The following is a 63620-nucleotide window of genomic DNA, read 5'->3' on the forward strand; positions in this document are numbered from 1 at the left end:
CTAAATGGCATTAATTATCTAGTGAGAAGAGGCTAATCTTCTTTGTCATTGTCCTGTTTCAACATAGACTGATCTGCGCAATACTAACAGTAGAAAATATATTCTTTTCAGTGTTGGAAAGCTTGAATCCTCCAGATCGTACCCTTGGATGATAATTCCTCTAAGTAATAATCATTATATAACAATAAATGTATGAGATGGCGACAGTGAAGGAAGCCTGGGACTGCAGAGACGATCGAGGAACAGACTTGTGATATTTCACACTCTGCCCAGTCAAGATCCACAGAAAGCAAGAATGGAAACTTTCCATGAGAGAGCGGACTCAAACTGTGGCATAAATGGGGGTTACGGTGTGAATGGATGTGTGTGTGCAGAGCCTTTTTTTTGTGCGATTGTCAGTATTTTGTATTGAAGTGCAACACACCTCCCATTTTTTTTTTTTAGGTCAAATAAATGCTGAACGAAACTGTTACGCTTCCAAAATATCGATTAGCCATTTCAGTTTTGTTTGCAGAATATTTTAAAATCATCACATAGATGCACCGGTCTTCTGAAGGTCCCATAACTCACACTTTTTTTTTATTAATTTAGATACAAATTCAGAATGTCAACACACAATATCATCTTCTATTTTCATATTTTCTGGGGAGAAAAATACATCTTTAGGAACTTAATGGTCCAACCTGATAAGAATCCGAAGAGAAAGAGGTTATCTATATGATAAAACGTACATTTCCCCAGCTATTCTGGTTCAGTTTGTATCAAAGTAAATATTAATATAAAGTGGATGATGGCAGATGGGTCTGAGCTGAAATTGTCCCTCGTCCGGATATTAATCGGCTGAACAATAACTGCTGTAATTTATTGGTTTTTGTGTGCATCTCTTTTCTGTCTGTCTATCCACAACGAAGAATGCTGATTTATTAAAAGTTTTTATCCAAATTGCTGTTCTTTTTCTTGGGTTTATTTTCATCCATTCAGGTTTAATCAATACAAGCAGCTGAACACAGTATCAAGGCTGCTAAATTGCAAAAGTTAATATATCTGACTAATGCTTGGCATGGTTAAATATCTCCAGCTTCCATTATCTTTGATGCGGTCCGTGAATCCATCGCACGTCCTTCATCGATTCACACTGAAGAAATGATTCATGCCTCAAAGTGAGTTGGTGTTGTTTTAGTTTTAAAGGACAGTTACCAGAAAGTGGGAGTGATGTGTAATGAGAAATTTGAAGCGAGGAGAGGATCGGGCTATAAAACCAAAATCCCCTGTGTGTGTTTATAATGGTTGTAAACTGCCTCAGAGGTAGAAGGGAGATGGTGACAGATGCTGCCAGCAGGTTTCTGGATATCAGTGATGTCAATGTTGTGATAACACATTAATATCTGTATGAATGGATGTGTTAGAGGGAGTAAGCAGAAGCCGAGAGTAACTGGGTTTAGCTAAACGGATGATGGTAAACAGAATTTGAGTTTTTAAAGACTGAAATAAATCTGACTGAAGCCTAAAATAAGTACAGAGAACAATAAACTCTTTCAAACTCATCAATTTCAGTCGCCTTTTCTGCATTGCACGGCATTAACTGCCAAGGCAATAAAAAGCCTGACTGCTTTTCCATCTCACCTGGATCAATATATTTCTACATTGCTTGCCTCTGGCCCAGGTCATTTTCTGAGCGCCACTAATTTTTACTTTGGCACATTGAAATTCAGATCAGCCATAAGGTGTTTGTGCCTGAAAGTAAAAAGAATCAGAATCGTAATTCTTTCGCAGGTCTGGAAAGTCTGGGAAAGTAGTGAAAATGAATTTGGCCATTTCCAGGTCTTAAGTAGTTTGGGAATTACACAAGTATGGAAAGTTGGAAGTATGGAAAGTATGGAAAATAGTCTGGTCTGTCATATGGATTTATGGATATGTTATGTTAAAGTATGGAACATTTTGCTGTTCAGGTCTGATACACACATAATCTCACATTTTATGTAGTTGTAGACCCACTTTCTATCCACATGCTTTGTTGATGTGAAGAATATTCTTCAAATCGAGTGGTATGGCCTTGTTAACAGTCATATTTACCCAGCCACTAATCAACATACAGTATATAATATTGAACACCGCCCAAAAGTCTTCAAATACAGTCAAGGAATTAAGATCTGGAAAAAGTCTGGAATTACAAAATGGAAACTGTGTAGGAACCCTGTGTTATAGGCTTTGGGTTATACACCTCATGATGAAGAAATACCCAACAATTGGATATGCATAAGCTACCTTGATGTACCAGGAGGTGGCAGTGTGCAATAAGACATACCAGTGAAGAGACAGCAGAGTTTGAGTTGTATGTCTTTTATACTGGTAAGTCCAGTTCCCAACCATTATCTGTAATGTGGGATTTGGTTTCCAGTGAACTTAACACAACAGTGGTTAGGTTGTTGGAGCCAAGTCAGGTTCAAGGCAACATGTCTGAACCAGATTTACTCCACTTGAATTTGTCTCCATCAAGAAGCTGTGGTGCATCCTGGTGGCTCAGTTGACGAAGGTGTGTACCATGTTACTGTGACATCCTGGGCTCAAATCTGGCCTGGGACCTTTGACAAATGTCGTTTCTCTCTCCCAATCTTTTCTGTCTCTCTCCACTCCACTCCAATCAGATAAAGGCAAAAATGACAACAATATCATCTAAGACTAATAAAATGATGATATTTTGTAGTGTGTGTCATTTCTGCTGAGGTGGATTCCTAGTAAGAGTTGGAGTATCATATTAAATCTTGAATTACAGTTTGCTTATGCCAAAACCCCAAAAACACTTGGCATAGGTCTATACAGTGGAACCTGTCTGTCATCTCAGTCCAAAAAACCCAAGCTGAACCTCTTCAACACCTCCACTCCATTACATACTAAGAAGAAGACATGAGGGGCTTTGTAAATCTGTGTTATTGTGTTCTCCACGATGCGTTTGGTGTAATATCTAACAGCCGAAGAACAATTCCAAAACAAAGGAACCTCGAGGACGGATAAAGATCCTGGAAAGTTTACTTGCCAACGGAGGACGCATCAGATGGAGACTTGGCCGACGAGAACGAATGGAAAGCTCCAAGATTCACTGTGTGGATGACGCATCACGTCTCAGCAGTGCTACAGTCTATAGTTTTAGAGTCTTAATTGATCATGCAACATCAAGCACATCTCAAACTGTGACGATGTTCTTTGTTCTTCACTGAAACCTGCCGGCAGCATCTGTCACCATCTCCCTGGACGACTGAAATGAATCCACACAGACATGTTGTCCCTGTTTCACCCCCTGCTTTGGTTCTTGCAGGCTCCTCCAGAAACATTTCTCTGTCAACAGGTGACACCAGTGTATTTGCCAGAAACAGGTAGGACCTGGACGCCTCACCCTGACCACGCAGGACCACGCAGCGCCCGGCTAGAACATTACACTTGGCGGGGAACCACACAGTGGAGGTGTCAGCGCTGGAGCATAACAGCCCCAAACCATTACTTCATTACACCAGATACTGAGCCATTAGGAACTGTACTGACTACTCCCTGCATGAAGAAACACCAGATCCCTACAGTCCTCACGTTGCAGATGGAGCGTTCATGCTCCGTGACCTGCAAGGCATCAAAAAAAAATCAGTCCCTGTTAAAGCTGCATAAGGCCTACAGACTCCACACAAGGCACGCATAACACATCTGCTGGTTTCACAGCCTCACAGTAAAAGACAAACAGTCTGAACAGCATTGTTAAAATCTGTTCTAAGATCATCGTGAGTGAAACAAAGAGACCTGAATTCTTTCTGCAACCAACAAATCCTCCGGTAAGTTGCAAGTATTTTGGCTTCTTCTGGACATGTTCTTGCAAGTGAATTTTCTCTGTTGCCATCGTTATGTTTTACCTGATTGTAAATTCAAAATCGTTTACCCCCTCTGCAATCCGACTTTTAAATGCTCCGTAGGTTGTTTTTTTTAATCTGATCTTTTATTGTGTTTACCAAGTTTATTTATCAACATTATTTATAGATTTTATTCCACATTTTAGCTCCTTGCTGTATTTTTTGTTTGTATGTTGTCGGATGTTACCGTGTTTTTCTGTGTACAACAAGCTGCTCGTAACTAATTGCCTCTAGTGGGATTAATAAAGTTGTTTTGAATTTTAACACAAGTCCTTGACCTATGCAAGCAGTCTGCACTCCTCTGCACTAGTACGCACTCGTCCAGCAGCCTCCTGGAGCCCTGTCTGAGGTAATGCTGCATTTATCCACAAGGCGGAGTAAAGCCACTAGTCTGAAGCATAGAAGTATTATCTGGAACATAGGAGCAGAGTGTTTAAAACGACTCCTGTAGAGGAATGTGTACTTGAAGTTGAAAAGTAGACGATGCTGCCAGATCAGCCAGTGTCTCTTCTAACTGAGCCACCGCCATTTCTATGTGTTTACACAGAAGCAAAAAAAAAAAAAGAAGGGAAATCTGCACTCTCAAAAAGATATCTTGATTAATTTATTTTATATGAGTCAAATAAAAAATATGCATCTTGGCAAATTAACAAGAAAATTTTCGCCTGTAGGCTTCATCAGGTCATTGGTCAGTGACTTCCTTTGTTTCAGTTGTTTACACAGAAAATTACTTCTTCATTGGTAGTTGTTCATAGTATTTTTCATTTAATGTCCCTGCCTGAAACATGTGACAGACGTTAGCGTTGCATTGCAAATTTTTCGACTACACATTTTGCTCCACAAGAACACGAGAAACGGCCCTTGCGTTTCTCTTTGCGTTGTTGCATGAGTTGCTTATGTAGAGTATGACGAGCCTTAGGCAACGCCGCATGTTGGCGGCACCAAGCGGCAGCAAGAGGCAACTTTTTACTGAGGCTTCAGTACCCAGAAGTCACATAACGTCAGTAAACTGCACACTCCTCAGACATAAATGTGAATATCAAATCCAAGAAGTTGATACTTATGTCCATGTGGAGAACGTTCTTCCCAAGTTATGTTGGGGAGAATTAACTTCTCAAGAACGCGAGAACAGAGAACATCTTCACAGTTTGAGATGGAGGGAAGAACAGAGAACATCTTCACAGTTTGAGATGGACTGGAGAACAGAGAACATCTTCACAGTTTGAGATGGAGTGAAGAACAGAGAACATCTTCACAGTTTGAGATGGACTGTGTGCTTGATGGTGCATGATCAAATTAAGACCCAAAACACAGATGAGCAGGCACAAGCTTTTCCAGTTCTTGGGCTTTTTCAAATATTACCTGATGAATTTCAGGTAGCAACGTTTTCCCAAAATGGATTTATAAAATTTTGGAATCGAACCCTTCATTTGAGTATTTTTGGCTGAAGTGGCCTTCTGAGACACTGGATCTGTTACTGCTGCGTGTTTCACGTTACACCTGTGGCCCTACAGTAGTTATGCAAATTTGAATTCCTATATGTCTGTCTACTTAAATAATTTAAATACTCTAAGGCATTTTCAAGTTAATATTTTACCACCGACCTTGGAATATTGCAATATCAATGCAGAAAACCATTATTCATACTCTATGTGGTGAGTAAATGATGAGTTCAATGCGGTGTTCACATTTAGCTCTGCAGGTTTTCATGTCTTTTATATGTATGGTTCAGCACTGAGCGGTCCAGTCTCTGTTTATAGGAGGGATGTTACATTATTGATTGTTTACCATGTGCTGTATTGATTAGTTAACTTCCTGCCTCAGAAGGGGATGCTGACCTTAAAGGCCTGCGTGCTGATGGACCATGTTGACTTATACAGTGAATACTGTCCTGTGCTGCACCTGGAATATAATTGATTAATGTAATATGTTCCAGGTATACAGCCTTACAGCGATGTTTCACTGTGGCAGAAATCTTTCACTCTGAATAGCCTGATATGTGTTGAATTACAGTCAACCTCCAACATCAGCGGCCCTGAAAACCTATAGGAGGTTTCTGACTTTTGACACTTTTTTCAAAATTGCTATTTTTTAATCCTTATTATTTCAGATACAACCAATTTACACTGTGTTTGTCTTCAAAAATTGCCAGATTTTATGCTTGATATTCTGTACATTATACTTGAAACTATTGACTTATTCTGGTTATGAATAGTTATGACTTTCATTGAGCCTGTGCTAGTGGGTTACCTCAGTCTACTCAAGGAAAACAGATCAGATGGCAAAACATTTATAGTGGTCCATTTATATTGACAGTTCAGAATACAGTAGTCTGAAGCCCACAGATATAAATGAGCACTATCACAATATAAGCTATCTGAATACACCAAAGTTATGGTAATGGATAAATTCCACTACAAAAAGCAAAAAAGGTGGATGCCATTTGCCATTTTAGAAAACTAATTACAAAGTCTTTGCAAATGCACAGTTCTGTGAAAAGATTACTTTTGTCACCATTATCTGTATACACAGCTGTTGCCTCTGTCTATAAATGTATTCAGATGGCAGAGTCATTCACACTTGGTCAGGTAAGATGGTGTTGGTGGAGCTCTGTTTCTAACCCTCAGGGGGGAGCAGTACGCCATGAGCAACATCCACAGTGTGTGAGCGCCTGGAACAGATCAAAAACTCAGCGTTGTACTGTATTGCATTCCAAATTTATTGTTGCATTGTACATAAAACACCTCATAGAAATGTAAGAACAACACCCCTGGAAAGCACAAGATCAGTGTAAACAGCAATTGGAACAATATTGTATAGAAAGCCACATTCGTACATTCAGTCGTGCATAAAGGATGAACAATAATACCGTGAACAGAAGAAATTTAACGTGGACCGTACCTGAATGATTTATTATGTCTTGCTTAAAGAATACCCTTGTACACTTTCAATTAGAAAACAGGCAGGGGGAGTAAGGGGACCGTATACCAATATAAAGAAGTATATCAACATATTGCATCATGCAACAACAAGGAAGAACCACTTGTATTGTTATATCATCATCAGTCGATGGCAACGAATAGCAAACAGTTGATCAGGTGAAACAGTTGATTTTTTTTTTTTATACTCTTGTCGAGGAGTGCAATAGAAATGATATCCATGTGTTATGGAGCATGGCAATAAACATGTGGATTATCAAAGTGGAAGAGAAATGATATCAAAAGAACCTCGGGATATAACAGGGTTCGACCGATACGGGTTTCTGAAAGGCGATGCCGATGTTTTTGCATTGAAGCTGCCGATAGCTGATGCTTTGTGCTGATATTTGGTATCTTTAAATTTGACCATTTTCATGCCCCAAAAAAATTGCAAGGATTCAATGTTTCACCCGCAGTTTTATTCTCATCAGGGTGGAAAAGCCTCTAAACCATCACTTAGACCATCATGGGACACTAAAACTCTCCACTGAAACCAAGGAAATCATCTTACAGTTCGCAGCTCTTTAAGGCCGGGTGAGGCACCGTACCTGTTCACATGTAGGTGAAACCCTGGGATATATTACTGCTTTAAATGAACAATTATTTTACAAAAAAACCATTATTGAACAATTGTAGGAATAAATCAAATGTGTAAAGAAAATCTAATTTAATTGCAGGTTTTGCAGACTGTTATGTGTATGTACCTGTGGTCAGGAGGTGGACGACACTGACTGGCCCATATCCGATATTTAAAGGATAAGTTTGTCGATTTTGGACCTATATATAATTTGTCTCTTCCATACCTGTAGTTCTTGGACCCACAGACAATATTGACTCCAGCTGTCAGTTGAAACAGCGAGCTCTGCTGCCTCTTGCTGCTAACAATGAGTCCAAACTGTTTGTCAAAATATCTCCAAAAAGCCGTTTGTGGCTCCACAGAGGAGTTGAGAGGAAACATGGCTCAGTTCCTCCATTACGCACACTTTGACTCATCAGAAAATCACAGAACTGTTTTCTCTGCCGCAGCACAGACTGCTGTGGGGTGAAAGGCGGTTCCTGGTGGAGTGATCTAGTTCTGGGCGGTCAGGTCAGATTGTAAACAGTAGAGTTTGGTAGAAGACGATCCACTGAGTGGAAACGGTGCGATGCTGCTGCTTCCCGGGCCGAGGAGAGAAATACATCAATCAATTTCACAGAATTTTCTTGGAGATATTTTGACAAACAGTTTGGACTCACTGTTAGCAGCAAGAGGTGAAGGAGCTCGCTGTTTCAACTGACAGCTGACTCTGGAGCCAATATTGTCTGTGGGTCCAAGAACTGATAAACAAATTCTATATAGATCCAAAATCCCCTTTATCCTTTCGCAAAAGGCCAATATCAGCCTGATGTATCGGCAAACCAACACATCGGTCTAACCCTAGAATGTGACCTGGTACTGACCTGGAGGTATGATGTTGAACTGTAAATGCTGACACTGGTGATGGGGCCAACGAGCATCTCCATCTGGACTACTGATGAATCATGAAGGCACACCAGCATGCACTGGCCATTTTTTACGTCATTCTGTTCTCTAGCCTCCTCAGTGGGACTTATCCTACGCTTTTCCTCTCAGTTACTACTCATTGATTCCTGTGGTGAAGTTGCATGAGTCCACCCCACATACTGTATATTAACCAGCGGCTCTCTCCGTTAACCCTGTCGATCACCATCATCCGCTCCACTGTAGAGCCAACGGAGGCGTGGCGTCGGTCCTAGTCGTGGCTCAGGGTCCGGGGCAGCTCGTTGGTCAGGACGTGCCACCGCTCCACCCGCTGGCCCTTGTTCTTGAGGCAGTCCGTCCAGTGGCGGAGAGCGTCGCCCTGGGAGTGACAGCTCAGACAGACGCCGCCTGACACAAACCACACACAAGGGGAGTATAAGGCCGATTAATATAATTCACCACCGAAAGATAAGGACACACAGTGTTGGTGTTTTTGCTCATTTTTAACGTTCCTTTACTGCTTTACATTCCTGTAGATCGTTTTCCAGTGCTTTTATCACAATATGATATAAGTGCATATTTTTCCTTTATTTATTTATTTTTTTTCAGTGTAAATATTTTGAAACAAACACTGTGTCTTACTCCCAGTAAAGAAGGAAGGAAGGAAGGCAGCAAAATCAAGCTTTAATTTCTGTTTCATTTTACAAACTAGTAAGCGTCTTGTTTTGGTTTGTACATTAGCTTTGCTCTGTAGTTAGTTACTAGGAATGCTTACATCCTGCAATCAATCATAATGCAACTGATATAAAATATTGCGTGAATTTTCCAAGAAGGCCACATGTGTTAGGACAGTGTTTCTGGACTGGTGGGTCGGGACCAAAAAGTGTGTTTAGGAGGCGCAGACGGAAAACAATGGAGATGGATTGATAGACACTGGGTCACAACATTTTGTCCAAGGTAAAACTCGTGTCACACAGTTAGCATCACATGGCAGAATGACTCACCTATGAAGTCGTTGGAGCGCCCCAGGTCGTAGTCCCACACCGTTATCTCCAGCGTCTTGTTGGCCAGCTCCGACAGGGAAATCTCATAGAAAAACTCCTGCAGAGACAGAGTGGACACTACTGGATGCTCCTGGCTCCTTCCACACACACAGTGATGCAGAGATGAGCTTTTTAAGATCTGATTTATCATGAACTGGAGGTCTGTTAGGTCCAGTGTTAAAAACTTTTGCACTGCTGTTTCATTTTTTTCGGGATATTGGAAGAAAAAGTTATTGACTTTTTTGCGGCTACAAACACATTTCTGAACAAGTAAACATGTCTTCCCCCCTGAATGATGCAGACACTCCCTGGACCAATCAGAAACAACACGCATCATCCCTCCAAGTTCAAAATCAGACCGGTGCTGCAGCAGTTAAAGCCTTTAAAAGTTTTACATTTTGTTCTTTGATTATAGCGCCCTCATCAGGCCAGTGTGCTTTTGCAGGTTTTAGCCCATTTACTACAAGTCACATATACTCTACATTTCTACCGACCATTTTCCAAAACACTCCAAGTCATGAAAATAAGATTCATTAACTACACATAATAGCAGTCACACTTCAACAAGATCTAATGAGAGCTTTAATGTACAGTATAATCCTAACTACCTAAACTTTTCTCCCTGGATACTGGCCAGGCGGGATATATTCTGTACTTTGAGTGCTTTAGATGTATACAAATATACTACGCAAGCCATATTTTACACTAGATTATATGTACTATCTTCTATATCACATACTATGCAATTTTCCCTTAGGATACTGCAGTAGTCCACATGGTAATTGCTGCAAAAATCCGGTTCACAGCAACACAAATAAGCTCCTAACCTCATTATGAAAAACACAAATAAGATTCCTGGGTATTAGTGATACCGAGACAAGAACACCTTATCCTGTTTACTGTTGTTTCTGTAGTCTGCCCCAACTCGGTTTCCATGGCATCCAACCGCTTATTGAAAATACTCTGTTTAATCATTTACACTGGAAACACTAGGGACCGGACCCAGAGTGAGAGCGGTTGGGTTGTGTGATTTCCCGGGAAGACGGCTGGAGAGGGAGAGGGAGAGGGAAGCTCGTCCGATGTGAATAATGCAGCAAGGGGGAAGAGAGAGAAGAAACGCCCCGAAGAAGAAGAAGAGGCTCCGCTGACGGTAATGGGAGTTGTGGAGAACGGCGAGGAAAAAAGGAGTGTGAGATATTAAAGATATTTCCCGTGGGCTTTGGTGAACAGCAGGAGTGAGAGGTGGGAATACTGTGTGCAGATGGAGATGGAGAAAGAGAGGTTTAAATAAAACAATGGCTGCACTGGGGAAGAGAGAGAGAGAGAGAGAGAGAGAGAGTGGAGATATTGAAGCGTACGTCTCATTAACATCAACATCTGTGAGGAAGAAAAAGATGGATGGGGAACGCAGCGTTGCCGTTAGACATGCTGTGACAGCCTGCGGGTGGGTGGGGGGGTCGTACCTCATTGAATTCGGGGTTGAGGGTCTTTTTGATCACTGACGTTTTGTGCTTTGATTTCTTCTGTATGTCGGGCTTCAGGTATCTGATGGTGGAAGAAGAAAAGGGGGGAAAGGGGGAAAGGGGGACGGGAAGGAGAAGATGTCTTTGATTTGACGTTTTCACTTTTCAGCACGTACACTGGTATAAATATCATATCATCAACAGTCAAACAGTCACCAATATAAACTAAAATCTGTTCTATTTTCAGAAAGAGAAAAAAAGATTTTATTCTGTTTTTGTTTTTACACTAGAAAGGCCAGTGGATTTTGGGGGTCTAACAGAAAGCGAACAGGCCATCAATTAGGAAATATAGTTATAAGTACAATTTCTTTGCATTATTTATCTAACAAATCTCACAAAACAGGTTTGTATAGAGAGCAGGTCTAGGAAAAGTCATGGAGGGACATTTTGGAAGCTGAGATATTTAAATTCTACAATTCAAAACAGCCGTCAGGTGACTGCAGTTTGGTTTTTCTAGTGTTAAAAGCCCCTATCTTTGTATAACTTAAATCACTTTGATACTACTTGCTATGATGCACACTGTGGCTTTACATCAGCCTAAAGAGAAGGGAGGTAAACCGAGTGTGGGTGGGTTTTTCCTCCACTACACCTCGATACAGGATCAGAAGCAGTCAGCATCAAACATGAGCTGCTGTCTCTTTTTCCCCAGATACACAAATCAATGTTTGCTAGAAGGCAAAATGATTTATTGAAGAGTATGATCCAGGAAACACATAAAATAATATTTCCTGGATCCACTTTTAACTAGGATTAGACTGATATGGGCTTTTGAAGGCCGATATGATATTTTATGTATTGAAGCTGCCGATAACTGATATTTTGTGCCAATATTCAGTATCTTTACATTTTTCCATTTTAATCCAAAGAAATTACAAGTATTCAGTATTTCCCCCCAAAATATCTTTTCATCAGGGTGGAAAAGCCTCTGAAACAGCATTTAGAGCATCATGGGACACTAAAACTCTCCACTGAAACCAGACTAATGAAATCCTTTTAGTGTCAGCAGCTCTTTACGGCAGGGTGAGGCACCACATCAATTCAATGGTAGAGAAACTCTGGGAAAAATTACTGCCTTTAAATGAAGAATTCATTTACAAAAAAAATGTAACTGAACACGTAAATGAATAAATGAAATGTGCAAAGAAAATCAGATTTCATTTTATTTTTGCAGACTGTTTCTCTGTAGCTGCAGTCAGACTAGCTGATTTTTTAATAAAAGGCCAATATCAGCAAAGCAATATATCGGTCTAACACTATAGTTTTAACCTTATTTGCAGAAATACAATTTTAAGGCTCGGTTTTCAAAATGAAAGTCAGAAACTGCTGCTGAGTACGAGTCCCCAGAGCAATTTTGGTGGTTGATCATCCATGAATCTCTACAGTGGTGTGTGTGTGTGTGTGTGTGTGTGTGTGTGCGCCCTCCACAATGAAAATGCTCCACTAAGGTGAAATATATATCAGCTAAAGCAGTAATTAGTCTCCCTGATCCCAGCGCTCTCATAACCCTCACAGGACCGCACACTGCTGTGGATACTGCAGCCTGGCTGTATAATATAACAGTTTCTATAGAGTGAGCTCGTCCCACACTACAATTAAATTTAGTTTCACCCTCCCAAAGTGTGCGGACTGAGCGAGAAGACGAGGCGAGAGGCCACCGCAAAGCACAGGAGCTGGAGCGGCCATTCTTTCCCCCCCGGAGGAATCTAATTAGTCTCGGCTTCAGTGGAGAGTTTTAGTGTCGCGCGGTTTAAAATCTGCCTCAGAGCCTTTCCACCCCGACCAGGACGACACTGAGAGACCCTGATGCACACAGACAGGAACAGACTCACAAATACTGCAAGGAAACAGTATGAACACATATGTATATTTCCATTTTTTATTTGAAGTAGGATTTGACTGATATGGGTTTTTGAAGGCCGATACCTATATAAAATATTAAGATTGAAGCTGCCGATAGCTGTTTGTGCCAATATTCAATATCTTTAAATTTGACCATTTTTATACCCAAAAATTCAAGTATACACTGTTTCCCAAGAACTCTCTTCTTATCAGGGTGTAAAAGCCTCTGAAACAGCATTTAGACCATCATGGGACACTAAAACTCTCCACTGAAACCCAGAATAATGAAACTTTTAGGGTTATCAGCTCTTTAAGGCAGAGTGACCCACCTCACCTATTCAGTGGTAGAGAAACTCTGGGAAACATGACTGACTTTAAATGGAAAATTGATCTACAAAACAACACTATTGAACAACTAAATGAAAGAATAAAACGTGCAAAGGAAATAAAATGTCATGTCAGGTTTTTGCGACTGGACAACACTGACTGGACGATATCTGATATTTAATAAAAGCACAATATATACAATATATTGGTGTAGCCCTAATTTGAAAGCCATAAATGAAATATATTAACTTTCAACATCAACATAATGCCAAGTTATATTGCTGAGAATTAGAAACGGTTCTTGAAGGAGCGCTTGAAAGTCTGAAAGGCTTCTAATTTCGCTTTTGTTCACTGTGATTATTATTTTACCGCTGTTAGGGATATAATTTTCATGTGTTACTACAGTCAAATGAAAAACTGTATAGCTTAAATAATAAACAGTAATTAGTAATAAATCATACTGAATCATTATTACAGTGTGGCCCCAGCTTTCTGGCAGTCTCTAAGACACACACACACACACACACACACACACACACACGCACACACACCCTTCACAGCTCAGAGGAGAAAAGGGAATGCCTGTGCACGTCCATACATCAGCGGCATTGGGGGGGGGGCGGCTGCTGTCTCCGAGCCACTTTGCCAGCAGAGAAGTAATTGGTTTTGACCGGTTATTCTAACAGATGACATGAGGAAATAATAAAGGCGAGGTGGAGCCGGGACGGAAACGCTCGGTTGCTCTCTCTCTTTATCACAATCACTCCGCTGCAAACCGCTGTCTTGCTAATGGGAAGAGAAAAGATGTCTGGGGCCCCGTTCCATTTTACAACACCCCCCCACCACCACCACCACCCCCCCACCTTCTTATCGAGCGGCAGTGAGCCGGTTTCACACCGGTTGTTGACATATTTGTACGTTCTGTGGGACTGGCAGGAAATGAGTTGCGCCCAGGGGCTGCCGGCTGGAATATTAAACCTGTTAATTCTCCCATTTTCCCCGAATTGACTCGCTCAGCTTGAATCCCAGCATTGACTCTGACACAAATTATGAGCTGCTGCCTCATAATTGCACCAGGCAGCTGATACTGCTATGACTGGGGTTCGACCGATAACCTGGTTTTCGGTTTTTGCAATTGAAGCCGAGTCCGCACGGCCAAGAGTCGATATCGCTAAACGTGACCATTTCCATGCCATGAAACAGAAAACATTTACAAGGAGAGTCAGTGTTTCTCCCAGAACTGTGTTCTTGTCCGGGTGGAAAAGCCCCTAAAACAGCATTTAGGCCATTTTGGGAAACTAAAGCTCTTCAATGAAAGCCATAAAAATGAATTTCTGGTGGTGTGTCAGCAGCTGCTCCAGGCAGAGCGAGGCAGGTTTTAAAATCCTCCCACACCACACTGGAATGATTTCTCTGGTCGGACATCTGATATAAAAATAATAACATAACATGTTGACTAGCTGCGGTCCGAGAAAAACCTCCATCGTATCAGAGGTGAACCGCACCGACTGGATATCTGATTTATTTTCTTGAGATGTTTATTAATTTTCTTTCATTAAAATGCACAACATCAGATTACAAAGAACAACCAATTCCATTGAAAAAAATAAAAATAGAACCTTTCAGCTCTAAAACAAACATATAAGCAAGAGGCTACGACGTTACATAATAATAAGAGTGACTCAGGAAGAATAGACACAAAGATGACACTCCAGGCAAAGTAAACCCCGCTGTCAGAGCAGAAGAGACATCTGGACCGATGTTTGCAGGGTTCCCAGATTTTAAAGAACACATTATCTTTTGAGCGCAATACACGTGAAATAATCTAGGGACACGTAGTCAAGTATAACTCTGTGCCAGCGATACCTGATTTTTAACAACAGGGTTCCTACACATTTTCAATTGAAAAATTCCATACTTTTTCCAGACCTTGATTTGTTTTGAAGATTTTGTCTGGTGTTCAATATGATTTGCGCAGATAGACATCTTGCCCCTGCTAACTGTACCACTGTATAGATGAAGATTGTTCTTCACAGCAACAAATATCAGAATATGTGAGATGATTGGCAGGGTTCCTACACAGTTTCCATTTTAAAATTCCATATTTTTCCCAGACTCTATGTTCTTGACTGGATTTGATTTTGGTGGGTATTTGATATAATGCATGCTGACAGCGGCTGGGTAATAAGAGCGTCCCTCTATCTGAACATTATTCTTCACATCAACAAAAACTGTGGACTCAAAGTGGCTCTACAACAACATAAAAGCTAGAATTATGTGTGTATCGGACCTGAACCGCAACATTTTCCATACTCATTTTTTCACTATTCAAGACCTGGAAATGATCAAATTCATTTTTAATACTTTTTCAGACTTTCCAAACCTGCGTAGGAACACTGTAACAAAGGGCCGCTATGAAAGGGGCCTGAAATATCTGCGAGCCGACGTATCGGTGTGACCTCGGTCACGGCACAGCGAGCTGACACGAGCGCTGCTGCGACGCTAACTTCCAAAATTGACAAATCTGTGAGTCGGCTCGACCCCTCGGCTGTCAGCTGCCCTCGTGTCGCCGCTCTGTATTCTGACGGCACGCAAAGGAAACTCGCCTTGCTCTCCAAAGCTTCCCCCCTGTGAGCCGGAGGAAACAAAAAGCGTGAAGAAGAAGAGCCTCAAATCCCAGGCTTTCACCCCCCCCGCCCCCACAGAGTTTTCCTTCCCTGACACCGAGAGGAGACGCTGCTTAAACCGACTGCTTTTCCTCCGTTACTGTCCGTCTGGCTGGGAGAGAGAGACTGTGTGTGTGCATCCTCAACAACTCAATCACAGTTTGACAAATTTAATATGAAGTATTTGGTTAACCTCTACAGTGAGTTTCGTGAGTATTTGGACAGAAATACACTGGGATTTTTCATAAATTTAGTATTTGGTTAACCTCTACAGTGAGTTTCATGAGTATTTGGACAGGAATACACTGGGATTTTGGCTCCATCCTCCTTTTTTGGTAACACTTTACAATAAGGGTCACTAAGTTAATTAAGAGTTAACTAATGTGTCTGGTAATCATTTACTAATGGTGTTCATGTTAACTAAGGTATGAATTTATACATTATTTAATAGTCATGTTTATAAACTACTAAATAATGTATAAATTAATACCTTCGTTAACATGAACACCATTAGTAAATTACACATTAATTAAGGGTTAATTAATGCTTATTAAGCATTAACTAACCCTTAACTTAGTGACCCTTACTGTGAAGTGTTACCTTTTTTTTAACCCACTGACCATCAGATTCTGACATCTGTAATCACCAGCTCCGATTATAAAGTTTGTAACATATTCGTACGGTTGAAGATTATACTTGATGAAGTTATTATTTTTCATATGTAGTCAAAATGCTAGCAGGGGAATGAGAAACCCCTAAAAAGCCCTCACACTGCATATCGTATTATCAGGAGCTTATTACAGGATCAATGTTTCTGCATTTCAGTCGCTGCCTGGGAATTCAGCGGCAGCTAATCTCTGATCTAAATTACTCTGTTCAGATTGTAGCTTGGAGTCGGCTAAATGAAATGCAGGTAAACACAGGTTTTAACTGTAAGACCGGCTCTTAAAAACATCATGATTCTGCTCCAGAGCGCCAGCAACAATGACTTCAGCAGTTTTAATAATTTAGTTCGAGTTCAACAGGGAAACTGACAGCTGGGGTGTTTTGAGGCTGGTTGGATAACATTTATTTATTTATGATCATTTAGCGGACCATTTATTCTACACTAGGGTTTGACTGATGGATGGATTTCTGAAGGCTGATACTGATACTTTTGGACTGAAGCTGCCGATGGCTGATATTTTGTGCCAATATTCAATATCTTTAAATCGGACCATTTTAATGCCATAAATTCCCTTGGTCACTTGCTGGGATGACAGGTGTTTTGAATTGGCTTTGCAGTGACTTGTTCTGCAAACCTCATTTTGCTCTGTTCACTTGTTGCCTGTTTATGCCTTGAAGCAAACCTCCTGACTGAAAGCTCGCAATAAATAATTTTTGCATAGATTTCTAGTGTGCGGATGCCTTTTTCACATCTATCATTCTCCAGCTCCGGCATCTCAACCAAGCCTTATACCGAGTGAGCGGTGTGTTTTCTTCAGTTTGACAATGCCATAAATTGACAAAAAAAAAAATGGTATTCTTGTTAGTGGAAAAGCCTCTGAAACAGCATTTTGACCATCATGAGATACTAAAACTCTCCACTGAAACCCAAGATGATGACTTTCTGATTTCCAATTTTTACCCTCATCCATACTGCTTCAGAGTATGCTGGAACTGAAGTGTCCTAAAATAAGATTTCAAGACTGTGTTGATCTTTATCCCAAAACCACGACAGGAACTGAGTGACGGTGCGGGACATCCCGTGTGAGCTGGCGGCCAGACGGACTTTGGGACTCACATTTTGACGTAGGGGTCGGAGAAGCCGTTGACGTCCATGGCTGCCAGGTGGGCGCAGCGCTTCACCCCGACGCACAGCCCCCCGCTGCGCCGGCCTTCCCCTCCTCCTCCTCCTCCTCCTCCTCCTCCTCCCTCTCCTTCTCCATCCCTCATGCTGACCGGAGGCAAGAACTGCAGGGAGAGAAGAAGGCGGCCTCTCTCCTCCAGGCTGTGCAGCTGCTCGTTCTCCCACTGTGGAGCAACGCAACGTAGTTTAGCTCACAGGAATAAAAGACAGCAAATGTCGAAAAACCCAAATCATCAGTATATACATTTGAAATTCTGTCATAGAGCATATCTAACGCCGAGAATTAGACATCGGATGGGATTGGTACCTGACCCATATTGCTTGTTTTGCTCCCAGGGAACCGTTGGCTCTTTTATACATGTTGTGTGGGAGTGTCCAGGGGTTTTTGATTTTTGGGGGAAGGTTATTAGTACCCTTGCAGAACTAACGGGGGTACAATTGCCAATGGACCCTGCTGTACATCTTCTAAATGATGATTCCCACCTTTCCCTTACAGAAAAAACACGCAAAGTCTGGCTGACATTTCTCACCTGGAACTATCATCAGCGAGAGTAAATGATGCACGACCAAACACAATTTTAATGTGGACAAATTTGATATCTAACTTAAAAGATCTTCTGGCTAAATAAGAATGCTATGTCTGTGTGGGCATTATTATTATTATTATCCTGTTGGTTGGTGGAGGGGAGGGGAGGGGGGTGGTGAGAGGGGTGGGGGGGATAGGGATGGGGGTAGAGGGATAGTTGGGTTAAACAATCAAAATGTATTCGGAAACCTGTTGTATTGTCTGTAACTTGACGGTGTTGCAATAAAAAAATAAATGATAAAAAAAAGACAGCAAATGTCAGTCTTTGGGCCAACGTTAACTTCCTTTTTTTTTTTAATGTATTTTATGTATGTTTGTATGGGGAATCATCTGAAGCCAGCATGGGGGAGGGGAAGGAAGGACAAGGGAGAAGGTTAGGTTGGGGAGGGTGGAATAAAAGGTTAGTTTGGGGTACAGTTGGAATCGGGGTGAGTGGATAAAGATGGGGAATGTGGGTGGCAAGGGGTAAAATAATTTCTCTCTTCTCTTTTTTTTTTTCTCTTGAACCACACTGTCCGCAACAAAGCATTACGGATATGTAATCTACAGATATATATGTATGTGACACATGGTGGTATGTGTATAGGAAGACTTATTACCCCAACACCCAGTAAAGAAATTAAATAAAATTTTGATTGAACCTTCCATTTTGTACAGAGCCGTTTTCATTGTCTGGAAGTCTTCTCTTTTTGGAATCTGCAGCACCTCATACTGTTTTAATGTTCAAATGATGCAGTCACCACTTGGTCCAATCAGTTAAAAAATAAAAAAGCCTTGGGGCGCCCCGGTGAATCACCGAGTAGAGCGTGTACCATATATGGCTCAGTCCTTCCCACAGTGACCCGGGTTCGAATCCAGCCCACGGTCATTTGCTGCATGTCCTCCCCTCTCCCATACCTTCCTGTCTCTCTCTCTCACACTGTCTCTATCAATAAAGCATAAAAAATAAATCTTTAAAAATGAAAAAGCCTTAGCAGGGGAAACAATTTTTAAAGAAACTCAAAATGGTTGAAAATCAAATATGGCGAATATTAATGGTCCTGAAGTCCTCTGGTCAAATCCGCCTTGATTTGAAGGATAGCTAGCAGGCTACTTCGATTTCACCAAATCTAACAGCAAAATGGCTGAGTGACCGCGTATGCAACATAAAAAAACAAAAAACAAAACTTACAAGTGAATTGGCGGTAGGCAAAACGGGAATTGATTAATCAGTAAAACTTTATTTGTAGGGGGGTAAATAAGGCTGACATAACAGTGTCATAACAATGTCATGACAACTGACATGAACATGAATTAAACTTGAATGTTTGTATGAATGTTTACAACTGTGTCATTCGGTTGATAATACTTTCAATGCAAAGTTGACACTGTTCTATATGTCTCTGTCATGACAACTTGACATTAATCAAAGGGACATAACCTGTGTCATAAACACATGTCATGACAGACTTCATTATCAAACACAAATAAACCCTTTGGTTGTATGTGTTAAAGACCCTATAGACAATTTTTTTTTGCTTTAACTTATCATTATGAAGTAAATGTTGATTGCACAGTGTAATGGCTATAGAATAATGACACCATTGGCGTTTAGATTGGTTCCCTATAAGCCTCACTTTCACTATGCAATTCTGTCTGCCACCGGGTACGATCTCCTGGGAGAAGGAAGGCTCGACTTACGGCACAAAGGAAGTGCATCATCCATCGTGCAACCAAAAGAGGTCCGGTAGCTATCCCCAGAAAAAAAAAAAAAGAAAAAAAAAAAGGTATCTATCCCCAGTAGCGGAGATGGCGCTGCTGGGGAAACTCTACCCTCCATCATAGCACTGAGATCGGGGTTTCTAGTTGGGATTGTTTCTTGCTTTGGACAGTAGTAGTTTGGACAGTAGCCAGGCTGCTAGTGGTAGCGTTAGCCATGTTGCTAACGTTACCGCTAGCAGCCAGAAAACGAACCAGGAACAAGAAAGGAAGCCAGGACCAGCCAGAAACAAACATCTAACTATGTTTGTTTCTGGCTGTTAGCGTTAGCTATCATAGCTAGCGTTAGCAATGTTAGCCATGTTGCTAACGCTAGCTAACGCTAACGCTAGCAGCCAGAAACAAACAAATGATCCATCGTCCGTTTGATAATCTAAACAAAGAACACGTTGTCTTGCAGTGGCCTTTCTAAAAATGAGCAGTGGTGAAAGTTACGATATTGTGTTATGATCAAGGAGTTGATAAGCAGACAGATGGTTTGTTCTATACGGAGCTAGGCTCTAATGGAAAGTGATCCGGTTGTCTTTGTGACAACGGTGCAAACAACAATACCACTTGGAAACGCTGGGGGGGACAACAGGTAACACATTAAACTGTCGTATTTGACTGGCTGTCACGAGACCGTCATAACTGTTTTCCCTGAACTCAAGTACAGTGGTAGAATTTGGACATTTCATAAAAATATCAGTAAGTGTTGTTACACTGTCAAACGCTGTCATGAGTATTTTCCCCATGTCGGCAGCTGGGTGGCTGGGCAGAGACGTGAAGAGGGGGAGGGGCAGACTGCGATGTTTCAACTGTCACTTAGGCTGACCCAGCCACTAAACCAGCAGCTGGTTTACACAAAAACTAACTGAAATAACCCAGCATGTCAAACAAAACTTTATATTTTTATGAAACATCCAAATTCTACCACTGTACTTGAGTTCAGGGAAAGCATGACACAGTTATGATGGTCTCGTGAAAGCCATTGTCAAATACGACAGTTTAATGTAATGTTAACACATACAACCAAAGGGTTTATTTGTGTTTGATAATCTGTCTGTCATGTCATGACGTGTTTATGTCCTTTTGATTATTGTCAAGTTGTCATGACAGACATCTAGAACAGTGTCAACTTCACATTGAAAATGTCATTATCAACCAAATGACAACAGTCGTAAAAAATCATAAAGTTTAATTCATGTTCATGTCAGTTGTCACGACATAGTTATGACTGTTTTGTCAGTCTTATTCACCCCCCTTCAAATGAAGTGGTACCGATTAATCTTTTTAAAACTAGAAGTTCTCAGTTGGAAGTTCAACACTGGAGGAGGGAAAGTCGTGCACACGGTTTTCTATCCTTTGACGCGGAAACACATAGGGATGGAGAATTCATCTCACACACTTGTACAACTGTCTAACCTTACAATATTAATGAATAATAATGATTATATTTATACTCTAATATTTATAATAATTATTATATAATAATGAATGAAGAAACCATCATATTTCACCATACTACGCATGCACAAAACGGGAGCTCCTAAATTAAGTGTTTTTTTGTTTTTTTTTACTAAGTCTAACAATAGCTAGTAATTAAAGTTTGCCTGTGTCCTGTCCTGTGTTTTAACTAGCTAGCATCACGCATTTGCTTGATCCATTAAATCTAAATTTGCATTAACAACGTTATTAGTTATTTGTCCACTGAGATGAAATGTAGAATAAAAAAGCACTCTAATGTAATACTGTTTTTTTTTTTGCAGAGGCAGCAGGGTAACAGTTCATGGGGCTTCACCACAAAGTTCAGTGCTTTGACATGTTATTATTAAACTGCATTTAACTTTATATCAGAGTAATGAATAAAATAGGCTTACCAGAGGATTTCAGCTATGGGTCAAACTTTATCTAAATCAGATAGAAATCTAATTGAAACTTGTCATGTACCAAATGTAGGAGGACCTTTCAATGCAAGAGTGCCAATTATGACAACAATCGTTTACAGCATTTCATTCTCTCTCTCTCTCTCTCTCTGTACCCAAATGTTTCCTGACTCTCTCCTGTGATCTGTCCAGTGGAGGCGAAGCTGCCAAAAAATGGTCTTTAAAAAAAAAAAAAAACATCAAATTATTTTTGTGTTTTTGCCTTTGAATTTCAGTTTGTTTTTTTGTTTGTTTGTTTTGTTTTAGGATAGAGAGCATTGTGATATATTTTATATATATTTTTTTTTTAGGTTTTTGTACAAGTCTTTACTGAGGGAGCCACCAGTACAGTTAGATTGCGCTGCCGTCTTTCAGATGCATTGCCTTGTTTTTTTCCCCTCACTTCATCCCCATGAAATTGTCTTTGTGGAAGGTGAAAGGTCAACTGTCCTTTGTGTGAGCAGGAGGGAGCAGCATGGTGACTCATCTGCAGAGCCATCAGCGCAGCATCGTTAAACATGGAGGTTGTTATGGCCACTTTATTCGACCCGTGCTTTGAGCTTCATCCTGGCAGGGAGAGGTTAACCTTTGTTTTTGTAATGAAGTGTTTTCTAATGATACAACAATGTGGAATTAGGACTAATCTGCTTTGTTTGACATTTATAAACGCCATAAATGTCTGCCAGACAAGAGGATAACCTGGCATTAACAGGTCTGAAATGCCCACTACTGTATGTGGTCTGAATGGTTTGTTTATTGATTGATGGGTTGATTGACCAAGTCAGCAGACTGTGATCCAGAATGTGGGAGGCAGAGACAGCAGGGAGCTGGACAGTAAGACATTCAACCGTAAAGCCCTCAAAGTCTGTTTTGTGTATTTATCAGGGCCTGCTGCGTTCCAATTTGTCCATCATGCATAATGTTTCCCTTCAATCTTTCATTCTCCACAGATCGGTCTGAGACTTTCTTTGATTTGTGCTTAGGATCAATAGTAAATCAATGCTATTTGTAAGACACGCAGGTTTCTAATGTGTAAAAATGGTCAAACCCACATACAGAAGAGCCAACTTGATCTCACACAAATCGTGAAATGAACACAATCTCTAAAATGGGCGATTTACGTGCTGTGGACACGTATTATGGGAAAATAACGTTTCTCCACCACAAAGTCAATTACGTTCCCCTGCAACGAATTGAAATACGTTCTTCCACCACGAATTTAAAAACGTTTCTCCCCCACAAATTCAATTACATCCCAAAGGTTGGTTAACGGTTAAATATAAGCAACTAAAATAACTTGGTTGAGATTAGAGAAATGGTTTGGTCATGCTTAAATAAGAAAAATGTTCATTAAAAATTAGAATGCGTGTGGTCGCCGACATCGAAGGCAAACGTATACGCCCATCCACCATGCTACTTCAATGTTACACTATGTCCTGTTTTTAGTCGTGTCTCCTTCACATACCGTTTCATGCTGGGAAAACGTAAATGTAACATGTTCCACCAACACGTAATTTGCTGTTAACATATCGTGTTCATTTCACGTTTTTCTGTCAGATCAGTCTGAGAAGAACCCCATTATAAAATTCTTCTGCTCACCGCTGATCTGAGAACTTTTGTTACATGAGAAATATGCTCTCATTATGTCCCGGGATTTGAATTTATTGCACCACCAATGCATTCTGGATTCTGTTGTCTCTCTTTTTGCACCATAGTCTGGCATGTAGATGGGTTGGGACTTATTAAAGGTGCTGCATGTGGCACTTTTCAACATCAATATATCATTATAGAATTAATTGTGATACCTTACTGTAAAGAAATGACACCATGGTCAAGATGATCGGTAGCCTCGATCACACACCAGTGGTACTGGTAGAGTTGGTGTTTCTCAACATAGACGGCTCTATTTTCAGGAATCAATGGCACACGGTGCAAAGCGCAGGCAAAGGCTTAAGCACACAGGGCATGGCGACTGATTTATGGTAATTTTGTGGCCAGGGGCGTGCAGCACACCCAAAACTCAAACTGCAAGTCACAGAGATCTTAGTTGAAGAAAAGATCACCCACATGGTTCTCAGAGCGCCTGAAACGAACTTCTGAAAGCCCTGAACCTTCATGGTTTATCAGAACATTATGATACATGGGAGGTGAGAGAAGAGAAGGCTTGTTTTTAACAGCATTTAAATAGTAAAACCACACAAACAATTGATAGTCTAGTTACACAGACACTACTGACTGTTGTAGAACTTACAAATCTTTACAGAAATGAAACTATACAGGCTGCACATTATTTTAGATATCATTGTTGATATCTTTTATTGGGGAAAAATACAAGGCAAAGGGTTTGGGGGAATTTGGGGGATATAAGGGGGTGGTTGGAAATGGATGTAGGAGGGTTGGGTATTTGTGTGTGTGTGTGTGTGTGTGTGTGTGTGTGTGTGTGTGAACACAGGTGTCAATGTGCTCAGGTTGTTTGCATGAAGAATTGAAGGAATTTGTTGGAGTCTTAGTTGGAAGTCGACTCCATTTTCTCCTCCTTGTTCTACTTCTTCTCCTTGCGGGTTGGAGTTAGGGCATCGATGAGCCTTCGAAGCCAGCTACGCTTCTTCTTCTTCTTCTTAATCTCACCGATGTCCTGCTCCAGATGGGCAATCTTGTCCATCATGAAGCTTTCCTCCTTGATCCACTCTCGCTCCTTCTCCAGGGCCTGCTGGGTGTCATTTTTGGCCCTGTGGAGCCTAGTCTTTTCCTCCTGCCACTGGAGGAGGCAGCTCTCCAGCTGCTGCTCCGTCTGCTTCAGGCACTTCTCCAGGGCCTTCTGGGCCTCCTCTTTCTCTTTTTGGAGAGTTTCCTGGAGCTTCTCTGCTTTGAAGAGAGCATCTTTCTGCGCGATGTCCTGCTCCATAATTTGAAGCTCCAGGTTGAGGATGGCTGCCTGGCTTTTGTTAGCAGCCAGAGTGTTGAGGCTCTTCTCTCGGCGGAGCTCCTCTCTCAGCTCCTCTATTTTAGAGTGAAAAGCTTCCTTCTCCTTCTCAAAGGCCTGGACCTTAACGGCCCGCTGCTGGTATATTTTTCCCTGAAGCCCTCTGGCAGAAGACTTCTTTCTCCACTTCAATGGCCTGGATCTTGAGGGTCAGCTGCTTGGCATCATTTTGCGCCTTCTGCAGCTGGAGCTGAATCTCAGGAAAATTTTCCTGAGCAGTCTGGGCATACCAGGTTCTCCTCTCAGCTGCAGGGGCATTGTCCTGGATGACTTGCTGCAGAACCGTCATCTGGACCTTCTGCAGGCGGCCATTGAGTTGAATGATTTCCTCTGCAGCCCGGGCAGACTGGGTCTGCTGGCAGAGGGCATTCTTCTGCATCTTAGCAGCATTACGCTTGATGGCCTTCTGCAGAAGACTCATCTGCTTCTCCTGCACCTCCAGACTGAGCTTTAGAATATTTGCCTCCAAAGCTTTGGTCTCCTGGCCTGGACTGACCGTACGGGCATTGAGCTGGAGGGTCTGTTGGTCTACAACATGCTGCAGTTTCTGCAGCTGTAGCAGGATCTCTGGCAGAGAATTCTCTGCAGCCTGGGTCTGCTGACCAACAGGCTTCTTCTCCAGCTCAGAGGCATCTGCATTGATGGCCTGCTGGTTCTTCTGGGCTTGGGCCTGTTCCTGGTTCCGGCCCTGGCCAAAAGAGTCCAGGTCCAGAGGCAGCCTGATATTGTCTTCTGCCTCCAATATCTTCGGACAATCTTGGCTGTTCCATTTCTTCTGGGCCTGGGCCTGTTCCTGGACCTGGTTCCGGCCCTGGCCAAAAGAGTCCAGGTCCAGAGGCAGCCTGATATTGTCTTCTGACTCCAAAATCTTCTGACACTCCTGGCTGTTCCATTTCCTCTGGGCCTTGGTGTGTTTCTGGTTCTGGACAGAAAAGTCCAGTTCCAGCCTTCTCCATTTCTTCCCCTGTCTCCCCTGTTTCTTCTTCTGCCCTTGGAGCTGGGCCGGGACTGGCTCAGTCTGCCTCTCAGCAGGGGGCTCCAGGCAGGCTGCCTGCTCTGCAGTGCCTACCTGGGCCTCCCCCGGCTCCGTGTTCCGCGGGAGCAACATGTACTTGTTCCCCTTGTCTCTCTTTCTCTCTCTGGGTGTCGCCTCCATCGTGCCAAAGTACGAAAGGCCTCTGTGGGCCACTGCACACTCTTGCACTCTAACACTCCTCCAAGTTCCCATTGGCTGATAGGCCCACAGAGATTCCGCCTGTTTACATTTGATTTTTGAATAAGGCTAGCTGCAGTTGAGTGAAAAAAAGTATATTTTCTGGGTTTAATTAATCTGTACAAGAAGTGTAATGTGATTCTAGTTTGTAGTGAGTGTTTGGAAAGATTTTGGTTCTTCTGAATTTGTTGGAGACTGAAGTTGGTACGGCTCAGGAAGAGTTTAGCTGCATGTTCATTTGGTTAGTGATTATTTTGATGCACTTAACATCACACCAGTGTAATAGCGCTCAACAATTAATAAGAAAAATGGATTTAAGGTGTATTTTGGAGAGTACATTTTTGGCAGGTCAGGATAAAATGAATTGTTTATGTTTTAAGGCCAATTTGAATGTTAATGTTGAGAATGTATTATGTGATCTGTTTAGGTAATTGTGTGTGTGTGTGATTGTAATAAATGATACTGATAGTTGAATATATGAGTGAATGTCTAAGTAGGCTATTAAGTGTAGTGTAAAGGTTTAAAGGGAAATGTATGTCTATATGTTTTTGATGCTGAAATATATTTTTGTGTCAGAATAAACATTGTGTTTGAGCTGTTCACACTCATCACTTCAGTGTGTGTTTCTGTTCCAGACTGTGAAGCATCTTGCTGTTGAAGCAACTCACATTATCATCAGCACATCCAGAGAAAATGTAGTTCCAGTGTCTAATTACATGTCAAATTCATGCCATCTACGTGTATATAAATATCTGCCAAATTTCAGTATATTTTCAAGCATTTCTCTAAATATATTCTGAAATATACAGTATGTGAAATGTATTTTTTGCAGGCTGGGATAGCTCTGATGTCACTGAACTGCATCTGATCCCAGCAAACATGAGCAAACCTGAGAACTGCATCTTGACTTGGTTCTCAACCTGGGCAGTGGGAATCTGAGTCGGGTCACAAAATTAAAAAAAAAAAAAAAAATCGAAGTATTTCAAATATACAGTACAAAGCCATTATGTTTATGGTCTTTGCAATAAACGCCCTTTGAATATTTGAATATTTGCTGTAGCTTCACTCCAATAGTTGGCTAATTAAAATAGCTTGACTGAGGAAAATACTGTTTGGTGTCCAGGCCTCTGTGATGCTGTGTGGGATGTAACATGTTGAACTGGTGACCTTTATTTTTGTGAGCCAAAGATTAAGAATCACTGATGTAGACACAAAAATAATAAAATAATCACCACACTAAGTGTTGCATATGAATTGAAAGCATCCTTAAAGGCATTAGGCAGTGGGAATGTGAGGAGGGTCACAAAATCATTCAAGTTTTCTAATCTATTCTAATTTTATTCTACTGCTGCACTAATTGCAGTGGTGGAAAAAATACTCAAATCTTTTACTTAAGTAAAAGTAGCAATACCATAAAAAATAAAATAAATAAAAAGAAAAATACTCCAGTAAAAGTTCTGCATTCAAAAGTTTACTTAAGTAAAAGTATAGAAGCATTAGCAGTAAAATATCCTGAATTATCAAAAGTAAAAGTCATCATTCTGAAGAACAGTCCCTTTCAGAGTGTTAATGAAGCAATAACCTGTAAGAAGTATCTTAATGTTGTCGGTCTAACTGCTCCAGATACTGTTGGAGAGTTTAAACTCTAAAAATGCAACATATTTTATGAGCTTATCGTATGTTTTGCATGTAAAATTCTGCAGAGTAACTAGTAACTACAGCCTTCAGATAAATGTAGTGGAGTAAAAAGTACAATATTTCTCTCTGAAATGTAGTAAAAGTATAAAGTGTCACAAAATGGAAATACTCAAGTAAAGTGCCAGTACCTCAAAATTGTACTTCAGTACAGTGCTTGAGTAAATGTACTTAGTTACTTTCCACCTCTGTCAATAGGTATGATGGGCCTGGCTTTAATCATGACCAATCAAATCATCTCTTTTCCTTCCCTTTAAAAGCAGAGCGCTCTTCGCCACAGTGCCCCGACAATTTGCCGATGGAGAGAACAGTCTGGAGCGGATCCACCGCAAAGGTTTCTCCCAAGAGGAAACTGAAGTCCTTGTGCAGGAGGCGCAGAATCTCCACGAGCGAACATACAGCACCTTACATGAGCCAGAAACGGCAGATGATGTTCAATTAGCTTGGGAGGAGATAATGTTAACGTTTGGTTAACGTGTTGCTCTGCAGCTACAGAGGTTTTCTTGCCATAGTGGCTTATTTGTGCAGGTGGTCATTTACACCCAGCTACATGTGTATATAGTTAAAATGAAAAATGTATGTTATGTTTTCCCGCTTGACGGATTTATATTAAAGTCAAATCCCCACAAAGTGTTTGGGAAGGTTCTGAATAGGATCTGCTCATGTGCACGTCAGTAAAATGGCACAGAACGTGGCTGTGCTTTGTGCTTTGTGCTTTTGACCCGTCTGAGCAGGCGGGCGATGTAAGTGCAAATCCCTGACACCAAAACCGCACTGCGCTGCTTGATCGCTGCTTGATCGCTACTGACACGCGCTGCTGCTGCTGCGGCTCTCATCCCACTTAGCCACAGTCAAGTTCACAGCGAGTCACCAAAATACCAAACAGGCACAGGCGAGAGAGAAAGCCCTCCATCTGCCACGCGCCGCCACGGAAACAGAGCCCTAAGACTACATTTTCCATAAACCCCGTGAAGCAAAAATCCAACCAGGTGGCTCACAATGTAAAATGCAGTGTAGAGGCCGGTAGAGGCTGACAGTCTTCTCAGTGATGGTCTCATTTGTTTATGGTAATTATACTAATGTCTCAAAATGAATGTGGTAATGATTTAAAATGCGTCATGTAGCCCCTTTAAAAGGAGAGGGTCACTTTCTCACAAGTAGCATTTAACCGCTAGTTTTGCTGAACCTTGAATTGACAAACGACAGGGACAGCAATTACTTTTGAAAACTGACTGATTAAAAATTATAATGTACTTCAGTATTTCATATCTAGGGCCCAAGCACCGGCGTCTTTTCTCAACAGGTTTCAACAGTGGGTCCTGATGCGGCGACACGACACCCGCCTCTAGCTCATCGCCTCCGCTGGCTTCAGAGCGCCCAGCTGCTTTTGTGCTTTTGCTTCAGGGACTTCAAGCTGAAAATATTCCAACATTTCATGAAAAGCGCTGCGCTCCTCAGTCACTCTAATAGGTGAGGATGCTCATGGGCAATAAAGCCACGTTCAGCACTTTCTCCACAGAGAAAGCACCTTGCCAGCACTTTTCTTGCTGAAAAAGAAGCTTTATGGACACGCTGCCTTCCTGGTTATTTTGGTGTTTTTTTGTCGGATTCGTTATACCCTCCATCCCTGGAATTGAACTTGGACTTGCAACCACTTTTCCTCAAAAAGTAGGTTGTTGGAGTCGGTTACCAAAAAACTTCTCTTGCATAACATCCTTGAAGCTGTAAAGAAGTGAAAGAAGAGACAGACGGGAAAGTGATACTGCTGTCAGGAGGAACAGATCCATACCTTGCAAATCTCCTCCTGTATGATGGACTAGATTAAAATGACACAATATTACTTTGTGATCCTTTGAATTTCAGTCAGATTTTCAGAAATTCCTTGCATTTGCAGAAAGCAGATATTTCATAGTGTGTGCTGCTTTAAAGGTCAAGGAGAAGGCTGACTAATTACTTCAGGAACTACAGAATTCCTGTTTAATTAACAGGAAATATCTTGTTTGTTGTATCTGTGTCACTCTAAATTTGTGGTTTGATTTTCGGGCCAATTATGTTTTGTATCTCGTTCTAAATTAAAATAATACTTTAAAAAAAACTGTGATTTATTTGATAAAAGACTTTGTGTAGTGTATTCCATCTCTGCATGCTTAGGCTGTAAATTTACTTTTATTTCCCGAACTATTGAACCCCAGTGTGTTTGGTTAATTGATTAAAGCAAGAATGCAAATTAAGCTTAGAAGGCTTTTTTCCTACGTTCATGGCTGAGAATCTCCGACTGTGTGAGATGAGAGACTTTTATTTTGAAGGCAACGGGGAGGCAAAGCAGAAGTAAAGAGTGTTATTGATGGGGAAAATGGAAGATTTTGTAGTCCAGTGTCCAAAGGCTAATGTGTGGTTGGACCAATCATGGGCTTGCAGCAGCAGAGAGTTACATAAACCAATCATGTATGGTGGGAGGAGTTTCAGATCAAGGTTATTATAGTTTTGCATTTTTCATTAGTTTTTATTTTTATTTCATTTTGACTTTTTGTTTTCAATTTCAGTTTAGATTTAATTAGTTTTTAAAGCAGGTTTGGTAGTTTAGTTTCTATTTTTTGAAAATGTAGTTTTGTTTCAGATGGGCGGAGTTGAAGGTGGGTGTGGGTGAGTTGAAATTGTCCTCAGACTCTTTTGTGGGAACGCAGTGGCGAGATGCATCTTTCACACAAGTTTTGTTTCAGTCCCAAATCCCGTCAGTGGCATCTTGAGATATCGGAGGTGAAACCGGGAACAAACAAACAAAAGAACGGACGAGGTAGCGCCTCCCCATGGGCCAGGCAGTGTCAGTCATTTTGAAAATACTGGAACATATGGGTAGGATGTATCATTCCCCCAAGTTTTATCAGCATCCGATCTGTGGTGTCTGAGATGCTGCATGTGACAGAGGAACCAACGAACAGATGGACCGAGACCGATCCACAGTCCCCCAGCCCCGATTTCTTCATGGGGGACAAACCCCCCCCCCCCACCCCAGATCAGAACGGAGCACGACAAAAGACATGTGAGGCATACAAACCAGAAACCAGCTTTAAACCCTGACTGTTAATGAAGCACAACAGAACGATTCAGCATTGGTAATGGAAACCAGGAATAAGGGGATCAAAGCAGAGGTCGGAGGGAGAGAGCTGGTGATCCATCATCCACTTTCTGCTTTAGTTAGGGGGAAAGGAGGGGGCATGAGTGCAAGGCAAGACTGGATAACGTTAATGTCAGTATAATACTGCCTCAACTGAAAATAGACCTGCACTAGGGGGAGAGAACAGCGCCTTTTTAATACAGATATAATGTGGTGATTTCATATGACAGGCAATGAGACAGTATTGAGACAATTATGACAGTATTTTTATGAGAATTAGGATCCAATCACCAGCATCCCATAGTTCACACTGAGCTCAACAGCAACAGATGGGGGAGAGAAAGGCATCATTTGACCAAAAGGACAGACTCACTAACAGTGGTGTTCATTAAATAGTGAAGGCGGCAAAACAAATTAGCGTTTCATCTCATCACAGGCCTTTGATTTGATCACTGTCATCCATCCATCAATTGCTCTCACTCCCTCCGCTGTGCCCTGTGCCGCACACACACACACACACACACAGAGCGGAGGATGAGAAGCTCGATAGCATAATCCTCCCGTCTCGATCTTTGTCCGCTGAGCGCAGGCTCGCCCACTCTCTCCCTCCTACTGTTCGGCTTCCACTGTGTCTTCCTATCTCCATTAGGCTCGCTCCTCCACAAACTCACACTATCACGCTGCGCACACACGTGCACACACACACACACACACACACACACACACACACACCAATCCTCATTACAGCCAATACTACGCCGACAGTCTGAGCACAGAGTTTACCACTCGGCCTTTACTCTCTTCTCACTTTGAATTTTTTTTTTTTCCTATCAGCTCTTCCTCTTTCAAACTGAGACCCTTGATTCTTCCTCAAAAATAGATGTGGTGTCTGTGAGTGAAAAGGGTTAGTTTTAAGCTTTGGATATGTGTAAAAGAAAAATTAAGGTATGGAAAAGGATGAGGACATGCCCTGCATTTCATTATGGTAGCTGGTAATCAGTGCTCACCGCTGACACTGACACCCTGTAATGGCCCAAAGAGCCCACATCCCAGCATGCATCCCTCATAACAAAACTGCAGCTGAGAAACGATGCTCAAAAAATAAAGCGAATCGATGGACTTTAGCACGAGTCAGAAGAGCTTGGCAGGATTTCTATTCCACCCACCATCAATTGGTGAAAACAGGCACTTTGTGGATGAACCCTTCCACTGAGTAAGATTTCAGATCGGCTGTGGCAGCGGCTTTTTACAAAGTCCGCCTCTCTGACTCAAATTAAATAAATCCATCAGCCCAGCCATAGATATATATATATCTGGTTCTAGCCCACACTTCTCAAACATGTTAGCGGAGCTCGCACCTGGCAGGGGAAATGTCAGCAGGCCGGCGGTTCATCTATTCCAGGAGAGCGTCCGGCAGACAGACAGACAGCGCAGAGCTTCTACATCACAGTGGGAAATCTCTCCCGTCTTTGGCATCAGAAGTGAGTTTGCGAAGGCCTGAGCTCCGAGGGACAGAGGTTTTCTGCTGCCTACATCCAGATCATTGGTTTCACTGACAGCTGGCCTCGCCTGGGTTTGAAGTCTGCTTACCGCTGGATGAAGCCAAGCGGCACGGATCAACTTGAAGAACACGGCACACTTTATATAGAACGTGGCATGAAAGGAATACAGAGAGGCTTTGGGGAGAGATTGTCCCGTTGGTCAGCTTACTTGTTAAGTGATGAGAATATAGATGTCAAAATCATCCATGTGTCCCCGGTAGATCATTGGCTCCGGTGATAGTAGGCTCCATGCTAATGCTTCCCACTTAAATAAACATGTGCAAAATCTAACTTAAATCACATGTTAGGAGAATTAGGGTTTGATTGATGTGACCAATACCAATATTTTATGCTGATAGATGATATTTTGTGCTGATATTTAGCTAAAAACATTTATGTTTCCCCCAGATTTAAATTCTTGTCAGGGTGGAAAAGCCTCTGAAACAGCATTTATATCATGGGACACCACCACTACTACTGCTACCATTAATACTAATCAACATTCTGCATACATACTTGCGTGGAATCTGATCAAAGTGTCTCATTAGAATCAATTCAGTTTAAGGGCTTACCATAGACAACCAGTGTATTATTGAACAATTCTACAGTAAATATATAATCAAACAAACTGCATCTGTCATATCATAGATGGATGACACTGACTGGATGAATTTTGACATTAAATAAAAAGCCGATATCTGCAGACTGATAGTAGCAGCACTAAAATATTCAAATAACTCATTTTTGACCAAAAATGGATCAAAGATGGAAGCATATTATAATTCCACAGTCACAAATGGTAGAAACATGGACACCGTTCTGCCTCACTGGTGAGTTGATTGACAAGCTGAACTGTGTTTGTTTTCAGGTTTGTATTTTACAGCCCACTGTGGCTCAGCGGCTCTTTTCAGCCCGAGCTGCGGACGTAAACAAACATGTGAAACTAAGTCGTTAAATAAAGCTCCTGTTTGTCACACCAAGACCAATTGTCTGCAAACACAAGGGAGGGATTTCACCCACCTCTCTCCCTCTGTGTCTCCAGTTCAGTTTCTATTGGAATTTCATGAGCAGTCATTTATTGGCATGAACGTCAAAAAACAATATTGCCAAAGCAATGCAGTTGAAACAATGTGTAAATCAAAGAAGTTAATCAACATTTAAACAGATCCTTGATTAAATCCTAAGTGGCTTTGAGCGATTTGTTTCTCACAAATTATTAAATGCCTTCTCGCCTGCCTCAACAAAAATAATAATAATAATAATAACAGTAATAATCATTATTTCTATAGTGCTTTTCAAAATTGAGTTCACAAAGCTGCTTTACAGATTAAAAAAACAAAGGAAAAGGAATTAAATAACAAAGCAATCGAGGAATAAGAGAAAGGAGAATAAAAACAAGGACATAAAACAATTCAGAGCATCAATAAATTAATAAATAAAATTTGGATATATAAATAAAACATCACAAAAGAGTCATTTAGTCTCATATTCAGCCTCAAATCTTATTTTTCTTAAACCGAGAAAAACATTCTGCAGTGAGGAGAGATAACTCCACTTGTTTCCACGGCAGCTTCACTTCTTTAATGAATTTTCTAGAAATGAGCGTCAGTCTGTTGAAACCAGTCAGATCACTGCACTGCTGTCAAGAAAATTACACCACAAAATTCTTTAAACAAGTTGATTTGCGTTGGAAACAAGTGAAATTATCGAACCCCACCAGCAGATTTTTTCACTTATTTTAAGAAAATTCAGATTTTAGGACACAATAGTAGACTAAATGACCTGTTAAGATGGAGAGTTTTTGCAGTGCAGTGGGGGCCAGACCCATACGTGCCTTAGAAATAAACTGCAAAATATGAAAATCAATCCAAAATCTCACAGGCAGCCAATGCAGAGAGTATAATATTGGAGTGATGTGTTCTCTTTTATTGGTTCTAGTAAGAATGCGAGCTGCAGCATTTTGAATAAGTTGTTTTCGGTCGATTGATTTCTTTGGGAGGCCGGAGAAAAGAGAGAAAACAGCATTGCAACAATCTAAGTGGCGAGAAATAACAATGTATTTTAGAGGGAAAACTGAGGAAAAATGACAGTGTACCTGCCCACCGTCCCAAGCGATATATTTATACAAATGACCCAGTGGCCAGGAATGCACACACACACACACACACACACAAGCAGAGCCATTAGCTAGTCTAGCTTGTAGAGAGTTTCCCTGTGGAGACGGGTGAGGTGTAGTTTAGTGAGTGGAAGTGACAGGCTAATAACAGAATATCCAATCCTGTCCTGAGGTGTGGAGAGATAACTTCACTGCATGCAACAGCCTGTTATGGTGCGTGCCACTCTGATTCTCTACAGCAACATGGACGCCCCTCGAAGGGGCTCCAGGGGTCCCCCAGCAAAATGAGGAATAGTTTAATTTAACGACGGTTTAATTGACTGGAAATTATCCCAATTAGAGAATGCGTAATAATGACTGTTCAGATAATAGGTTTCACTCGCAACAATATTATCTCCCCATATGAAGTATACACAGTTCTACAATGCAATACTGTATCAACTACAACTAATCCCTGGTGCTAAATCTGATTAAATGGGAGTCAGCGGCCTATATTGTATATTTGGGGGTCAATGGCATAAAACCGTTTGAGAACCCCCAGTGTATAGAAGTAAACTTACACATCTGGCTGTGATTTAACTGGACAGAGACACAGACACCATCTGTATGTCACCTAGCCTGTTTGTTCCAGTTCAACAAAGGGAATGATGGGTGGCTCACATTTCACACCCAAACAAGGTAAACGGCCCTTTAAAGCAGTGGTTCTCAACATGGGGTCCGGGGACCACCAGGGGTCCTTGAGGGGGTTCCAGGGGGTCCCCAGCAAATTGATGAAGTGTTAAACTTCACCATTACTTACATTTACAAGACGTTAACACATTTAGAGAATGTAGACTGTTTTGATCATAGTTTCACTGTTATCTCTCTACCTACAATACAGATAGTCATGGAATTCTGGACAAAATCAAATCTGACAATAAAAATATTCTCAGATTTGGGTCTGTGAGACAAAATCTCATCAAATGGGGGTCCGTGGCCCTAAAGTGTACTAAATTAGGGGTCCTTGATATGAAAAAGGTTGAGAATCACTGACTACACCGGCTTTTGGGGAGTTTGGCCCATTTATCACTTTGCCCAGAAGCCTATGTGACAAGAGAATTGGCACCAAAATCATCTCTGTGTCTCCGGTAGATAGCGCTGTCCGTGGGTGCATGCTAACACTTTGGCATACAGTACGTTAAGTAATCGTAGTCGACTAGCATTAATCCTGAAGCTGGATAGTTAGTCTGTTTTAATGACTGTCGTCTAAACCAGCAACGCTTGTTTAGGACAGAAAGTGTCTCTCTCCGCGTGACTTCAAGCCTAACATTTTGTTACGTTTTGTTGACACGGGAAGTGAATGAATTTACCCACACAGGGAAAGTTTTTTCTCTGTTGATTTGTAATGGACTTCACTAATGATGAAGACTGAAGTTATGAATCTACTGCTGCTTTTCCACTGCATAGTACCGGCTCAACTCGCCTCGACTCGCTTTTGGTAGTACCACTTTGGTTTTCCACTGCAAATAGTACCCCCTCAATGTGCCCCACCCCCCAGACTGGTCGTCATAGCGACGCTGCGACGCTGCATGAAACGCGACACACAGCTACTATGGAGGATATCGAAGCGATGGTGTTCTTGATTCTCGGTATGTGGCTGTTAAGTCACAGCAAGGAGACAGATTTTTATTTCAGAAGAGGCTGGAGGCAGCGAGACAGCAGACTGCTCTCTGGCTGCTCAAGGCCACGCAAGAGGGTAAGCTAGCCTGGTAGCTAACGTTAGCATATACGTCCCGTGTCGCGATGACGATTCTCTGACCAATCAGTGGTCTGCAGTGTTTTTACGTCACCTTTTGGTATCGCCTCAGCTCGCCTCAGCTCGCCTGGAACCTCGACGGAGGTGCTACGAAAAAAAGTACCAGGTACTACGTAATATGGTACCTGGTACCTGGTACTTGGCCAGTGGAAAACCAAAAAAGGCGAGTAGAGTCGAGTCGAGCTGGTACCATGCAGTGGAAAAGCGCCATACAAGCCACAGAATAAAAGCCAATACCAATTTTGGATTACCAAAAGGTTTACCTTTATACTTGGGATTTTGCTATAGTCACCTCCGATACTGTGACTGTATGCTAAAGCATTAGCATGCGCACAGAGACACAGAGATGATTCTCTCATCACATAATGGGTAAAGTGACCAAAGGGACAAACTCCCAAAAGGTCGGTGTAGTCTTTTAAATCACTCCCTGCCAATCTGAGACAAAGTGGAAGCCTAAATAACACCACTGGTCTGAAAGCATGAAAAAACATTTGGGATCATTCTTAATGGAGCCCATTGTTGCTAAAGGCTACTGGATTGATAATAAGCAGGTAAACACACTCACCGGGCTCAGGTAGACCAGCCAGAAATGCAAATCAAGACCTCGAGCACCCGGGGCTTTCATATCCAGATTTAATGTGATTAAACCCCAGATGGCCATTTATCACTAGCCACACACTCACACACATACAGATGCACACACACAATAGCCTCTAGCTATTCATCACAGCAAGTAGCTTAACATCAGGAACGTGTACAGAGATGGTCCCACCAGTCCTCAAGCGCCCACCTGATCCCCCTCCGACAGAGAATGTACCCTTTTGGTGCTAATTAATTTTTTAAACTCAATTTACCTGTGACTTTTTGGCCTTTTGAACGTTCAATATTCATGCGTTTGGTTTCAGATTTGTCACATTAAAGTTTATTGATGGGCTGTTAAATCACGTGTCCAGACTTTTAACTCGACTATTTTTTAATATTTTTTTAAATTTTTCAAAATACATAGGTGGCATTTTGTGTCAGCGGAAGAACACACATCAAGTTGTGCAGCCTCACCTCTCTGTTATTTGAACCCGGAGGTCAGCGGGGTGACTCAGTTGCAGTATTTCACCAGTTTATACTTAATCCCACCTAAACCATAAATCATTTCAGGCTTACTGTGACCTCTAGGAATGTTGTAGAAAGAAATACCAACTGCAGGACACTTCCAACACCTTAATGCCTCAAGGCAGGTTTACAAGCCGTGGACTTGTATGTAATGTGTTTCGGCACCTTAAAGTCGACCAAGGCAATTTCACCTGCTTTCATGTTCACAGTTTTTGTTGCGAATCACTTGTATGTGTGCTCAAAAATGATTTGTTGGGCAGGATTCAAGTAAAAAAAAAAAAAAAGGTTATGGGGCGTTCTGGTGGCTCAGTGGTCCAAGGCACGTGTCGTGGGTTTGAATCTGGTCCGGGACGTTTGTCTCATGTCGTTTCCCGATCTTTCCTGTCTCTCTCTACTGTGTACTGTTCAATAATGGCAAAAATGCAAAAAATAACCATAAAAAAAAAAACAGTTAAAGTGTCACGTTTGATTAAAATATGAATTGGACCATTTTTATAAATTTTCACCCACCTAGAAATGCAGAAATCATTGTGCAATTGCATTGCTTCACTCAGTCCAAAATGTAGTGCGGTTACTGCCAACACATAGTGGTACACTAGACTCAATATTTATTACAATAAATATCCTTCTACTTCATCTAAATAGCATTTCTTATAACTTGCTCATGCATTTATGAAATGAACTTTGCATGTTCATCAGTCTTACACACTTGCTTACAAACCTTGATTGGGACACGAGTGAACAAGGACAACAATTCAGATACAAACGCACTGATTAGCACCACTGCCATTTGAATCAACCCTACTTGAGAAGAAGTGTTGACTCAGCAATCATGACTGGGGAAAATAAACACACTTTAATCGTCATATTGGTTCACTGCTCTCATGCCCAAATAAACAAAAAGCAGCGGCACTAGGAAATGCTCCTTCGTCAAGTGTCGTCCTGGCACCTTTCCCCATCATAATCACATTCTATATTAACAAATTTTTGACATGAAGTCTTGAGTTTAGGTTATTGGTTTATGGTAAAACCGTATGCCTATCTCAAAACGATCGAGGATAGCAAAGAGTCGTCCCACTTCCCTTTCCATAGTCTCTTCCCTCTCTCCATTTCCATCCCTATCATTTCTATTCCCTCCAGACCAACCCATGTCATTTTGACTCCTTTGTGGCGTAAAAAACCTCTGGGTGGGTTGTCTTGTTACCATCTGCTATTCAATCTCCATTCAGAGAGCCCCACACACACACACACACACACACACCACCAGCCGTCACTCATTGCTCTCTTTTGATAAGTTATCTCTCTTTATCAGAATGTACTTTCTCTCTTGTCCAAATAAATGCCCTCCAACCCTGCTGTCACTTTTGATACAATCAATCTCCTTTCTTGCCTATCTATCCAAAAAGCTCTTACAGCGGGCGGAGATCTTGTCACAAGGCTCTCCTCTAGTGTTGTGCACTCAGGGACAGAGAGGAAAAGGAAGGTACAAGTATGACTTGGAGAAGTTTAAAGAAGCCAAACCAGAGCACAAAAGAGCAAAAAAATCAGTTACGACAAAAGGGCCGTGCCCATAATCTCTCATTACATCTATGACTTCAGGTTCAAGATTCAATCAACATTGTTTTGGGTTTTTTTTTTGCAAAAGTGTATTTGCAGATACTCTACCAGTCAAAAGTCTGGACACACCTGACTGAATGTTCTATGTTTTTCATTATCTTAAAGCCATTTTGAAATAAAGGCTTCTGCTTAAACGCTTGGAATTTGTTTCTTAGACAAATATAAATAGTGAAGTTGATGCCTATGTGTGAATTTCTTTGCCTTTCCATCAAGGCAAAGGGCGGCTACTTTAAAGAATCTAAAATATAAGATAGTTTTCTTTGTTGAACTTTTTTTTTTTCGGCACTGCATAATTCCATTTGTGTTATTTCATAGTTTTGATGTCTTTACTATTATTCTAAAATTAAGAAAATTGTGGTGTGTCCAAACTTTTGACTGGTAGTGTAGGTCCACATTTAAAAACAAGAAAGGCACCGCAAACAGCAAAAATTAGAGTGGAGAACAAACAGCTTGTTAAAGGTTCACTGTCTTCCTGCTCTCATCCCCCGGGACAGGATGCCAGTCGATTGCAGAAACTAATAAATCTATTTTAATGCTGAGTACCAAGCAGAGAGGCATCAGGATCGGTCCTCAAACCACAAGGACCCTGATCTGTTCTTCTGATATGATACGCTTTGTGGCTACTTGGCAGTGGTGGAAAGAGTGCTAGAATGTCCTACTCAGGTACAAGTATTGTTACTTTGCTTATACTTGACTATACTTGATGTAGAAGTAAATGTAGCTCATAGATGTAGAGTTATGTTTTAGAAAAGAGAACGTTGTTAGCTGTGATCTTTTCCATGTGATTCTAACAGGAGAGGGGACAGAGTTCAAATTAGATTCTTTCAATTGGAAAATTTGGAAATTACAAAATAAAGTGCAGAAACAAAGTAAAGCCAGATTTCTCTTTTCACTGTGAATGGATCCCCAATTCACGATTGTCCAATTTCTGTAGCTGATGGAGAGACACAAAATTTGTACTCTGTAACAGATGTGATTTAAAAAGTAGTGAAGTACAAGTCTTCAGCAAAACCCAATTTAAGCACAAGTACTTACTTCAAAAAATACTCCAAACAGTACAAGTACACAAAAAAATCTACTCAATCACAGTAACTTGAGTAAATGTAATTAGTTACGTCCACCCTTGCTACTCGGTGTAGCTCTGAGACAAACAACAATATGTCTGTTTTTCTAGTATTTCTTGAGCAGCTGTGTAGTCAGTCCATCCCATCTGCAGCCAAGCCCATACAGTTTAAACTACATATTTGAAACCAGGCTTTGGAGTGAGGCTGAAACGTCACCTGAAAGTCCACAGCCTCAGTGGATGTAAACAACACTCAGAAGCCCTCTCCAGACGGCATTACTATTACCAGAGCAGGTTGGTATTTATTCCCTCGGGACGCCAGGAATTTTATCCCGTCCGGAACGAACGTGTCAGTGATTTTCTCCGACTAACCCGGAAACAATTCCAGCTGAAATTGCATTCTTTATTTTGAGTTAACTCTGACATCCTGGGGTCATTTTAATCCCGTGTGAATCGACATCTGGTGTTTCATGTAATTGCTCACCTGGCTTCTGGATTACAAGAGCCGTACAACAAGTGGTGGAGCTTTACAACCATGTGAAGCCACTTGAAGGGTTTTGCCGTACTGTGGGTGTCGTTGTGTGTCCTGTCCCTGGATTACCACGGTCCCGCAGTAAATTATTTTACCGTCATGGGGTGTACACAGGCAAAATCGAATTACTGTCCACTGTGCATGGGCAAAATCCAATTACTGACCTTCCCTGGTAATACTAATGCTGTCTGGAGAGGGCTGAGGTCGCTAAATAATGAGATTTGAAAACATCGCTTGTGTGAAAGCTTAATACATTTAATATGGTGCTTCAGTCTGAAGGCCTCCATTGGTTCCAGAGTGTACTATGCAGCAGGCGATCCACAGGGATCAATCATCGCACCCCTGTCTTTTTACCTTTCAAGAGGTAGACGTTTTTGAGTCCACTTGCCATCAAAAATCATTAATATTTGAAGAGATTTCCCTCCTCTCCATCCCCTCTTCTTCAACATGCAAATGTTTTTCCCTCTGTTTTTTTTTTGCTCACTGGAGTGCCAGCTTGTAGAGCTTTAATTAGGGAGGCAATGACTTCACGCTTCTAATGAGCGTGAACAAAAAGGTCCTATTGAAATTCACATTAATTTCCTTAATAGCGTGCCAAGAGAATGGTGGCAAGCAATCCCCCAAATCCCCCACACCACTCCAAAAAAAAACAAAAAAACAACAACAACAAAAAAGCATAAACAGGAGGCCAATTACTTATTTACTCCACCCACCCCTTGGTCTCAGCAGTTTACAGCATCAGGGATAATTGGTCTTCTTGAAGAGTAAGGCAGTACAAGAGCTTAAGTGTTTTTTCCGCTAGGGTTTTGGATCAAATTAAGTTTCAAATCAATACACTCTGGAGGTGGATTTACTTCATTTCCAAATTCATTAATTCATAAAAGGGAAGTCTTGGGCCATGAAAAAGGTTCTTATACCAAATCCATAAAGAAATTATTGAGAATGAAGGCTCTTATTATGTTAATTATAGTTTAAATTTAGATTTTAAACTGAGCTGAGTGAAAGTGAATTAACCCCAGTATAGATAGATAGATAGATAGATAGATAGATACTAAGGGTGAACCGTACCTCTCTTAAGTAGCAGGATATTCCTCGAAGGGCTGCACCCATGGCAGTGGGAGAGGGGAGCTGGATGGGCGAGAGACATAGGAAGAGAGAACAGAAAGAGAGAGAGGAGAAAGAGTGAGGATATTTTATTCTTATTTATGTTCATAGGGATTCCTGTTCAAAGCACCATGCTGTGGTAAGAAGTGTTGTGTATTGTCAAAGCTATGTACAGTGTGGGATGCAGATAAAAGTGTGTGTACGTATGTGTGTGTGTGTGTGTGTGTGTGAAGATGTGCATTTGAAAGTCTCTTAGCTCCACTGCTGTGTCTCTCGCACTCCGGTGCATCTCCCATGTGTATGCGTATATTAGGTACTTTGTGTGTGTGTGTGTGTGTGCGGGTGTGTGTGTGTGTCCTCACAAGGATAAAAAGATGAGGAAAAGTCTCCAAAACTTGAGGATATTTGTATTATTTTGTAAAGGACCGGTTACCTTTGTTTCCCAACAAGAAGACAGACTTGTACTAGACTACATTGTAGGAGATCTGCAGCCTTTGAGCAAGGTCGAAAAAAAACGGAAGAAATGAACGTGAACTAGTTCATTTTTTGGGACTGTGAATCAAAATTCAAAATTGTGAACTATGAACGTGAACTAGTTCATTTTAATCTGTGTGAACTGAACTTTGAGCTAGCTCTTGTTGCACAACACTGACACTATGTATGATACTATACACACTGCATTATACACACTTAATGACAGTAGGCCACTAACATTATCAAAAGTAAGAAGAACGATCTTTTACTAATAAAAAGTTGTCAGTGGTTTTTATTATGTGGCCTGTAGATTTTGAAAAACATCTTTAACTCAATATAGGTTTACATACAGGCTTATTTTTTATTTTTTTTTACTATTTCAGGTGAGCAACCAGGTATTCATCCACTGCACAGTGATTTTTAGCTGTAAACAGTCTCTGCTATAATGCAATTTAATTTTCTCACTTCTAAGATAATGCTAGTTGCCTAGGTATCACTCAACATAGTGTATGCTAAAGTGTTAGCATGGAGCACCAGCTTGGCTTCGATTTTTTTTGGTAAATCCAGAATTTGTGAGTAAGCTTCCTTGTTTTCTTTTTGACATGTCTGTAGTATGCTGACTACAAAACAGAGGAATGAATAATGGCGATTTGGCGCGCAGACTGAGTGGGACTACAAAATTTTTTTTTTTTCTGATCTTTGAGTTAAAGTGGGTGAAGTTTGATATTGTGCCGCCATGCTTTGATGGTGATGGCAAGAATAGCATGCATGCCGGTATCTTTATTAAAGTGAATTAGTGATGAATCACCGTCATGCATGAATCAGACATCAATAATAGCCTAATTTTACGCATGATCCATGATGATGAAGATACAGAAAAATAGAAATGCTTGGCAAAAATAGCATATTGTCAATATTTTAGAGACCCCCATGTTTTCAGGGGAGCTCATGTCTTATTAAGGGTTTGGGTTGTTAGGGAATGAAGTCAATGGAATGTCCTCACAATTATAGTAATACAAACGTGTGTGTATGTGTGTGTGTGTGTTTGTGTGTGTGTGCTTTAGTTACCGGGGGTGGATGCTCCAGGCAGGTGTGGAAGTACTTTGTCTGGTCGGGCTTCACACGCTTCAGCGGCACCCGGGACTCCCCTATGAACTCATTATGAGTCAACTTATCCTCGTCGCACACTGACAACCTGCCAGAGAGCGGGGAGACAGAGAGGGTGAGTGTGGCGAGAGATAATGACAGGAGAGAGGGAAAACTGAGAAGAGAGGGATGAGCGGACGAGAGCTCAATGGGCAGAGCGGGACACCGACACCGCCAGGTGTCGGTGTCCCGCTTGGTGTCCCAACCCTGTGGTTGTGGTTTGTTTTGTCCGATCAAAGGAAGTGACAACATCAACTTTGGAACAAATTGAGAAATGGCCAGTGTCACGACAATTTAGCTAGTATCGTGTATTTCCCATGATCTTTTGTGTGTGTTTTTATTGTGTTTTGTGCTATATGTCAAGTTATTGTTATTTTCTCTTCCATAAAGGACCACAATGTAAATAAGTACTGTGCTATCATCTGGGGTCAAATATATATTTATCTTTTATTTATTTTTATTTTTCAAGTAGTTTTCTATGTTTATTCTCTGTACTTTAATCTTTTTTATATTCATTACTTTGCACACAAATCACAGCTTTGATCCAATTATTGTTGAATTTTTCAGTTGATGTTTAATATTTTCTTATTTTCATCTATTTCCATGTCTGTTTAGGCTATTTTATTCAATCATGGCATATATTTATTCATGTATCTATTATGTTTTCTGATGCTCCTATTTATTTTCCTTTGCTTCCATTTCCTATTAAATTGCTCCAACATTACCCGAACTTGGACCCACATTTTCACCCTACTGGTTTTCTATCCTACCAATAATTACATTCATGAATATAATCAGCTAGCAGGTAGAGTAGAAAACCAGCAGGATTGTGATATTCAGACCAGGGCTGATTATCAATACGCATTCTTGTGCGTTCTTGTATCCTCTGTGACGCGTTTTTAATATCTAACCGCCGAAGCACGATTCCAAATGAAAAGGACGACAGGACGGAGGATGGATAGAAACCCCGGGAGTTTCCATGCCAACCTCAAAATATCGAGGATGCATCGGATGGTGACTTGACCGACGAGAACAAATTGAAAGCCCCAAGATTCATTGAGACAACGGCGAGCAGCGCTGTAGTCTACAGTACAGAGCCGATTAACAGGTGGGGAAATGACCAGCTGTGTGTCTAAATTAATCACACACACGATGTGAAGCACACAGTCCGTCTCAAATTGCAAGGAAGCTTCTCTGTGCTTACTTTCATGAGAAGATCGTTCTCCCCAAGACAACTGGGGAAGAGCGTTCTCCACAAGGACACAAATATCGACTTGCTGTTCTTGGTTTTGATAATCAGCCCAGGAGTCTCCAGTCATGTGTCACGGAGGGCCGAGAGGCTGCAGGTTTTCATTTCAACCAAACACTGCAGCAGGTGATTTCCACTGAGAGTTCCTCCTCTTTGGTTGAAGGTGTTAATTAGGCCTGTCTGGGCCAAAACATCAATGGAATGATTTTAATCGTGTAGGACAAGTAAATACATTTATATAGTGAACAAGTGGTGAGATCTGATGGAGCAGACCAGTCAGTCAATCACAGGCCCTGTCAAACTGTCAGTCATCATGAAGCAATTCATGGCAATCAAACGGAAAGATGTCAAAACGACACTAATGGTCAGCTGCTGAGAAGAGAGAGAGAAAAAAAAGTAAAGAAGAGGATGTGCAAGCATGAATGAAAGGTACGTTATTGTGCCAAGGAGGACTGTCAACAACAAAAGGTTAATAGCTTGTTGCCACTATCTGCAGCAACACTAAAGGTCCATTCACACTTAGAGCGCCAACTATAAAGAAAACTATAAACTACAACGATATGCTGTTGCTCAAGCGTTCACGCTACAACGATATCGGCACCGAATATTCAGAGAAAAAATGGAGCGTGATTACTTTAACGACGTGCTTTTATTTTACTCGCTCTCTAAAGTAAATAACGACAGAGCCAAAGGATTTGGGTTCATGCATTGCCGCAAAAGACACAGATAATAATGCTCTTTTATGGCGCTTTCATTACATTATTGTGCTTTGGTTATATGAGAGCTAATGGTACTAATGGTCACCAAGTGAAGCTATTCATTTCTTTACCAGTAGAGACTCTGAACACCACATCTACTGTGGATCAAAGAGTAAAGTCTCCTGTAGCCCATGTTGGGAGAAACACCTGAACGTCACCGTGGCTAAACGGTTTCAACAGGATACTGGAGGGCCACATGTTGTTACCTCCCGGTCATATTATAAATATAGGATAATGGCGCATTTGCGGTCAGGTTGACCAAGAGATTATGCTATTTTCTCAGCATCATGCTAGCAAAAGGTAGCAATTTAACTAGCTTCCAGGTCAGTAAACTACCTTACCGCTAATCCCAAAAGCTGTTCCAATCCCAACCGGTATGTCAAGTGTCACATTTTTAGAGGCGATGGTCTTTGTCAAACAGCGCCGGGTTCCTCTGGACTTCTGTCATCAGTTCCTCAGCAAGCAATGCCATCACTGCAGTGAACTACTGAATTCTCCCACCACTTCTTTGTAGAACTTTAGTTTGATTGGTTGAAAATGTTTTATCGTTGTCTCTACCGCCAGAAAAATCGCTCTGAGATGGAACCAAGAATATAGTTATAGTTGTCGTTTTGGATGTTTTTATAGTTACAGTTGTAGTGTGAACACAGACATTCCATTTACTTATAACGATTTAAATCTTTTTATAGTTATAGTTATCTTTATAGTTATCGTTCTAGATGTGAATGGGCCTTTAGGGCCCCAAAAAGCACGGGGCGGCTCTGGGCCCATCGAGGTTTAACTCAACCAGAGCAGCTCTGCTTCCGACTTCCCCACAGACAACCATATTAAAACTGTATGCAGTCACGACACAGTAAGGAGCTTTGGATAAAAGCAAATACAAACAGCATATTAAATGGGGAGGTAAGCATGTGGCAAGACTGAAAGGGAAAGGTTGAGAGATGAGAGTAAGAGAAGGAGGGAATGAACTAGAAAAACTGTCAGGAAAGAGTTGGGCTAAAAATATATATTTTGAATAAAAAGTAACACAGAAAGGAGGAGGTTATGAAGCGAGAAGCAAGGCAAAGACCGAGTGAGAGGGAAACAGGGAGAGAGAAACAGAGCGTGTGTGTGTGTATATATGTGTGTGTGATGTGTGTGTGTGTGTGTGTGTGTGTGTGCATAGGTTGGGTGGGGGGTGGGGGGATTGAGGCAGGCAGTGAGCGACCTCTGTGTGCCGGTACGACGCCCCATTGGAATCTACCCAGAATGCATATTTATTATTTATGAATTGAATGAGAAAGATATTGGCAGCCTTTTGAGGCGAACCCGTTCAAAGGGCAGCACCCTGCTTAGCTGCAATCCGGCACATTCTATACCGGAGACAGGGGTAGACACACACACACACACACACACACACAAATGAATACAGGACCCTCGAGATAAACCGCGAAATGACTTTTCTCACTCTCGTTTCTGAAGCGGAGGGGGGAAAGCCAAATCCCCGTAAAACTTGTGAAGGTGGAACCTGGATGTTGGCATGAAAGTCTGAAGGAGCTGTGAAGCACACAGCTGCTCGACTATGATGTTCATGTTTGGGTTGAGCTGCAAGAAAAACAAGGGACAACGCAAACAAGCAACCACAGAACTTGAATGGACAGAACGGTCATTCCCGTTCAAATCAACGTTCCAGGACGGTCTGAGCGGCGGCCATTTTTATGTGAACCGTTGGACTAGCTTCTGTATAAACTTCATTACGGCAAGTCACTGAGCTGAGAGGTTTTACAGCAAGAACCAAAGCAGCTTCTCTGTCTCCTTGCTGCCATGGATTGCTAACATGCTAATGTTGACTAGAAGAGAGTAGAGAGAGAAGTAACATTAGCTTTCAGTTGAGCTTTTGACAGTTTGCTAACAGACTCATCTGGCAGCAAGTGAGACAAACTTTACAGCCTTATGTCCAGGGGCCAGATGCATAAAGATAGACCCAGTCTTTGACTTAAATGTGACCTTAAGTCAAACTTAAGTCAAACGAGTTGTTGTTATTGGCTACATTCATCATCTGGAGATGGTACAAACTTTTGTTTACCGAAAGTAATGTTTTATGATTATTATTATTATTGCTATTCATTTTGTAGTTTTCTTCTCACTGTTGTAGCAGATGAATGGAAGTCTTACACTGCAAGGACGATCCCACCATGCTCCATCCGTTCTCATTCCCGCACATGTCTTATTGGGTTCAGTACTGGCCCAGTTCCTGAACTCAGCCTCTCCTTCACCATAGTAACCCTCATTTTCGAGAGACCACCTCCAACGGTTAATGTCATACAGTCCTATCCACACTTTAATATTTCTGCCTATGATGTCATTCAGCTTGGCCACATCTTCCTGGTTGTCTACGGTGGCCAGGTCAGTGAACTTCTCCCTGCAGTAGCTCTGGGCTTCAGTCCAGGTCTTTGGTTCTTGAACAAGGTGGTACTGACGAGGAAAACATGAGGGGAGGGCGCACAGTCCTGTACAGACACTTACTCACCTGTTCCTGCTACTTCTTGATTGTTGTAGATCTCTAATGGTTTGTTTCTGTCTCTAAAGACTCACTCTTCTTCATGTTCTTTCCAAAAACCAAAGATTTGCTATCCTTTATGAAATAGCTTCAGTATTAAAACTTCCTGCTCTGACAGTTAGGCCGACTTGTTGCCATAACAACAAAATTCTTAACTCAAGATTAGCCAGGGGGAAGGTGGCTAACTTTCCTACCTCAAAATAGGTCAGTTGTCATATTTAAGTAACAGACAGTCTTAATTAGCCTAGTCCAACCTGAGAATCTAAGACCAGTCTAAGGTTTAGACTAGTCTTAAACTAGCTTTATCCAACTGGCCCCAGACTTGAGTCGTCACCATAGCAACCAACCCTTAAAATTCCATAATCGCCATTTTATGCTGTACTAGCCAAATTACCAAGGCAAACAGTGGAAGGACCGTTATATCTCTTCAACTTCTGTGCAAGCAACTCTTAATCAGTTGACTGTAAATGTCACCCTAAGCAGTTTCATCACACTGTGGTCGGGCTGCAGTAAGAAAACCAAATATTACACCTAAAATACACTTTTCTGAGTAAAGTGATGCAATAATCAGGGACAGAGGGGTTCACATGGGGCTTGGCTGCAAGAACTGCTATGGCCCCCCTGCCCCAACCTACCCACCTCACTAAATGGACTGAATGCAATTCAATTTTGTGAATAATGACTACAAATTTTACACTATTGCGCTTTCTTGTGAATATAAATTGAAAGTTGTAAGGATAATTTGAACATAAGCACCTCTGAAGAATACTTCTAAAACAGATCTGACCGGCTTGTTTATGAATTTATCTAACTTGTTTTGCAACCTCCCTCTATTGCTCACATGTTTTCTTTTGGGGGTTTTTGTTGTTTTGGGGCACTGCTTTTGTGATGAGGCATCTTAGCTAACAATACTTTCTCCAGACTTCCAAGTTACTGATTCATTGACCAACAATAAACACATGTACATGATGCATAGTTTGAGAGTGTCAGAATATAAAGACACTTTCCTTTAAAATGCAGCATGTAGTGAATTTTGCTGGGATTTATGCCAGTGCAGTGGAAAAAAGCCATACAATCAGATGAGATGACTTCCCCCTGTTCTCAACAAGCACTTTCTATCAGAGACTAAGGTAGACACACACACACACACACACACACACACACACACACATGAACACAAGGCCCCTGAGATACACCGCTAAATATCTTTTTGCACTCTTGTTTTCACCCTCAAGAGGAGGGGGGAAAGCCCTAAACCCCGGCAAAACTTAGAAACCACTTTTCAGCTGCTGGTGGATGATCGGCTGCCGGGAGGCCGCACAGGTAATTTGCTGTAGATCATCTCAGGATGAAACCTACTGCGTCCGTGTTCCTCTCCCTCGTCTTGAAGAGCATTAGAGCGCCGGTGAGAGGCTCTCGCCGCCGCATTCAAGAGGATATTACTTATTGAAGCTGAATATCCTTTCACAGCAACAGTATTTTTAGAGGAATGAGGTCTGCCGGCCAATTAGATAAGACATAAGCAACCGAAGCACGCGCACACACACACACACACACACACGCACTTTCTCTTCCACACATCCCATATAAATACATGCACAATTACACAGAGGCTTTGCTGTTCTTTTAATGCTTCGGTTTACTTCAGAGCGGTGTGAACGTGTGGCGCCTGAGCTCAGTAGTTAAAAGGCTTACGTTGTGGCTCGGGCTATGTAATTATTCATTCATAAGTCACACTTCTTTAGGTTGTGGATGTGGTCTTCTGTTTTGCCTGCAGCTGCTCCTCTGCTGTGGTTTCAATGGTAAACATATTAATTCATCATTAAAGAGTTAAAAAAACAAACAACAACAACACACATCTAACGCCCTTTAAGCGTGATACACACAGGCATCACTGACATAAAAGAATGTTTCCCAGTTATTTACATGACTGTTACTGATGCTTTTGATTGAGCTCCACTTCAGTCCAAACACACGGTTGTTTGTTGTGGGAAAGGGAAAGAGAACATTGCAGTAAAGGGTAAAGTCGCTTGACTTTTCTTCAACTTCAATTTCCTCACCAGGCGCTTGTGAAACAGCAGGTTTCTGTATTGACACTTGAATTAATCAAAGATGACTATTAGCTTCATATCTGAATGTCAAGGTGTCCATTTTTAATTGATTAATGGTTATGTGTGTAATCAGTCCAGAATGAGAGTCCATGAAACCAGACCAGAGTTCCTCTCTCTCTCTGTCTCTCTCGTTCTCCCTCTCTCCATCTCTCTCTCTCTCTCACTCTTACTCTCTCTCTCTCACACACACACACACACACACACCTGAGCGTCTTCCTGTGCATGTCCTCCTCTGTGATCCCGACGTAAGTGAGCGTCTCATTCCACACTGGATTCAGAGAGTTGCGAATGGTCTTTGTTTTCAGCTTATTGGCCTAAAAGACAGACAGACAAACAAACATTCACAGACAGAAATACAGATGGACAGTGTGAAGCCGCGTTCCTACTGCTCTCATGTGTGTTTACTCTCTCTCTCGCTCTCTCTCTCTCTCTCTTTCTCTGTCTCTCTCTCTTTCTCTGTCTCTCTCACCTTGCACGCCCCAGGCAGGAGATGCAGTTTGACGTAGGGATCAGACAAGCCGTTGAAGTCCATGGGCTTCAGACCCTGCAGAGAAAAACATGTGATGTTGCCATGCAGCCATTGCCTCTCATACTCATGTTGATGTCCGATCACATGGCTGGAAAGGTTACTTGTCTTTGTATTCCCACAGACTATTGATCACCTGCTCGGAATTGTAATCAGGAACATTTCACGCACTGCAACGGTCAGTAATGCAGAATCAAAAATCCCTAGAACATACAGTTAAAAGTAGGGTTAGACCCAGATAACCTTTTATTAAAAATCAGGTGGTCCAGTCAGTGTGGTTCACCTCAGTTTGTTTGATTACATATTTATTGTGGAATTGATCAATACTATACTGCCTGTCTATGGGAAGAACTTAACCTGAATTGATTCTAATGCAGCATTTTGATCTGATTCTGAAGTACACAGTAGTGGTACTAGTCTGGGTTTCAGTGGAGAGTTTTAGTGTCTAAATCCTGTTTCAGAGGCTTTTCCACCCTGACAAGAATACAATTCTGGGGGAAACACTGAAGCTATGTAACTTTTATAATATTTTTGTCACGAAAAGGGCCAAATCATAATAATATATTCAACAACTATTGGTATCAGTATTGACATTCAAAACCCCTTATCGGTCGAACCTTAAAAGAAGTGTTAGCATTATGACATACAACCATAATCATGCACTGTTTCTCCACACCAGCCACTGTTCCCCCTTCTATTCTTCTTCTATCTTCTTTTTAAAATATGAACCAGATCACAACTAACCATTTGTGCAATCTGATTACTGCAAATCCATTCCATGTAATCCATTATCCCCCATCCTTTATTGATCGCCTTCGCCCATGTGAATACGTCAGCGGTTCTGTTGTGCGAGGCGGGAGTGTAAAGACTCTCCCAACTGCAGCCTAAACTCAAAGAGACAGTCGCCTGGATGACTTTCTGCAGATGGCCGGGGGGATTAAATAAAAGACTTCATTGTGGAAATGTTTCTCGGCTGGAGAGCTCGCGCTCAACGGCTGGATCTCTTGACCTCATCAACCGAACCCAGACTGTCATGAGAAATTGCTCCTAAATTTCTTGCAACAGCCTTGACATTGCATTGCAGACGGAGCGCCGCCAAGATGTCATTCTTTTTGTCTGTTGATGTTTTTTGGTACAGTACAGAAGGAGAGAGAGAGAGAGAGAGAGAGAGAGACAGAGAGAGGGAGAGAGAGAGAGAGAGAGAGAGAAAGGGAGAGAAGCAGTGTGATGGTAAAGAAGTCCCAGAGGCAAAATGCAATCTCATACATGACAGAAGACAGACACATGAGGATAATGCATGTTGTAGATACACTGGGCCAGTTGAAAGTCCATTTGGCCTCCTTGTATTGCATGTGAATGTGTGTGTGTGTGTGTGTGTGTGTGTGTGTGTGTGGATTCTCTTCACAGATATGCGTAGGGAATGCAACTGTCCCTTAAGGCTTGTTGCGTGTTGGACGGCGTTATCTCGACTCTCTTTTCAAGCTGTAAGGTAGACAAAAGTTAACCAATGACCGTGAAATCCTTTTTCTTCTTCTTCTTCTCGGTGTGTTTGTAGTTCAGCAGTCTTCACCGGCTGCAGGCGTTCCGCCATCCTCAAAGAAAGTACCAGCACAGCAGGCGGTGGAGGATTAATCCACCAATCCAGGCTTGAAACTGCTTCCTTCCTTACTACCGCAAAAAAAAAAAACGAGCAGTTGCCAGGAGGGAGAAATCATTAGCGTACAAGGAGGTACTACAATAAAGAAAACACTTGAGGAAATGAGGAATACAAAGTATACTGACAGCAGGTGTTAGGATAATCTCTCCTGCCCCAAGATAATACAGCAATTCCAGTCACTGTGTCTATTTCCCACAGGCTCGTGCTTTTATCATGTTTCCCTTTCTTCTATTGTTCCACCATATAGGCTTGTTGGTATAACCTTACCCCACCGTTCTCTATGGAAATGTTAATGATCACGTTAACACGCGCAGAAAAATGTAATTGCATTTAAGGCGACAATGTGAGTGAGACAGGACTAATATAATTAGGTTTGTGTGATTACACATATGAGAAATGTTTACTGGCACTAATAGAGACCAGTCAAAACATGGATAACAATGTTAACACACGCACACACACACACACACACACACACACACAATAATACATGGGAGGAGATGGAATTATTTTTCTGTTAATTTTTTTTTTTTTTGTTATTTAATAATTTAATTGATGATTAATCTCTTGCTACGTGCTTTGGCAATATTGTTTGTTTGTGACCTGTCATGCCAATTAAGCACCTTGAATTGAATTGAATTAATAATATATATATTTATAACAACATTCATACACAGAATGCAACTCAAGGTGCTTTACATAAAATAAATGGATTAAAACAGTTACAAGCAAAAGCAAAATTTTCAAGCAAAATGAAAAATACAAGCAAAAGCAAGACAGAAATTAAAACAGTTATCTGTCTAGTAAAATTACATTAAAAAAGAAAGAAAGAAAGATGAATAAAGGTATGTAAGGCTATACGACTTCTCAATTGTCATCTTGGAACATGGGAACAAACCTCTATGTACCTTAAAGGTCCCATATTCTACATTTTCCAGTGTTTTATTTTATGTCTTGAGGTCCATTAAAAGCTGTTTGTGTGGTGTCATGTACCAAAAACACTCTCAATCCATTTTCCATTCAACCATTTTCAAGAACAGGCTGTTTTTGCCGCCGTGTCTTTAAGGCTCATTAATATTAACGACCCCTCGGTTCTGATTGGCTAACCGTTTCAAGAGTGAAACGTGAGACACCGCAGCCCGGCAGCTACAGGTAGGGAAAACTCTCTGGTAATAAACAATGACAACCGCTCAACCGCTGTGAAAAAAACACTTTGTTAGTCTATTATTTCTTACAAAAATGATAATGAGCGAACCTTTGTGACGCCACAAAGTTACGGAAGTCCAAACGACTCGTTTAGAGGCTCGCTTTTCTAATATGGATTGTGTGGATTTAGTTGTTGACCGTGCGTTTTGATACTTTCACCGTGTTTAGATAGACCATCCAACTCCTTTATAATCACAGAGGCAAGGGGAAGCCTGTTTTACACCATGTGGGAACTTTAAAGGTTCATATCTACAGGAAGACGTGCCTCTCTCCAGTAGAGTTCTTAACACTTGTAGGATCGATGCCAAGGCACACTGACACTGATGGGCCAGCGTGAGACTGAAGTACTACTGAAGACTACTACATTTTATGTGTTGCGTGTAGCTGTTGCAAGACATGTTGAGGTTGCATCTGGCCAATGAGAGCGCCCCCTCCTGGTGCATTGTCTCTGCTGCTTCTACACAACCCTCCCTCCAGAGCCTGCCACATATCTGAGGCCACTGGGCACGTCAGAGGAGCATCCAGCCTGTCACACAGGCTTTGTTCTGTGTAGCTCAGTGTGGACATTTACATTTCAGACATTTATCTGACACTCCTATCCAGCGGGTCTTTGAGCATGGCACCAAACACACCAGGGTTAGAGGTTCCATTTCCACCGGGACCCCCACCCCCCCCAATACAAAGACATGTGCACAAGGGGCTTAAATGTCATACAGTACGTTATGTTACATTATGTAATGTTCCTATCAGCGTGCAGGAAGGAACACATGGGAGGAAGCGGCTGTACTGTATGAGAAGCCCTCCAAGCCATTCCTATTTCACCATGTGGAAGCAGGCGGAGGAGAACACAGCAGCAGCCAGAACAACTTAATGTAATCTGGAGCTTCCTGCTTACCTTGGCCCGGAGCACAGTGCAGTGCAGCTCGCTGGAGCTCGGCTCGTAGCGCAGCTCAAACTCCAGCGTTCCCAAGGCAGCTGGGCAGGGAAAAAAAAAAAAAACAACACTTAGAAAGCAGCAAAACAGATAATTATGATGAATCAGAAAAAAAACATGATTTATAACACCTGTCACATCAGTAGACAGAAAAAATGACTGTTCAAAATAAATTGTCAACATAAATTGTAAGCGTGCAACAGAACACAGACGTGTGAAACACACCATGCATTCAGAGGGTGGAAATCCCATTTAGTCAACCAGCAGTTGTCACATGAATCTGAACAGAGCACATCACACGTTAACGGCAAATCCTCTTAAACGGAGCGCAACCACATTCATCAGGGCTTGTTACACTCATGCATACATATAAACATGTGCATGCCACACACACACACACACACACACACATACACACACACTGGGGCTGTCTCAACCTATACACAAATTGATGTTCTTCCAATGCAGTTATATAAGATGCTACATATTTTTCACAGGGATTGTAACTATTTTAAGCAATATATGCTCACCGATATCAACAAACCACTGATTATACAATACACTATCGTTGCTGTCTTGTAACTCCAGATTTAGTGATTTACATTTAATTGAAGGATTACTCCTCCTCTATCTCCTCTATGAGAAAATTCTACAATCCTTGGGTTTATGAAACCTTTTCAAAACCAGTTATATAAACTCAAACCTGCACGGTCGTTAAGCTAAGAACAAGGCTGTTTTTCCTAGCTCCTGAAAAGTTGACATTTTGGAGACACAAGAAACAGGAGCCGGGGTTTTTAACTGAAGCCAAATTCCTTGTATGTGTTGCATACTCGGCCAATAAAGCCTGATTCTGATTCAAGGTTTTCAATAGCGATATGCTGTACTGTAAGATACTATAGACTACAATATGCTGTATAACCAATGAATAATAGTGGCTATTTACTGCATTTAAAAAATACGGAAGAGTAATGCATTCACTTGAGAAAAAAAAATTTGACCTGTTTTTCTGAATTAACGAGATAATTATCTCAGAATTCTGAGAAAAGTTCTCATGAAAAAAGAAATTCTGCTCTGTTTTTCTGAATTAACGAGATACCTCAAAATCCTGCGAGAAGCTCTCACCTGCATGGAGTAGCCTACGGTTGCAATACCATCTACAGTATATTACTTAAAGACACAAGTATCTCCCAATGTTTCAAACCAAAAGCAAAATAAAACTGGATTAAACTAAACAGGCGGGACATGTTTGCTTCCATGAAATCGAGCTCTCAAGTAGGAATGAGAGCTTCTCTTGGGATTTTGAGATATCTCATTAATTCAGAAAAACAGAGCAGAATTATTATTTTTTTCATGAAAACTTTTCTCAGAATTCTGAGATAATTATCTTGTTAATTCAGAAAAACAGATAAAAAAATTTTTTAACTTAACATAACAGCAGTTAATAAAAGGAAAGGCAGTTGGCGCTGAGGAAGACAGGCTGACTATCTGAAAGGTTGATGGTTTGACTTCAGACACCATCAAGTAACTGTATTCAAACTGAGAGCCGGGGACTGGACGATGTTTGGTATCACACCTCCAGGACCCACCATCACTGCCCAAGTGCCCTTGAGCAACACACTGATCCCCAAGTTACTGCACTGCAAACAAACCTGCGCTCTGACTCTGGAGGCTATGGAGACACAGGAAGATGAATTCCAGCTGCCTTGCAAAAACTGACAAAATTACCTTCATCTTAACTTTGCTTTTCTGAGAGCAAATGGATAAACAGACTCGCTGAAATAGCTCAGAGCTATTTCAAGAAACAGCCTCTTGATAGCGCTGCTGCAGCCATAAAACACACCAAAAAAAAAAAAGAACTTTATGCAAGTTTTCCAAATTCTGATGCTTCTGCTTCTGCTTCCACTCGCCCACGTCGACTCGCAGCCCTGGGCAGAGTCACACCGGCTCGCTGTGCTTTAACGTGTCGGGAAAAGCTATACAGCACAAATAAATGGAACCTGGCCCGGACCTGAGATCATCCATCACCATTTTTAAGACGTCGGTGCAAAAGTAGAACCGGCCTGTAGTGATGAAATATGAGGGGGTGGAAAAAATAAAAGTCTCTATGGGGAATCACTTATGCGCATAGACAGAAATCTGGGGGAGAAAAAAGCCTCTGTGTTAAAAAAAAAAGTGTCTTTTATGTTTCATTGGGGCGCAGTTCTTTAGTTACATGAGACAGACCGGAGGAAAGCTTTGACGGTTTTGTGCCTCCCCCGGGCCGCCCCTGCTCCGATGAATCAGAAACCCCTCATTATTGAGAGACAAAAGAGGAATTCATCAAACGGTAATTGCAAAACAAATCAGATAATAAGTGTATGTTAACGAGGAACACAAAGCCCATAGAAATCCCAATTAATCTTTTGCTCTGGAGTGCATCAAAATCGCTCCGGAGGACAAGAACGCGTCAGAAGGCAGCCCAAGAGGAAAAAAAAACGAAAGTGTCGACTGAGGCGAACCGTCGCCTGATGTCGTTTCTGATGATTCTCTCTCATCAGACACGTTGCTACGGAAGCGACCGCGGGGAGTTTAGAGGAGCGGTCACTTCCTTTACATCCCTGCAAGCTGGTCCTTCTCCTTCTAGAGGACGATGCAGCGGCTTCCACTGACCCGCAGAAGATACAAGCCCTTTCTCTTTTACTTTAATTAAACATATTTTAGGCCAAAGTCCAAAGCATCATGTTTCAGTGGCAGTCTTGGGTCTTATTGTCTTGGGTCTGTTGCCTCATCAAAGACCCCCCTGTGTCTCTGATACAGACTGTACCAGACTAAGTTTGGAAATAGTCTCATTAAAAGACACAGGGGTGTTTCTGGGGTTTTGTGTGCATTGCATTATTAATGCTATTTTTATACGCAGATATGAATAACTTATTAGTCGTTTCTCCTAATTGAACTCGGTTGGGACATTTGTATCTACCGTTAGACTGTGGCTGGTTAGATAAATTAGACCCTTGTGCTCTTTGACTCATTCTGCCCATATTCTTTCCTCCATACTGACTCAGAGTCAGTGCTCCAACTTTATGGAGATATACTACCAGTCAAACATTTGGACCCAGGCATCTTTCTATATTTTTACTACTTTTCACATTTTAGAATAATAGTAAAGACATCAGAACTATGAAATAGCACAAATGGAATTATGCAGTGACCAAAAAAAGTTTTAAACAAATCAAAACTGTCTTATATTTTAGATTCTTTAAAGTAGCCGCCCTTTGCCTTGATGGGAAGACAAAAGGCTTTGGAAAGAAATTCACACATAGGTTCAACTTCACTATTTATATTTGTCTGAGGAACTAATTTCAAGCATTTAAGCAGAATCGTTTCGATCAAAATGGCTTTAAAAGAATGAAAAACATTATGCATTCAATCAGGTGTGTCCAAACTTTTGACTGGTAGAGTACACTAAAGTAAAAAAGCAGAGAGAGCCTGACAATAAGAGTCTGTTGATGTTAACCAGGCTGATCTAATCACTAGATCACCCTGAAGAAGACAGCCTGCCTGTCACAAACTTGGTTTTGGACAATAAAATTTGTTGTATCGGAGCTGTGAGTGTGCGGCGACGTTTTTCATTTTGATTAATTCTGCTCCTGTCAGCCAGAACCAACACTGCTGTGCGTTTCCACTTCTTCTTTTTCAACTCCTAGTTTCTTACCAACATCAAAACTGAGTAATGCACTGCCACATCACACTGGTGTTAAAAGTAAAAGGTAAGTGATTAAATAAGTTTGAGATAAGTATGTTGATACAGAGGCAATTAATGTTCAAGCTGCACCAGGTAAGATTTTACACTCGTCTTATCAGCCTGAAAGAGAAGAGCGTCCCATCGCCCCTAATTGAGACGCTGTAGATTAGTTCCTATTTGCCTAAATCAGGCTTCCCAATGCTCCACGGAGGGCAGAGAGTATGCAGGTTCTGGTAAGTTCTGGGGTCAGTGTGGTCACCTGTGGTTAAATCAAAGTACTGAATCAAAACTTCAAAGTGAAATCCAAAACTGTCTCCTAAATAGCAGAGAGTGAGCGCTCTGTCCAGAGAAAGCTGGACTCACTGGCTGAACCTCTTCACCTCCTCCTCCTCACCACACAATAAGAAGAAGAAGACACTTTGTTTACTGACAGCACCTTACAGGATTTCTGGGTAATGAAGTCCGACAGTTGGCTGCTATTTGGGGCCGCCAACGAGCAAAGTTACCTAGTGCGGCGTTAAAGAGTGACTAAACCCAAATCTGTGGTGAAGCCTGACATTTAACGGTGTAAAGTGAGGTATTAAACTGGCCATCTGCTATTGGCTGATCTTTGGTGCCAGGTGATGTCACCTTCTATAGACACAACAGGTGGTGACATCACCTGGCACCAAAGATCAGCTAACAGCAGATCTTTAATCCAGCACCAGTGGAAACCATGGATGTGTGTATCACCTTAATCCACCAAGCACACACACACACACACACACACATCATGCTCAAGCAGCAGCCAGGCTCAAGGCAGCCTCTCTCTGCACCCATACTCTATAGATACAGATGTGTAGGCTACAAATGCACCGCATTACACACACACACACACACACACACACACATGCGAACAGCCAGGCTCACTGCAGTCGTCACTGTCCGAGCTGTTGATCTCCACCGAAGTGTCCATGCTGCTGGTGAGCGACAGCGACCCGCCGCCGCCCCCGGCTCCTCCGTGGGGCAGCAGCGGGGACAGGAGGCGCGGGCGCCGCCCATGCCGGAGGCCACGCCCCCGGGGCTGAGGACCAGCGGGGAGCCGGTGGGGTTCGAGGAGACGGGGGTGGGGGAGGTGGGGGACAGGCGGGGGAAGTAGGCGGAGATCTGTCGGATGGGTCTGATGGGCCGGGGCAGACGTCAATGGCCATGTGTTCCTGGATGGAGATGCTGAGTTTCTTTCCTCTACGCACCGTCATAGAGTCTGGAGGAGAGGAGTGGGGGAAATGCAATATGTCAGTGACACACTAATCTCTCACACTAATCTCTCATGGTTAATGTCGACATTAGCTATGTTTACATCCGACTGTCAAGCAACTTTTGAAATGTCACAATAAATAAAATTACATGCGTTTCCATCAGCTGGGTTGAAGTGAACAAAATGGGCTTCCTGGACGCAGAACGACATCAAAGTCATCGTTATTGTCCCATCGTTTCTTTAGCAACAAAAAATGTTTCTGCCTCAAGAAAGCTTAAAACTTTTTTGTGATATTGAGGAAATTATATTGAAATTTGTCATTTGCATTCAGTTTTTCTACTTTGATACATTTGTCAATTTCATTCCATTTAACTTTTACATACATAGAGAGAAACAGACAAGCAAGAGAAAGACGCAAACAATTAAAACATTCACCAAACATCAGTTGCAACATTCATATTTAAAGTTAATCAGGTTATTTATCAGATGCAAAAGCAACCGAAGCTTCAGACTTATATATTATATTATACTCTATGGAGAGCAAAGCCAGTTCTGAGTGGCTCTAAATACCAGCTCTCCAGGCAATTAGCCTCATAAGATGATGGCAGTTTTGGGGGAAGAGCTTTATAAACAAACAGAAACTCGCCTGTAAAGTGGAACTAATTGTCAATTTAACCTCATATTCTGTAGATTTTGGCGTCAAAGTAATTCCAAAGTGAGAAAAACCATTTAGACGAAATTACTGTTGTGGAGTAATACAGCAGAATACATTTGCAATCTGTGACAAATGTCCCATCATGAAATAACACTCTCAAATGCGAAGTTAAAATGTAATTTCTATACTCGCACTCTAATTATATACTGTGATTCTTTCTTTAACCCGTTGGGATGTGCATAATTTGAAACAAGTTTAATTTAACATGCATGACTAAGCAAGAACGCGTTTTCCCAAGTCAGGAAACACTCGTCATGAAATTGAAACCGTTTTCTGTAACAAAATGCTATGAGAGTTTTGTTTGGCAGTGAACGAAAGACAGCAGTCAGACTATGAAGTTGGAAGACAGTCCTTACTGACAGGTGGTCTCTGCTTTGACTGGACGGATGCAGCATTTTAACTTCTCTCTCATGTACACACACACACACACACACACACACACACACACACACACTCTGCAGTCAATTGTGCCATCCTCCAAAGCGCTGGCAGTGCTGACCTGCTGAACTGATGAACGCCTTCTGCCAGCTCCCAGAAAGTGCTGGCAGTAATGAAGGTCTAATACCAGAATCATCATCTAATCACATCATCCAAACTAATGAAAATGGATATCAAACACGATATGATCTGTGTGTGTGTGTGTGTGTGTGTGTGTGTGTGTGTGTGTGTGTGATAGAGGCTGTGAAAGACAGAGGAATCTGTCGTATAATGACGGGAATACTTTGGGTTTTCATGTCTGCCGGGGCCGCAGAGACCAGTTTGCACAGACCAGAAGCTGTTTGACAGATAAAGTAGGGCTAATTCAAATGAGGAATGCATTGATCCAAATTGCCTTTATTACAGTTGTAATGATTTGTAAAGCAGATATGGGATTATCAGCTTCAGGCTTTTGACTTTGGCTCATCCCATAAGTCCTAATATCCACTCTTTTTTTAATCTTTTTATTTGAGGTTCCTCTTGCTTTTCACATTATCCAAGTGCAGATACAGAACCAATCTTTCTTCATTCTTTACAACAAATACAATGACGGCAACAACAGCAGGAATAACCACTCCAATTCACATACCTACATGCATAATTGACAAAAAACAAGAGTCCAACACACACAGGAAAAAAAGACAAAAAAGAAAAAAAGGAAAGGACACACATTAGGCTTCAACAGGCATACAGCCGCAACAAGACAGTTGGTAACAAATAACTCCGAGACCTTTAATTAGGTGGAAGACAGTTCAGCCCAGAGGGATCTACTGCAGGTATGACTGGATGATGAATCGTTTCATATTGTCATGCAAGGTATATCTCAGTTTCTCCAAAGGCAGAGAGTTTTTATCGACTTTCTTAATGGACAAGAACAACTGGAAGCCACATCATGACACTCCGGCTCCTCTGCTATGGCACAAAAATGTCGATGTACTGATGGGACACAATTTTGGGAGTTTGACTAGCTGTGGCAGGTGAGCACCTAGGGGCAACAGTCAATTTACCACTTGTAGTGTCTCTAATCTTGTCAGGCTGCCATGTGTTACAGCCTGTTACAGATGGGAAGGTGCAGCTCTTTGCTTCAGTGAAACTCTATTTTGAAGATTTGTGTTTGAAGGTCAGACCTTGTAGCAACTGATAATATAATAAAATGTCTCTCTAGATGGGTTGAAAATGTAATAAAGGCTGTAATTGCAGCAAATTGCTGGTGAGTGGGATAATACCACACTATTATATTAACTGAGACAGTGCAACATATTCTTAACAGATTATGTAATAATCATATTTAATTATTATACATAATATTGAGTTACTACATTATTCTTACTGTCACCAGTTATCACATTATTAGTCAATACTATAATTGCATCATCAGTTAAAATATGTGTATGAATTAATAAACGCCAGCTAATGTAAACATGTGATCTTATTACATTATCCAGCAGTTCATAGGTTTCTTACATTTTCAACCCATTTAGAGGGACATTTTATTACATTTTGATGAGTTATTGTGTTATCTGTTACATTATTACTTATATATTATAACATATTTTAGGTGCGTTGCTGCAGTCAAACACAGATAGTAAATTTCCCTCTCTCTCCCTCTCTCTCTCGTTCTCCCTCTCGCACTCTCTCTTGTTCTCTCTCTCTCTCTCTCCCTCTCTCACTCGTCCTCTCTCCCTCATTCTCCATCTCTCCCTCTCTCTCTTGCTCTCTCCTTCTCCCCTCCCTCTCGCTCATTCTCCCTCTCTTCCCCTTTTACTGAACCTGTCTAAAGTCAATGGCCATGTTTCAGTGTAGAGACACAAAAACACTTCAGGCCAAGACTGGTTGGCAATTTAACGCAATGAGTAAATTACTACTTTCAATTTGCAGTAATCAGCCCATGCAGATTATTTTTAGGAGTAATCTTCCCAACACGGGAGCCAGTTCTGTTCAGCCCATGGCTAGAAAGTCACAGCAGTGGCGTGGCAGTAAGTTAGCTCGCTGCTACGGTTCCACATTAAAGCATTAATGCTGCGAAGAGATGTTAGGATGCTTCACTGTCAGGAAGTTTCCAGTGTTAGATTTCAAGCCATAAATGATCCTGAATGGACTATCTCATGAACTACAGTGATGCGGAAAGGGAACACCAATAGGTTTGACTCATAATCTTTGCAATATTCATAACTGAAAACAGACACACATATTACAACTGACCTCTCTTCTGCTTTTGTAGCTATCTGTTTTTAGAGTAATGTGGGCATTATCATTCCAAACATAGATTGTGTAACAGAAACTTGACGGAATTACTGTAACATTTTCTCTTTCTCTCCCTCTCTCTCTCTCTCTCTCGCTCGTCCTCTCTCCCTCTCATTCTTCCTCTCTCCCTCTCATTCTCCCTCTCTCTCTTGCTCTCTCCCTCTCTCTCTCTCCCTCTCTCTCGCTCGTCCTCTCTCTCCCTCTCATTCTTCCACTCTTCCCCTCTCTCCCTCTCTCTCTTGCTCTCTCCCCTCTCTCTCTCTCTCCCTCTCTCTCGCTCGTCCTCTCTCTCCCTCTCATTCTTCCTCTCTCCCTCTCATTCTTCCTCTCTCTCCCTCTCTCTCTTCCTCTCTCCCTCTCTCGCTCGTCCTCTCTCTCCCTCTCTTCCCCTCTCTCCCTCTCTCTCTTGCTCTCTCCCTCTCTCTCTCTCCCTCTCTCTCGCTCGTGCTCTCTCTCCCTCTCATTCTTCCTCTCTTCCCCTCTCTCCCTCTCTCTCGCTCGTCCTCTCTCTCCCTCTCATTCTTCCTCTCTCCCTCTCATTCTCCCTCTCTCTCTTGCTCTCTCCCTCTCTCTCTCTCCCTCTCTCTCTCTCTCCATGTCTCTCGCCCAGCTGAAGTCTTCTCTGCCACAGTCTGAGTCATCGGGGTAAACAGTTGCACTAAGTACTGTACCTAGGATGACTGCTGTGCTCCGCGCTAAACTGCCTGCGTGTGTTTAATGTAATGTAATGTAATAATTCAATGTGTTTAATCCGTCACTGCTGGACTCCTGATGATACTGAATACACACCGCTTTTTACTTTTCATGTTTTTTCATATTTTCTACACGGAGTCAGACACAATTTCGACCCTACGCCGGCCTCATGGTCTACTGCAGGAAGCTGACAGCAGGTGTTTAATGAA

General features: G+C 41.7%; 1 protein-coding gene across 1 annotated transcript; it reads right to left on the minus strand.

Moving 5' to 3' along the window:
* Positions 1-8619: 8619 nt before the first annotated feature.
* On the minus strand, positions 8620-59283 carry doc2a (double C2-like domains, alpha). The gene is given in 12 exon segments (XM_071513871.1): positions 8620-8756; positions 9353-9449; positions 10855-10936; positions 17530-17759; positions 41689-41748; positions 43267-43393; positions 50206-50315; positions 50471-50545; positions 54286-54365; positions 58955-59078; positions 59081-59208; positions 59211-59283. Coding segments are annotated over 12 exon segments (1323 nt in total).
* Between the last annotated feature and the right edge of the window lie 4337 nt (positions 59284-63620).

The sequence above is a fragment of the Centroberyx affinis genome, unplaced genomic scaffold, assembly GCF_046629955.1.
Source record: "Centroberyx affinis isolate AG114_WGS23_722 - 3 ecotype Tasmania unplaced genomic scaffold, CSIRO-AGI_Caff_v1 ptg007592l_1, whole genome shotgun sequence".
Lineage (NCBI taxonomy): Eukaryota > Metazoa > Chordata > Actinopteri > Beryciformes > Berycidae > Centroberyx > Centroberyx affinis.